This window comes from Siphateles boraxobius, unplaced genomic scaffold (genome assembly GCF_051911475.1).
Source record: "Siphateles boraxobius isolate OS27281-9 unplaced genomic scaffold, OSU_SipBor_1 49, whole genome shotgun sequence".
In the NCBI taxonomy this organism is placed as follows: Eukaryota; Metazoa; Chordata; class Actinopteri; order Cypriniformes; family Leuciscidae; genus Siphateles; species Siphateles boraxobius.
In genome coordinates this window covers 6,093,154-6,147,500 of record NW_027509130.1, presented here as the reverse complement: position 1 = coordinate 6,147,500, position 54,347 = coordinate 6,093,154, and the positions used below count along the sequence as shown (strand labels likewise).

General features: G+C 37.1%; 3 protein-coding genes across 7 annotated transcripts; 1 reads left to right on the top strand and 2 right to left on the bottom strand.

Annotated features, from left to right (window-relative positions):
- Positions 1–5,861: 5,861 nt before the first annotated feature.
- Positions 5,862–22,690, top strand: hlfa (HLF transcription factor, PAR bZIP family member a). 2 transcript variants are annotated; one of them, XM_077202275.1, is made up of 4 exons: positions 5,862–6,331; positions 8,016–8,360; positions 16,833–17,047; positions 17,898–22,690. In XM_077202275.1, exons 1-4 carry the CDS (start codon positions 6,217–6,219, stop codon positions 18,114–18,116), a joined length of 894 nt encoding a protein of 297 aa, XP_077058390.1. In that variant the 5' UTR covers positions 5,862–6,216; the 3' UTR covers positions 18,117–22,690. The 2 variants fall into 2 exon arrangements, with proteins under 2 accessions (XP_077058390.1, XP_077058391.1); XM_077202276.1 differs by having other exon boundaries at positions 5,867–6,331; positions 17,901–22,690.
- Positions 22,691–27,705: 5,015 nt separating this feature from the next.
- On the bottom strand, positions 27,706–53,043 carry mmd (monocyte to macrophage differentiation-associated). Of its 4 annotated transcripts, none has more exons than XM_077202289.1 (7): positions 39,998–40,306; positions 38,016–38,097; positions 34,160–34,320; positions 33,877–33,951; positions 31,765–31,866; positions 31,194–31,263; positions 27,706–28,781 (listed from the first exon to the last, which is right to left on the bottom strand). In XM_077202289.1, exons 1-7 carry the CDS (start codon positions 40,021–40,023, stop codon positions 28,578–28,580), a joined length of 720 nt encoding a protein of 239 aa, XP_077058404.1. In that variant the 5' UTR covers positions 40,024–40,306; the 3' UTR covers positions 27,706–28,577. The 4 variants fall into 4 exon arrangements, with proteins under 4 accessions (XP_077058404.1, XP_077058403.1, XP_077058402.1 ...); XM_077202288.1 differs by lacking the exon at positions 39,998–40,306 and adding an exon at positions 52,904–53,043 and having other exon boundaries at positions 28,463–28,781; XM_077202287.1 differs by lacking the exons at positions 38,016–38,097; positions 39,998–40,306 and adding an exon at positions 52,904–53,021 and having other exon boundaries at positions 28,463–28,781.
- Positions 53,044–53,082: 39 nt separating this feature from the next.
- LOC143711005 (small integral membrane protein 36-like) lies at positions 53,083–53,426 on the bottom strand. The gene has a single exon (XM_077202305.1). The coding sequence runs from the start codon at positions 53,374–53,376 to the stop codon at positions 53,083–53,085; it is 294 nt and encodes a 97-aa protein (XP_077058420.1). The 5' UTR covers positions 53,377–53,426.
- Between the last annotated feature and the right edge of the window lie 921 nt (positions 53,427–54,347).

Genomic DNA, 54,347 nt, shown 5'->3' with positions numbered 1-54,347 from the left:
ACAGATAGCTTTAATTTTTGCATGCTTTCCAGCACTTAAAGGTAGGGTAGGCAATGTTTGTCATAAATTATTGTTGTTATTCTGTTTGAAACTCTTCATAATAGGAATACCATAAGTAAAAAATAAAAATTATCTTGGAAGTCTCAGGAAAAAATAAAAGTTTGTCCAATCATTGCATTCGGCTGAAACTTCCTATTCTTTTAAATCATGTCAAACGAGGTTCAGAACAGTTGAATCTGTTTAAAATTAACGATGCCGGTTTATTTTATTGAAACTTTAGTATAAGCACTGATAACTGAATAAACAGAAACACATTAGACACTTTTTTAAAGGTTTCTGGCAAGTCAGCAAAATACTAGTACATTGATATGAATTGGCATTTATTATTTATTGTCATTGACACTACCGTTCAAAAGTCAGATTTTGTCATGCTTTTGAAAGAAGTCACTTATAGACTGCATTTATTTGATCAAAAATACAGTAAAGTCAGTAATATTTTAAAATATTATTACAATTTCAAAATAACTGTTTTCTATGTAAATATAATTATTGTCACTTTTGATTAAATTAACGTGTCCTTGATGAATAAAAGTATGATTTTCTTTCTAAAATGGACCCCAAACATTTGAATGGTAGTGTTATTTTATGAGATATCAATTTATAAACTATTTAAGACACAAACACATACATATATATTTGCTGTAGTTATGGTTTATAACATTCAGTATATACATCCAGTATTTCTGTGGTATGTGCTGCAGCTTGAACGAATGCACATAACTCCCACTAGAAAAGTGGCTATTTTTACTTCTTTTCCCTCTGTGATTCACGCTTCAGAAAGAATGCAATAAATGTTGCAGGAAGCAGGGGTTGAGAGGAGAGCGGAACCGACCAAAGTTGAGACTGCAGGCCTTTGCTTCCAGCATTAGCGGTCATGAACCTGTGAGCGAGTGAGTGAGCGAGTGAGCAAGTGAGTGAGCGAGCGAATGAGTGAGTGCGTCAGTGCGTGAGTGAGTGAGTGAGTGAGAGAGTGAGCAAGTGAGTGAGCGAGCGAATGAGTGAGTGAGCGAGTGAGTGGGCGAGTGAGTGAGTGAGTGAGTGAGTGAGCGAGTGAGTGAATGAATTAATGAGTGAGTGAGTGAGCGAGTGAGTGAGCGAGTGAGTGAGTGAGTGAATGAATGAGAGAGCGAGTGAGTGAGTGAGTGAGTGAGTGAGTGAGTGAGCGAGTGAGTGAGTGAGTGAGCGAGTGAGGTGAGTGAGTGAGTTAGTGCGTGAGTGAGTGAGCCAGCGAGTGAATGAGAAAGTGAGTGAGTGAGCAAGCGAGCGAGTGAGTGAGCGAGCGAATGAGTGGGCGAGCGAATGAGTGGGCAAGTGAGTGAGTGAGCGAGTGAGTGAATGAATGAATGAGTGAGTGAGTGAGTGAGTGAGTGAGTTAGTGAGTGAGTGAGCGAGTGAGGTGAGTGAGTGAGTTAGTGCGTGAGTGAGCCAGCCAGTGAATGAGTAAGTGAGTGAGTGAGCGAGTGAGCAAGTGAGTGAGCGAGCGAATGAGTGGGCGAGCGAATGAGTGAGCGAGCGAGTGAGTGGGCGAGTGAGTGAGTGAGTGAGTGAGCGAGTGAGTGAGTGAGTGAATAAATGAGAGAGTGAGTGAGTGAGCGAGTGAGTGAGCGAGTGAGTGAGTGAATGAATGAGCGAGCGAGCGAGCGAGCGAGCGAGCGAGCGTGTGAGTGAGTGAGTGAGCGAGTGAGTGAGTGAGTGAGTGAGTGAGCGAGTGAGTGAGTGAGTGAGTGAGCGAGTGAGGTGAGTGAGTGAGTTAGTGCGTGAGTGAGTGAGCCAGCGAGTGAATGAGTAAGTGAGTGAGGAAGCGAGCGAATGAGTGAGTGCATGAGTGAGTGAGCGAGCGAGTGAGTGAGTGAGTTAGTTTGTGAGTTAGTGTGTGAGTGCGTGAGTGAGCGAATGAGTGATTCTGTGAGTGATTGCGTGAGTTAGTGTGTGTGTGAGCGAGTGAGTTAGTGTGAGTGAGTGAGTTAGTTTGTGTTAGAATGAGTGAGTGAGTGAGTGAGCGAGTGAGCAAGTGAGCGAGTGAGCAAGTGAGTGAGCGAGCGAATGAGTGAGTGCGTGAGCGAGTGAGTGAGCAAGCCAATGAGTGAGTACGTCAGTGCGTGAGTGAGTGAGCGAGCGAGTGAGCAAGTGAGTGAGCGAGCGAATGAGTGAGCGAGCGAGTGAGTGAGTGCGTAAGTGAGTGAGTGAGTGAGTGAGTGAGTGAGCGAGCGAGTGAGTGAGTGCGTGAGTGAGTGAGTGAGTGAGTGAGCGAGTGAGTAGGTGAGCGAGTGAGCAAGTGAGGAAGCGAGCGAATGAGTGAGCGAGCGAGTGAGTGAGTGCGTCAGTGCGTGAGTGAGTGAGTGAGTGCGTCAGTGCGTGAGTGAGTGAGTGAGCGAGCGAGTGAGTGAGTGAGTGAGTGAGTTAGTGTGTGAGTGATTGCATGAGTTAGTGTGTGAGTTGATTGAGTGAGTGATTGTGTGAGTGTATGTGAGTGAGTGATTGCATGAGTTGGTGTGTGAGTTGATTGAGTGATTGTGTGAGTGTATGTGAGTGAGTGATTGTGTGAGTGTATGTGTGTGAGTTAGTGTGTGAGTGTATGTGAGTGAGTGATTGCATGAGTTAGTGTGTGAGTTGATTGTGTGAGTGATTGCATGAGTTAGTGTGTGAGTGTATGTGAGTGAGTGATTGCATATTAGTGAGTGAGTGAGAGAGTGAGTGAGTGAGCGAGCGAGCGAGCGAGTGAGTTAGTGTGTGAGTGATTGAGCGAATGAGTCGCTGAGTGAGAGAGTGAGTGAGTGTGTGTGTGTGTGCGTATCTGTGCATGTGTGTGTGTGTGAGTGAGTGAGTGTGTAAGTACGTAAGTGATTGAGGTCTGCATCTTAACAAGCACCCCTTTTTTCATTACATACTTCAGTCAGTGTATCTCACTATATTTAGACATTGATACAGATTCAACTATGGCATTTAATTCTAGGCAAATGTATTTAATTGGATTCTTATAAGACATATTTCTAATTGTAAATCTGTTGTTTTGTAGGCTTTTTCTCAGACAGGAAAAGGCAGGTGACACATCACTGACACTGCAGTCTCAGCGCTTTCTTTCTCTGTGTGCGATTTCTCTGCATCATATTTTATTTCTCAGGGCTGAGAAGAGATGAGATCACCGCTGTTACTCCTCAATCTAAGCAAGTTGCTGTTTAGAATAGAATAGAATAGAATAGAATAGAATAGAATAGAATAGAATAGAATAGAATAGAATAGAATAGAATAGAATAGAACTGTTTAGAATAGAACAGAACAGAACAGACAAGGGAGATAGATAGATAGATAGATAGATAGATAGATAGATAGATAGATAGATAGATAGATAGATAGATAGATAGATAGATAGATAGATAGATAGATAGATAGATAGATGGATGGATGGATGGATGGATGGATGAATGGATGGGTAGGCTGATAGATAGATAGATAGATAGATAGATAGATAGATAGATAGATAGATAGATAGATAGATAGATAGATAGATAGATAGATAGATAGATGGATGGATGGATGGATGGATGGATGGATGGATGGATGGATGGATGGATGGATGGATAGATAGATAGATAGATAGATAGATAGATAGATAGATAGATAGATAGATAGATAGATAGATAGATAGATAGATAGATGGATGGATGGATGGATGGATGGATGGATAGATGGATGGTAGGCTGATAGATAGATAGATAGATAGATAGATAGATAGATAGATAGATAGATAGATAGATAGATGGATGGATGGATGGATGGATGGATGGATGGATGGATGGATGGATGGATGGATGGATGGTAGGCTGATAGATAGATAGATAGATAGATAGATAGATAGATAGATAGATAGATAGATAGATAGATGGATGGATGGATGGATGGATGGATGGATGGATGGATGGATGGATGGATGGATGGATGGATGGATAGATAGATAGATAGATAGATAGATAGATAGATAGATAGATAGATAGATAGATAGATAGATAGATGGATGGATGGATGGATGGATGGATGGATGGATGGATGGATGGATGGGTAGGCTGATAGATAGATAGATAGATAGATAGATAGATAGATAGATAGATAGATAGATAGATAGATAGATAGATAGATAGATAGATACTCTTGTCGTCTCTGCAGTGTCACTTCTGTTGCTTGTGAATGAGACTGCGTAACATACAGTGTGCAGACAGTGAGCGTTTACATCTGCTGTAAGATGACGATGTGAGCATGTGTCTCTATTATCACTGCTCTTACTGTGTGTGTGTGTGTGTGTGTGTGTGTGTGTGTGTGTGTGTGTGTGTGTCCTACTTTTATGCACGTCGTCACAACAGTCCTGTGCTGTGGCAACCGCCGTTACTAAGCATGACATACACTCTCACACACATTCTGTCGCACGCTTCGTCTCACGCACTTTACACTCACTGCGCGCTGATGTAGCAGCCGCTGGAGCACACTTTTTAGAAATGCATTTACATTTTAAATGCTTTTGTTTTTATTTTAAACCACCCACATTGGACTATAGCCTGTTTGTATATTTTATCTAAGGAATCAATAGTCGAGCGAAACTATTTTATATGATTTTGATCATTTTTGATCTGATATTCAGTTCATGAATGTAAATGTGCAGACATGAAGACCGAGCTAGAGTTATTTTCACAGACTCACTCTACCGGGATCACGAACACATGACATTCAATGTGCCGTGGCCCGTACTGATCTCACCGGAATTACCGACTGGCTGCTGCTATTGGACAAAACTAGGTCAGTTCCAGCCGAGGGCTGAGCGATGCTAAGGTGTTCCTTAACTCACCGCAGTTTTCACCAGACTCACTATGATTGGACGTTGTGTTCCGCACACGCAACAGTTAACCAATCAGACGCAAGCGCGCTCTTTTTCTGCTGACTGCTGGTCACTAGCACTGGCTGTTACTGTGTAGTCACGGAGTATTGGCCATTCCAAGAAATTTATTTTGTGTTTAGAGGAGTGTTGAATGCGGGAGGGTTTATTAAAACAATTATTTCAGTCCAGCTACAGTCAAATCCAAATCTATTTTAGTCATATCAAAGTTTTATTACATATATTTTGTAAATGTAACTGTTGTTCAACAAAGCTCACCCAGTGAAGTGCTTAAGTGGGCAGCATTGTAATAATGTTGGGTTAAAAATAACCCAACGAGTAAGCCAACCATGCTGGTATAGCACCTTCCCAACTGTGGGTTATTTTAACCCAATTCATTGAGTGATTGCGTGAGTTGGGTTAAAAGTAACCAAACAGTTAATTTAACTGTTGATTTTTATTAATGACATTATTTTGATTAAAAAAATACACTTTGTTTTGAAATACAGATTGTTTGTATAAAACAATAAATATGTCTCAACAAATATATTTTTAAATTACAAACTAAATATTGGGGGGTCTAGAATTGAATAAATATACATAATTGTATACATAATTCAAAATACACAAGTGAAAATACCACATATGTATTTAACCCAACAGCTGGGTTATTGATAGAAATTACCCAATGATTTTAAAAATGACCCAACATTTTATTTTGGAATATAACCCAACATAGTGACCCAACATGTGTAACCCAAACGTTTTTTACTTTGCAGTGGCTTAACTAAAACTAAAACAATTAAAATATTAGCCGAAAATTAGAACACCCTTCTATGTTTTTTCATATTTCCTCTCACACTTTAATTATCTTTTTTCAATCGATATAAAAAAACAACAACATAAGATAAATAAACTGCAGTGGTTATAAAGTAACATTGTTTAACCCCAAAAAGATTGTAATCGTTAACGTGCAACAATGTATCTAGACATGATGGAGACGGGGGAGGGCCACGCCTCCAGCGCTCTCATTGGCCAAGGCTTTATTCAGCAGCTTGCCCTGTTCATTGACGTCAGGGACGTCAGTATTCGCACATGGAATAGCGAATCAATTGCGCTTTTGCGCTCCAGCCTGAAGAACTCACGGACGCGCGAGACCAGCCGCCGCTCATCGGTGCCGCGCACGGGCTGAGAACCCTATTCCCGTACCCTATTGCAAAGTTTTTATTTTTATAAATAATTTTTTTATTTTTATTATTTCATTTCTTCAGGAAGATTGTTATTTCCTTTACGCCATGGATAAGATGTCTCGACCTCTTTCTATGAACCCAACTTTTCTACCTCCGACTCACGGCGTCCTGAAATCCCTTCTGGAGAACCCCATGAAACTACCCTTTCATCACGATGAAGGTATAAAGATGGATAGATGTTGCTTTTTGCGGGTTTAAAGCGTGTTCTGCACCAGCCAATGTTTGTCAGGCGGGGTGCGCGCTTTGCTTTCCTTCCCTTCCCTTATAATCTACGCTTAAAAGCGCGTCTGTCACTGTGTTTTCACACCATTACCAGTACCCGCACATTCATGTAGGCTGTCATGGATAATCGCTTTGAATTCTGATGTGATTTTGGGTTGGACGTTTGTTTGTTGATATTTATATTGCATTGCAGTCTTTTTACGCGCAAACATAAATTCATTGCGCATTGGATTTAACCGAAATGCATGATGGTATATGTTTAAAATAAGCTTATATGACAGCATTTGTTCACTTAGAAGAGGAATAAATGGTCTACTGAGCCAATACCGACTTTATAAGGATAGATGAAGTTCGCAGGCAATGGACATGTTTTTTTCCCCTCATACTTCCCTTTAGAGGGCGCCACTGCCCGCCACCTCTGATTGTGTTTGTGCTTCATCGGTCAAATTTAAAGTACAAGTAAAAGGCTGTTTTTATCTTTGGTTGCACCTAAGGATGACGTGCATTCGCATGATATAGCACTTGCATGCCTTTTTCAGTTTGCAAACAAAAATATGTTGATTTTGGTGCATTTTCTTTTTTTTTTTTATTAGTTCACCCCTCATGTCATTGCAAAACTGTACTTTGTTTGTTCTCTGGAATGCTTAATGAGAAATGCTGGAAAGCAGCCAGTCTTTTCCAGTGCAAGTGACTGTTACAACTGAGCATGAAATGACTAAAAAGAAATAAAGTGTCAACAGTAAGATGAAAAGTTGTATGATCTTGAATAGTGCAATATGTGGTGTGGACCACTTTTAAGATGCTTTGGAACTGCATTTTGTTAAGATATTATAAAATATATATATATATATATATATATATATATATATATATATATATATACACATTGCTCTGTGCACATAACATGATTTAAAAGGAGTTGATTTTTGATACTTTTTATGATGCTTTCTTATGTGTCTTGAGGTGCATTCACTTAGGCCTGTCGCGATTATTGATTAATCACATCATTGTGGTATGTAGTTATTCGATCTAATCACAATTATTTGAGATAACTACAATATATTATAATTAATATAATTATTAATAATTGTGTAGCTTAAATTTCAATCCCATTCTGCTAAAGAATATAACAACAACAACAACAACAAACAAACAAACAAACACTATTGCAAAGTATACAACAATAGATATAGGTCTTCCTACGTACAAAATTAAGGTTTGTGGGTTTAATCATAATATAATATAATATAATATAATATAATACAGTCTATTTAAAATAAATTAAATGGGCCTATTTTATTATACTTTGTATTATTATATTATATACAATTTAGAGTACACTGTAATTGACATGAACAAAACTGAATTAGATCATTAATCGCAATCATTAGTCGTTATATTATATTATATTATATATATGATGATTAATCGCCAGCAGAATATTCACGACCGTGACAGGCCTAGTATTCCTCATCCACTTTTGTTGAATGAAACATGCATTTCATACATGTTTGGAACAACCAATTTCTGCTTAAAAGATGACAGTATTGTATTTGTGTGTGCGTGTATTTGTGTGTGTGTGTTTGAACGGCGACAATAATGCCTCCATCTTGTTCCTCCAGGGTTCGGGAAAGAGAAAGAGAAGGAAAAGAAGCTGGAAGAGGATGGAAACGGTCTAAACACCCCTCAGTCCGCCTTCCTGGGGCCGACGCTGTGGGACAAGACCCTGCCGTACGATGGAGACAACTTCCAGCTGGAGTATATGGATTTAGAGGAGTTTCTGCTGGAGAACAATATTCCCGCCAACTCTCAGAGCGAGCAGAACCAGCCATCCCAGCAGCCCCTGCCACCACAGCCTCCTTCCACCCCGCCAACTCCTTCAGTGGTGGATCTCAGCAACCGGGCCACCACCTCCCTTCACTCCGGGATCGGGGACCAGAACTGCCTCCAGAGTCCCAGCAGAGCAGGTACTGTCCCGATCACACACACCTCTAACTCACTAGCCGCGTTTCCATCACCCTTCAAATTGCGCGAATTGAAAATACGCCCAATGGAAACTCGTCAATTTTGCAAAAACTCCCATTTATCGCAAAAAAGGTTTTAGGCTCGCATGAGGTGGTTTTTCAGGCAATTCGAAAAAGAAATATTTCGCAAAACTGCAATGGAAAAAGTTTTTGTGCATTTACAGGTCATCTGATGACGCGGGATGTTTGGACAGAATACGAGACAGAGTTCTTTATTAGAAAAGACAAAAGAATTACAGGAATATTGGATTCTGAACCTCAAAGAAATGCCACAATGAAGAGCTTGAAGCAGATATGAGGGAGATATGGTAATCCTTACCATTAATGCTTGGATAACACACACAAACACACGTCTCCCTCCATTAATAATAATGGCCAGTGCGGTGGCTGGGATATACGCAAACCTACCAACATCCGTCGCCATGATTTTTGGAATTACTTATCGCGAGAGGAATGACGTTTTAGGAATAAAATGACGTTTTAATCGCATAACATCGGTTAATGGAAACGCCATCAGTTCAAAATAGTTTTTTGTTGACATTTAGAAAAAAAGCAAAAGTTTTGCTCAAATCTGTAATGAAAATGCGCCTACTGACTCCCGAATGTGCTTTCTCCTCAACAAAGAAACACTTGAACAGTGAACAGTTCCAAAAATAACCGTGTTTCTTTGTGTAAAGAACATTTTAAAAAATCCCTTTCCGCACTGTAAAAAAATTACCGTGATTTTAACGACGGTAAAAGACCTGAAAAATGCTACAGTGAAAAACTGTTAATTGGTTAACAGAAAGTTACTGTATACAGTGAATAACTGTGATAGATCTTGGATAACTGTACATTTAATGTAATTTTACAGTAAAATACCGTTTTAAAGTTTTTAAAAAAGTGAAAAAGAACAAGTCATTGTGTAATTTATAATAAAAACCTTAGACTACTCATCCTGATGCATTTGCATTATACAGTGACAGGCGTCTAAAAAGCAATAAAAATATGAAAGAAAAAAAAACCCTTTACAATAAGGTTTCATTAGTTAACAAGAACTATGTAACAATGAAAAATGCTTATATAGCATTCATTAATCTTAGTTAATCAGCTCTCACCATTACATTATTCAAATCAAACTTTGTATCTGTTAATATTATTTAATGGACCTGAGCAGACTAACAATGAATAATTGTATTTTTATTAAATAACATTAACGAAGATTAATACAAATTCTGTAGCTAATGTGTTACTCTTTGTTAGTTTATCTTAGGCCCTGTTTACACCTGGTATTAAGATGTGTTTTGGTCGATCGGATCACAAGTGGACGAGGGAGACTCATTCCCGTTTACACCTGGTGTTTTAATCCGTCTCTTGTGTCCACTTTCAAACACTTCTGTCCTGATTTCTTCGAGAGGAGGGTCTATGAGCGGGGAAATGTTTGGGCTTTCTCAGATCTTTCGATTAAATGGACAAAATTAACTTTTTTAATTTACATATGAACACGACCGAGGACGACGGGAAAACATACGGAGAACATCAGCGTTAGTTTCTGCTCTGACAGACACAAGACCAGCCGAACGCTGTGAGTGTGTGTTAGAAATCAGGAATGGTGAGAGAACATTGTGATTGGTGCATTTTTCATCTTCAAGCCAAACTTGGGTCTCCAGCCGACAGTTTAAATCCCGTCTGTCTAGAGCTCTTCCCGTATTGTTCTTGGTCTTTTGTGGCTGTTGGAACACATTCGATCACATGAGTGTTTACACTATGAAAGCAATCTGGTCGAATGTGATTTCCACTCCCTCTGGAAGTGCTGGAAAGTGGACAAGTTCAAAACGCTTTAGACCCCGTTTACACCTGTATTTAGAGTCGTCCACTTGTGATCCGATCGACCAAAACACATCTTAATACCAGGTGTAAACAGGGTAATGTATAACTAATGGGACCTTACTGTATAGTGTTAATATATACAAATAAAAACGTTAATGTGATGCGCATTTTGTTATTTAAACTATGAGGGAAGGACTCCTCTGCCCGAACATGACTGACAGCTCCTGAGGGCCTTCAGAGTCAGCCGTCACATATGATCAATCATTCCTTCATGAGACAGGGACTTTCACACGCTTTCACAGCGCCAAAACCTGACGTGTGAAATCAGACGGTGTACAGAAAATTATACTACAGAGAATGCAGTGGCTAATGCATGTGGAAAGCCTATAGAGAGACAGGAGCTGCGACATTCATCATATTGACACACTGAAGTACTTTAGGGATGTTAGTAATGATGAGGTATTGAAACACATATGGGTGAGAAACGGATCGTTGAAAGACAAACAAACACACCCAGTTCACTCCTACATATATAAATGTAGATTATGTGTGTGAATCTTACAAAACAGGGTCTGTTTTACCCCTGAATGGGTACAAATAATCATATTTTGCGTAAAGAAATGATGATGATTCAGCACATTTTCACCTTTCTCATGAATGCATTACAGTGAAAAATTGAAATCAAAAGCACAAAAAATGCTATCAAGGCATATAAATTCATAACAAAATAAGATAATAAAAACAATTTTAGCATTGAATCTTTGCATTGACTGTGCATAATAATTAAATGTGCTTAATTATCTTAAAAATAAGCATAATGTGCAAAATCATAACAGTCTGAAAATAAAATATAATAATATAATGTAATGTAATAGAATATAATGCAATATAATATAATACAATACATAATATGATCTATATAATGTGAATATAACTTAACTAATTTCTTTTCTCTTTATTTTGTTTTTGTGGCAAAATATAAACGGGGTATATTTTGACATGTTTCAGGAGATTCGTCCATTTGTTATATGTAGGAATATATTTTTAAAACACTTTATCGACATTTATGCTGTTTTGTACAGTTGTGTTTGTAATGCAAAACTGAGCAGTCAGGATTTATAGTACCTGGAGACTTTACAGCCACTTGAAGGGCATAAAAGTGAAGTGTCTGTCCAGCAACCCTGTGACAGGTTTATTTAGACATATCTCTGTTATTATCCGTTTATAGGTTTTGTTTCGCATTCCAGATCAGTAACATAAGTGATGTCGTGAAACCCTCAGCCACAATCTGCATGAGATCTGTGTTGATGTGATGAACTTCACTGATTGGTGTGTGTGTCTTCAGTGCATGTTTACATATCTGCATGTACGTTTCCATGTGTCTCAGTCTAAACGAGCGGATCAGACTCTGCTCCGCACATTTCAGCTCGCGTGAAGTCAGAACACTGAGTGTGTGTGTGTGTGTGTGTGTGTGTGTGTGTGTGCGATTTGCCATGTGATGAACACATGCTGCCGCGTGTGACGAGCAGCAAAGAGAGAGGAGAGAGAGTGTTTGTCAAGGCCACCTGCCACTCAACAGGCCCCGCCCCTCAGCCCCGCCCTCTCCCGAGGCCACGCCCCCTATCCTTCTGTCTCTGAAGCTGAAGCACAGTCTGTTGTTCTCACAATCACATTGCCTCGTCGTGCCTGATTCACGTGTGGCTTTCAGTGAAGACACCCGCGCTGCACATATCACACACAAACATGCATACAGAGGGATAGAGATATTACAGAGTTTTCTCAACAAAGTGTGTGTGTTTTGAGCCTCGTTCACACTGACTGGCCGCAGAGTCGCCGTGCTGCTGTTTGCAAGGTCGAGCAAAATGCAGAATTTAATTTGGTTACATTTTATTTTAAGGTGACAGTTGCCGTTGTACTTAATCTATTATAAGTAATAATAATTAGCTATATGTACTTGTTAAGTTAAGGTTTTGGTTTAGGGTTAGTTACTTGTAATTATGCATAATTTACTGTTATTTTCTAAAGTACGTGCATATAGTAACTTGTAACTATGTCACCTTAATATAAAGTGCTTCCTTTCATTTTAGAATTGGCTCCTTTCAATTCTTGAGTTGAATTGACCACAACACATAGGAATTTTACTGAATTGCAATTCACAGAAATTCAACACAGAAAGCTAAGTAATAAATTCTCTGATATGTAGAGTACCTTTTTTTTGATTTTGCCAATATTAATATTAAATATTTTAAATATATAGTATATAATATTGATATTAATTTATGGAAAATTGTGTTGTTTTTCCTCCATGGTCCATAAAAACAAAGTTAAATATAAGTACACGTAGGGCTTATAAATTAATATTCGTTGCAAGTGGCATTTATAAATAATGATTTTTGATGATAAAATAGAATTATATTTTTGTAAATATTCCAAATATGTGTGTGAGTGAATGAACTTGTAAAAGAAGAATTTATAGTGAAAAAATTAAATACATTAATTCAAGCCCTGACAGCAACATAGCCTCGGCCCAGATGTGGCCCACATCTGGTATTTCACATGTAGTTAAATGCATTTTTATTAATTTAATTCCATTGTAATTTTACTTTAAATCTGAATTACACTGTAAGCGCCTGTCGGTTCAAACGCCTGTGATCAGTGGACTTCGCTCTCGATGTGCGTGCGTGAGTAACGCTTATCTTCTGCTGGCAGAGCGAAACTAGGAAGGGCAAAGGGTTATTCTTTACCTTGAATGACAGAATCAGTTTAAGATAGTGATGGTAGTTGTGATAACACACACACACACGCACGCACACGCACGCACACACACACACACACACACACAGAGGTCAAAGATCAGAAACAATCTGTCATAAACCAGTGTTAAGATGATCAGTCTCATCGCGCGTGTTCTGGGTGGTTTTATTGGGTTATTGTTCAGTGTGCTGGTTCTAGGCTCACTGGTTCTATGATTAACCGTTAGGATCCTGTTGGCAAATGAGATGTTCTAATGAATCATTTCTTTTCAATGATTCATTCGAAGCGGTCAAGCTTTGCCTGTTAGTTTACACTACTGTTTACTTTTTGAAAGAAGTCTCTTCTGCTCACCAAGGCTGCATTTATTTGATCAAAAGTGCATAAAAACAGTAATATTGTGAATATTTTTACAATTTAAAATAACTGCTTTCTATGTGAATATATGTTCAAATGTAATTTATTCCTGTGATCAAAGCTGAATTTTCAGCATCATTACTCCAGTCTTCAGTGTCACATGATCCTTTTTTTCACAAATATCACACTGATCCCAGTTTCTGAATGGTAGTGCAGTTCAGCCCCTGCTGGTAGATGTTGTAACTGCACTATATTTATGGCCATGCAAATGTATAGACATTTTTTTTTTTTGCAAGAAAACTTAAATTGCATGTAAACAAATTTAAGCAAACGTAAATATTTCCCTGTGTACTGTGAGTTTGAATGTGCTCGGTGAACTTTTGAACCAGTTCATTAATACTACTGTTTATTATTGTTATTATTATTATTAACAACAATATATTAATGTTTATTATGTATGACTAATGAATTATTATTTTTTTACTCTATGAAATTCTGTAGATAAATCTAAATGTAATAATCTAGAAATGTGTTATTTTTTATGAAATAAACAATGTTAAGTGGCATTTCAGACAAGGATTTTTAACAATAATGTTTTTGTAAAAAATTCATATACAGTATTTGTGTGAATAAACATGAACAAAAATGTATTATGAATTTACCTCTACTTCTTTAAATTCAAAGTGAAATTGCAATTATGCATCAGTTTTATAGCCGTTTTCTATTAAATATAGAATGTTTTTGTAAGTGGCATTTCAAACAATGATTTTTAATATATTTAATACATGTCTATTAATACATTTTAATATTCCATACATGTGTGTAAAAGTACATGAACATTTTTAAAAACTACTCTTACATCAGTTATATGCCTTTATAGGAATTTAGCTCCAGAAAAAACGTACAGTTTTATTGGGTTTCTTGTAAATGTAGAAACTCAGGTTAATTAGATTAGTCAAATTTGTTTGCTTGAGATCTTTCTTTATGATAAACTGCACTTGCTTGGCAGATGCTGTGACATTTAGGCATTTTTGGTTTAACTCGTCGTGAGGCTTGTTTTGTCTGTAACTATCAATTTAATTGTGTGTTAAAATCAAGCCAGTCAGGGCGTCTTTTCCCGTCCCGAGCGCAGACGCCTCTCTTCCCTGAGTGTGTGTGTGTTTAAGGAAGTGAAGGCCAGGGTTCATGGGACGGTCACATACACCAGCGGTGCAGCACACACACACACACACACACACACACACACACACACACACACACACACACACACACACACACACACACACACACACACACACACACACACACACACACACACACACACACAGACACACACACACACACATACACACACACTCGCTCATATACTGTCATTATATCACAGCTTCATTATAGTGCGCTGCTGTCCTCAAACCCCGCCCACCTCTCAGACGCTGGCCTGTGATTGGTCAGCACAGATCCTCCCCCTCACCTCTACCGTCCAGGCCAAGTTCAGGCTCTCAGACTGAGAGAGAGAGAGAGAGAGAGAGAGAGAGAGAGAGAGAGAGAGAGAGAGAGAGAGAGGGTGAAACTGATTGAGGTGTTTCTGCCAGTGTTTTGTGGAGGTACACACACACATATACACACACACACACTCACTCACACACACAAACTTTATTTCGCAGGCTTCTCTACTAACCAATCAAGTTATAAGTAACTATTTAGGTTTTGATGTTTGCAGGCTAAATATTTTTATTACTTTGAAAATACTATGAGAAGTAATGATTAATTTTAGCCTAATATAATCTCTCAATCTCTCTTATATATATATATATATATATATATATATATATATATATATATATATATATATATATATATTAGAGATGTAGCCTATATATCAGAGATCTACTGCCTGAGGAACAATCACCAAACGATCACTCATAATTATATTACAAAAGTTATATTATAATTAAATGACTTATAGTATATAACATTATTGTGATATTTTAATTTATTATTCTTATTATTAATAATAATGAAAACATTCTATTTTATATTAATATGTATTATGCATTAATAATAAATTATTAATTATTATATTCTATCTTGAATATTATTCAACCTTCAGAACCTAAACAATCACTCATAATTATATTAAATTAACTATATAATAGCATAAATATCATTATAATTATATAGACTATTATTGGTTTATATGACTCTTTATTATGTATGAATAATAAATTATTCATTAATTTTTATATGAAATTCTGTAGATAAATCTAAACAATAATCTCAAAATATTTTTGAATTTCTGCAATAATCTAATAAGGATTTTATCTCATGAATACGCATAAATGCATGAAATTGTCTTTTTAAGATGGGCAATATAAAAATAATAATTAAACATTAATGATTTATACTCACATTTATTTTGGATGACTAATAAATTACTAATACTTTGTTAAATGAAATTCTGTAGATGAATCTAAGTATCAAATCTAGAAATCATTTTTAATTTCTGTAATCAAGTGTATTAATCATTTTATTGCATGAAAATACATAAATGCATGAAATGATCATTTAAAGGCAGTGAAGATAAGGCGAGATTATCGTTACGCCTTACTGTGAAAAGACTGAACAAATCCCGAGTCATTTTGGCATTTTAAACTGTCTAGTTGTTTGTAATCAGGCTGCGCGCGCACACACACACACACACACACACACACACACACACACACACACACACACACACACACACACACACACACACACACACACACACACACACACACAGGTTTGCCAGCAATCTAGGTCATGACGAATCCTCATCTAGCAAACAGCTTGACCTTTGACCCCTGCCGTGTTTCTGTACAGTAACATGTCCTCATATTGATGGGGAAGCAGGTTGTGTGTTGTGTGAAGTAGTGTAATGGTATATTGCGGTTGTGTGAGTTAGGCGGTGTCGTTGTGTGTTGTATTGTGTGGTGATTGCGTGTGGCCGTTTGCCAGCTCCTATTTAATGACCCTTAAATCAGTCAAGAGTTTAATTTGATCATCTAATCCTTCACTAATGACACACACACACACACACACACTTCTTTTCGTAAATCAATCACACTTGTTTATATTATATTATATAATAAATACATTCAGAAAAAGTTCTATACTATGATAAATACTGCTTTATAATATATTATATAATTTAAAAAAAATTCTATTGATTATTAAATTATTAATATTTATGTTTGTGTGTGTAAATGTGTGAATATGTGTGGTTATAAGGTGGGTTCATATGGCCCCTAGTGGTCAGAAAACGGTAGTGCATATTTACACCAAATCAACATATGAAATTTGATCCTATTTACCTTCTTAAATAAATGTGTATTTGGTCTGAAAAGCACAATATAATGTAATAATGTTGGACAATATAATAATTAAAGTTATGTTTGAAATGGTCATTTACAAAAGATTTTTTTGTTATTTCGCTCTTTTCTCTCTCTCTCTGGCCTTCAGTTCTCCCCTCGTCCCGTGACACGCCCAGTCCGATAGATCCCGACTCCATCCAGGTTCCGACCGGATACGAGCCGGACCCCGCTGACCTGGCCCTCTCCAGCGTCCCGGGACAGGAGATCTTCGACCCTCGCAAGCGCAAGTTCAGCGCAGAGGAGCTGAAGCCACAGCCCATGATCAAGAAGGCGCGCAAGGTCTTCATTCCTGATGATATGAAGGTAAAAACACTAACAATATGGACGATTATTATTATATATCACCAAATATTTGTGTAACAAAATATAGTAATAATTATTTGTATTGCTGTTGTTGCACAAATATTAAAATATGCATATTAATAATTAATTAATATTACTGTAATTTTTGTAATTATGTTATTATTATTTGATAAACCCACTTAATTTTGTACTATTCTGCTTTTGTTATTATTTTTATATTCTTAACCCATGTCCCATTCTTTTATTTTCCTATTTTTAATTTGTTAAATTAATGTACTTACGTACAGTATATTTAAATTATTTATTTTCTATATTTCTTTAATAAAACTAGTTGCTTTACTTTTAGTAAATTCTGTTGCAATATAATACATTTTCACAGTCTTTCTAATAAGTCAAAAAATAATCATAATAAACTTCTTTAGGTGGAAAAACCTTCACTGGCAATCTTAAACTTTTTTTAAATGTATTATTATTTTTTACAACAAAAGATTAATAAAACCTAGCCATCAGAAATGAAAACATGACCGTAGGCCAATCAGAAAGCCAGTTATGAGTCATATGACTCTCTCTGGTCAAATGTTATTATTATACATAAATATCTCGAAGACTGACACAAAAAAAGAAAAAAAAAAGTCCCAGCAGTTTATGTTTGAAAACTATTTAGATGTATTCATATATTTATTATAACAAACGGAATTATGATAATAATTGTTTTTGTTTTTTTAGTGAACAATTGTTTTTTTATTGAGCAGTGAGTTCAATATAACAACATATTAAAGTGTAACCCCCCCTCCACCCACCAGGTAGAATAATTATGTTTTTCTGATTTGTTTGTCTCTCCGTCCTCGAGCAGGATGACAAATATTGGGCACGGCGTAGAAAGAACAACTTTGCGGCCAAGCGGTCCCGGGACGCTCGCCGGCTGAAGGAGAACCAAATCGCGATCCGCGCGGGATTCCTGGAGAAGGAGAACCAGGCGCTCCGACAGGAGGTGGCCGACCTGAGGAAGGAACTCGGCCGCTGTAAGAACATTCTGGCCAAATACGAGGTGCGACACGGCCCTCTGTGAGCCCCGCCCACCCCCACACAAGCCCCGCCCACATCCACAAAGCCCCGCCCCTCAAGGAACTTCTGCCTGCCCCTTTAAGAGGCGCCAAATTCTCCTCTAATTTTTCACGTTTCTCTTTTCTCTCGGTATTTGAGTTTATCATTTGTGTTCCGGTGTCTGTCTGTCTTCTATCAAATCCTCCTTTCCTCTCAATCTCACTTCTATCTTTCCTTTCATTTGTTTTTCGTCCATTTATTCCTTCACCAACGACGGATCATTTAATTTGGAAATGATTCTACATGGTTTCTCTGGAACGTTTCAAACACGGACTGATAAATGTTTTCCTCGCTTCTCGCCCTCCTGTCTGTCAATCATCCGCTCGGTCCATCCCCCTCTTCCTGGAGGCTCCGCCCACTTCCTGTTGCTCAAGCTTATTTTTGTGTATATTATTGTATTTTAGTTGAATAGCTGTAACGCACCGACACCTTTCGTTCTGTAAAAGTGTGTGTAATAACACTAGCTAGTGTCAGAACATGATGTTTGTTCTTTGTGTTTTGTCTGTTTTTTTTTCATCAATACTTTTTAAACCAACACCAGCGTAGTTTTTTTTTTGTTTTTGCATCTTTCCTGCATTGTGCATGGAGCAATAAGCCTGAATCTCTTCAGAGGGCAAAACACATGAAATGTAAGCTGTAAAAGTTTCTGCAAAGCCTGTTTCATAGCGCCATCATGTACTTCTCATAACTTTGCTGTAGTGCAGAAACTTTCCCTCCCAAATTTTCCCTCCAAAAATGCTGAATCCATTATTTGTCTCTCTCTTTCTCTCTCGCTCTCTAACTCCCTGCACTAATGCGTGTTTCACAATCTGATCTGGTGCAATGTTTCTACCTAGACTATAATCTGCCTGATATATTTATGGACTTTTTTTTTGGGAGATTATTTTTTTCCAAAAACATTTTCAGCTGTTAATTACTATTGTTATAGCTGTTCTTATTGTTATGACTGTATAGTACTTTTCCCTTATTGTTTTATTGGATATTTCAGCATGACTATTGTTTCAGAGTTGCGGCTTCAAGCTAACTGTAAATGGGTCTTTTTTTTTCTCCTCTTATTTTTTATCATAATTTTTTTTTACCCAGAGCATGTTTGTTTTCAAATCAGTACAAACAAATATTTGTAGTGACTTTTCTTTCTTTCTTTTGTAGCTTTTGAGCGTCTATCGGCTGTATGACTGTAATGAATGTGTTTGAAGAGGCGTTCGATAAGCAGGACGGTGTTGTCTCAAATACTGTGGTTAAAACCCAATCAGTTTGTTTACTGCAGACCAAAAGATACAGCACACAGATTTATTGATAAAACAGAGTTTTAAAGTTTATATATATATATATGAAAACAATTCTATAAGTTGCTTTTTTGTACAGTAATTTTCCTATATAATACTGTTTGAATATTTTCAAGGCACAACCAATCCAGAGTAGTACAAGAGAAATATATAATAGCGTATATATATATATATATATATATATATATATTATTCAGAGCTAATTAAAATAGTGTTTTGACATATTATGAAGTATATAACAGGGAGGAAAAGCGAAACCCGCGATTATGTCCTCAATTCTGGGCATTAAAAACCTTCTGCACCCTCGTTTTTTCAGATAGCCTTTAGTATTCTGTCTCAGGGAACGCTAGCAGCCGGACCTCACACCAGAACTCGCAGCAACATAAAGATTATATAAAATTGTACATTGTACAGAAAGTACATTAGTAGTTTTTTTTCCTATAGGAAGAAGCTAAAATTCCGCAGTATAACTGTAATGGAGTTTCATTACACACAGCATCTGCAGCATTGCTATTGGTTCTTTGAATGGAAGTCTAAAGGCTATTCGCTTTCTAGTCTATACAATTGAGTCTTTTGCAAAGCAGAGTGTTGATAATGAATGTTTAGTGCGGCAGCTTTTGCTTGGGTTGAATGTTATAAAAGTCTTGTCAATGGAGTCATTGGGTACGTTCGGACTATATACTACTATTTCTGCAGTGTATATGTGCACAGTATGTGAAAGTAGAAGTTAATTCTGGAGCATACCAGGTTTTTGTAAGCCACGTGTCCTGTGGAAGTTTTTCTGGTCTGAGATCAGTTTTCTCTGTCTGTTCTAATAGATGACGCAGGTTTTAAACCCGAGACGACTGATCTCAGCTCAGGTTTGATTGTTGTTCCTGCTGGTGACTTCATTGTCGACAGTAAAAGTCCCCGTCTGCCCCAGTTTAGGCCAAAATTCAGATGTGCATATAATTGAGGATCGATTGAGGGCAGAAATTGCACTTTCTTTGTTTCTTTTAATTTCCCTTTATTTGTTTGTGTCTGTTTGTTTCTTTTGTGTGTGTGTGTGGTATAAATGCAGATGTGAGACACTTGTATAAAGCCCTGTGTAGACTGTGTCCAAATGTACAAAACTTAAATAAATCCAGGATTAAGCCAAACTGCTTCTCAATGAATAATGCCCCGTGTAAACGCCTCCCTGAGGGCAAGTGGAAGACCCAGCCGAGTTTTCAGTATTTCACCAATGTGTTACTCTCCTTAGATGGGAAAACTATTAGGTTAAATGGTTTTAGTCCTAGACCACCTTGAAAATCCAAACCATCCTGCCTTGATGTGCTATCAGACTTACCATAAATATGTCTGTCTTAGTCAGAAATTAGATATATGAACTGTCAAATCGTGTGAAATTTTGAGAAAATGTCGATACCGGAGTTTAGCGCTAGGCGGACCATTTTAAAATGGCGGAGGTGAGAACTAACGTTATATGACTGTTGACATTAGCGAAATTTCGCGGGCACAAAATGTCCGTTGTCTTATTGTTAATAGCCTAGCGTTTACATGTATCAGCTCACAGAGAAGTCACTTGCTAACAAAACACAACCGTTTCTGTTGTCAAGCGCGGCGAATTCGCGTCACCAACGTGAACGTGAGTGAAATCTGCGCGTGGAACCTTTTCACCCTTACGTGAAACTCCAGAACAAGCGGATTCCGATGGCTGGATTACGCCGAGAAATGGTAAAGTGACCGCAACTTTACCCACAACATTTGCATTGCTTTCTCTTGCCGTTAGTCAGGTTAACACTTAAAATTTATAACCCAATCCAATTATGGATTGGTACAGCATAGCACTTTCCCAACTGTGGGTTATTTTAACACAATGAATTGGGTTAACAGTAACCCAACATTTGAGTTTACTATTTGTTTTTATTCATGACATTATTTTAAAAGATAAAATATACTATTGGTTTTCAAATACAGATTGACTATCTGTTTTACACAAATACATTTTTAAATTACAAACTGATTGGGGAGCCTCTAGCATTAAAAGTAGGCTAAATATACATAATTGTGTACATATTAAATTCAAAATACACTGCGGAACCATATTTAACCTAACTGCTGGGTAATTACTCATTTTAACCCAATGATGTTAAAACTGACCCAACATTTTTGGGGGAAATAACCCAGCATAGTGACCTAATATGTATAAAATATGTTTATATGGGTTAAAAAAACAGAACTTTTTTTGCTCTGTGAAAGACATGTATCATTTGATATTATTTGTCTTTTACAAACCTCAGAATCATCTGCAAGCGGACTGTGTCATATGGTTGTCATCGACGCTATTTTATTGAAAATCCATTGGATATTGATTAAATACCTTTTTGCTTTAATATGACTAGGCTACCCCAAAAATAGGCATAATCCTGGTCTCCATGATTCATATTCTTTCCGACAACAAAGCACTTCAGAGCAGGGCACTTCAGATGTGGGAAGTGGACTGTTATAAATTAAAAGGTTACAAATGGGGTGTTTCGTAGCAATGCCATTGAAGAACCATGTTGGGTTCCCATGAAAACCTTTCAGTGAAAACTTCTTAAAATAGCTTAACCATGTTTTTTTCTTAGTGTGAAGAACAATTTAATGATCTAAAGAACCCTTTTTCCACTAAAGAACCTTTTGTGCAGTGGAAAGGTTTCATGGATGTTTAAGGTTCTTCACGAAACCATCAATGCCAATAGTAAACCTTTTTTAATAGTGTAGGACATTTCCGATAGCATGTGAAGACATGTCTAGACTGTTTCTCAATAGATTACATGAACAGATAATCTTGTATTCATACTTTTCTGGCGTCCATAATCTCATAAGGACAGGGAAGGACACAGCAGTGAGATTGTGGGAAACAGGCTGGCGTCTCCCTTTGGTAAAATTCACTACCTCAGTCCTGAAAGGAACCTAGAACCTGTTTAGTCCAGTGCCTTGAATTACCACAGACGATTCCACACACATTTTAAAGCTTAAATTACTTGGACCGGATCGGACCTGCACAGAAAGGGCTCCCCACGCTGAAAATCCCAGCCCTTACTTTACACATTCTCAAGGGAACCGCCGTATTGAAGGCAACACCTGAGAGAGATGTCAAAGATGGAGATGTTTGATCGTGTGTGTTATTGCAATTGAAGCAGAAACCCGAACATTTGCTCTCTGCTGCCACCTTTTGACCCCTTTTCTCTCTCTGTACTTTTAGTGTCCAATAAAGTCAGCTTTCTCTCACGATATGTGCTTTTCTGTCTTTTTCGTAACTCTTAGTTTGTCTGAATGGGAGGCCTTGAAGCTATTATTTGTTCCATGCTTTAATAAAATTCAAAAGGCCTTTATCTACTTGAAAACATGAATGATAACTTAGCATTAATTACTATATAACCTGTTTAATGTCTGTAATGTGATGTTTCCAAGTGAAAGTATTCATCAAGAAAAAAAAATGCAGAATTAGACAATTCCAGGTTAGTGTTGGGAAGCAAGTTATTACATGTTGATTTAAAAATCACATTTCTATTAAATAATAATTAACAATCTTCTGAGAAAGTATTTTTTTTAAATACTGTTTATATATAGCCTATATATATATATATATATATATATATATATATATATATATATATACAAACACGCTTTAATTTAGAATCCCAACTTTTAAACAAGGATGTTTAAAACAAAACATTTCATTACGACCAATTTTACAAGTCACCCTGTAGTCAATAACAATGTAGTCAATATCCCTTAAAACTCATCTTTGATCAACAACATGACATAGTTAAAATGATATTTAAAACATGATTTAAAAAACTAGTTTTTTCCTTGAAAAAAGAATCTTCATGTCTTAAAATAGCTTGAATGTAACTCCACACTCTTGTCTAATTTAGTATATATACGCGATTCTATGAATATACAAATGAGCCCCGCCTCCACTCACTCACAGCAGCTCAAGAGATCCAATCATTGACGATCACACGTTGATCTGATTGGCTACAAGGTAGTTTGTGACGTCAGAAACACCAGCGATTTCAAAGCGTGTTTTTGAGATTGTCTTTGGTTCACTGCAGTTTTAAGGAGAAAATACTCAGCAATGGTGTCGACTTATGAATTTACACATGGTTTGTCTTAAAGCACATTAAAAACACCACATAGACATATAAACAAAATTAAAAGCTAGATTTTCACCTCAGGGGGACTTTAATGCAGGAATAAGGACTTTATGCCTTTAGATTTCTATAATGCCTTTGATCTATAAACAGTACTTTGATCAATACTAGGCTAATTAAATTTGGTATCTTTCCTAAAACTTCACAATAAAGTCAACAATGCATTAGATAACATGAAGTAACAATATTTCTCTCAGCATTTATTATTCTAAATGTGTGATTAAAATCTATTTGTTCATTATTTAATGAACTGCAAACTAACATAAACAATGTTAACAGTAACATTGTGATTTTAAAAAGAATTGGTAAATGTTGAATGAATGAATATTAATAAATTATGAAGTATTGTTTATTGTTAGTTGTTAACAAATGAGATATAATTTAAAAGTCTTAATTTTGTTTACTTATGTTACTCCATTTAACTTTTGGCCTTTTAGCAGTTAAAGGACAAGTTCGGTATTTTACACTTAAAGCCCTGTTTTAAGATCGGTCCTGAATGGAACCGATGGAACGGTTAAGATTGAAATTTGGACAAATGCTGCTGTCCCGAGAATTTTCGGTTTCTGTATTAGCACACAATGGTTTTGAAGGGGGTGGATTGGAATCCACTGCTGCTTCAATGTATATGTAATGATTGATTATAATTAAGGTATTAATCAATATTTTTCCTTCTAAATATCAAATGAGTTGAATGACTTCTCTGGAGATTTTACTTTATTTATATAAGTTACCAGTGTGATTACTGAAATGTTCTTTTCATGTATTCTTTAATGTCTGTATTTGATATCTGAATGCAGTGCTTGCTTATTTAACCCAGCTTCCAGAAATGAAATTGGGACTTGTTTTGTGTTTGAGAAAGGTCTTCAATGTGTTAAAACATATAGGGGTCATTGAAGCCAATAGTTTAAGGGGCCATTTCTTTGTTAAAGCCTTTCTTTCCAGTTAGACTAAAGTTTAGCTATCCTTGAGAGAAAGAACGCATTATCTTGAGGTTTTGAGAGGACTCTCCTGTTTATAGTGAGAGCCTGGCCAAATCCAACCTTGGAAAAGCTGTGTGTCGGTGTGTGTGTTAGTCTTCTTGGTTACAGGTTAAGGAACCACTGGCATTATTGGAGATTGACTGAGTTGTTGTTCTGTATGCTGGCGCCCAGCAACCCAAATCTGCGACCTGGAAGGTCATGACATGCCTAACTTCAGCTGCATAATCGATGGAGATATGCTTCAGTCTATCTGTATATGTGTGGAAAATTACTGTGTTTATCTATTTCATAGCCAATGAGAATCATTCATCCTGTAAGCAATGACGTAGCTTAGACCTTGGAAATCGTATAACTGCTGTGATCTTTGTAACTGTAAGCGGGGCGGCCTACGAACTCCTGTGCGAGTATTGAAGCTGACTTCTGCTGATGAAACTGCAAACTATCTTCACTAAATATTTTCTTTAATTTTTTATAATTCTGACTCTGGGTCTTCATTCTTCATATCTGGTTCTGGGTCTTTAACTGTATACCCCTTACAGTTTCATAGGTGCACTGGAACAATCATTCATAAAATGCATTAAACTTTAGTTTACAAAGACGTGAAACTCACCGAGTGGTCTGGGTTGTTCAATGTTATGCTCACACTAAAATCGCTGCAAAAGATGCTTTCCAACAGGTTTTATTGTAGTTTTTGTCCAACTCCATTGAATTGTGTTGGGTGTTCTGTGAGGTACGGTATTACTCCGCCGACGGAAATGGGGTTGTTTGTATTCTTTCTGTAGCTATGCAGTCGTGGTATCGTAGAGTATGGGGTCTCTGCAGAACAAAAGTGAGTGTTTCTCAATTTGTGGGTGTTTGCAAACTGGTGGGTGTTTATAAATCATGAAAAGAAAATGATTCCTTTCACCTGCATGGGCAAATCAGGTAACGCGGTCGAAAACGCCCCTCTGTTAATGGCCTCGCCCACTGATCTGGTAACTCTTATAGGCCTATGTCACGAAAAAATTGAAGACCGGAAGTTCGTCTTTTAGTAGGGATACGGCTCTTCCGGTTAGCTTTTTACAATGGCGGAGTCCGATAGATACCGCTGGAATAAATCTCTCCGCAACCTGCCTGAAATCACATATGAAAAATAGAAACGCTTGCGCCAACTTCAAGCATAACAATTACAATTGCGGACTACATTGTGTTTCTGCAAATGTTTCTCCTGGCTTTGCGATCCTATATTATGGTCAGAAAAGATGTTTAGAGCACATCTAAACCCGCCCCCAGCCCCCAACGTAAGAATGACGTGGTAAAAGAACGGTTCTAGTCCGGCAAAGAGTTGGTGCCGCTTTGGAACCAGTTTTCCTGGCCGAGAACCGGTTCTTTGGCTGTCGAAACACAAAGAACTGGTTCGCGAGTAGGCACCGGCTCCAAACCGACTCTCAAAATGCTTTGGTGGAAAAGGGGTAATTGTGTACCTTTTCTATAAGATAAGACATAAAAACATATAGGGGTTATAGGTGAGTGACTTGTTTATTTGTAATTATTTGAGAAATGAACAAGCATTTTCAGAGTGAATTTTTTTTTAAAAGTAAACCCTGCATGAAATATATCTTTGAGAGCAAAACAATAAATACAAAAGAAAAGTACAGAAGTGACCATTTAAAAGTCTTCATCTTGCCACGTGTGAAACTTGAATGAAACAAAACACATACACAAGAGTTAATGTTACTGCTTTCATTTATTAACACTTTAGAAACTTCTTCAATATTGGACACATTTAGTCTTTATAACACCAGCACCAAAACACCAGAGTGATGTATGATGAAGACATCAGAAGCTTTAGAAGAGGTTTCATAGTTCGATTTGAGAAAAGGCCAGTGCAGAATCATGTGCCAAAACAGGATGTAGAAAGATTTTACAAAAGTATGTCCCAGAGTACAAGAGCCAGTCAAAACGACTCTCTTCATGCAGTCCGAACGAACACATCTCACAAACACCCGAAATTATCACCATGACATGATGCGTTCTCGTCATGTCAGAACTACAACAAGGAGGACAATAATTCACCTCTATATGCTACTGCCATAAAAGAGAGAAATAAAGAAAGAAAAATGTGAAGAGATGTTCATAAACTTCCAGATTTAAAAAACAAAAGACATGAATGGTTTGTACTAGTCTGAAACTAGTAACTATAGATATTCCAACATGACGTGAACGCACGTGTTTATCGACCCCAGTCAGCAACAGTGTCGGCCCAGACCCGTGTGAAATCCTTGTGTACCGGATGTGGGCCGGATCTGGGCCGACACTATGTTGCAGTCTGGTGAAAATATTACAAAACAAAAGCTTTAGCCGTCGAACAAAACACTTAAATATGTGAGATAGCTGCGATCCAGAGCTCCGGGTTTAGCACTTAAAAAACATCTGAGTTTCCACCCAGCGGATCGCAGCGATTCCTGAATCCCAACAGATCAGTGCTTCAACTGAACAGTGCCTGTTAAAGAGCGCAGCTGAACAAATTCACAGTGTCAGAAACCAATGACGGTCCTTGGAATGATGATGATGCCTACTGAAAAACACAATTTCCCATGATCCTCTGAAACTCAATATAGTCTCTGAATATAGGTAGTGATGTGCATGATGGGACAAAGATCACTGTCGATATCTCGATCTCTCGGGTGGTTAATAAGTGAACCTTTTGGCAAACTTGCCAAAAACAGTCATATTTCACTACAAAGACTAGAAAGAAAAGAAAATTGTAAAAGTTTCATGAGAATTAAGAACATTATCCCCCAAATTCAGTTGAATATAATGCAATAGATTAACAAATTGTCTTAATACATTAGGATACATTATCTGATGAGATTATATATATATATATATATATATATATATATATGAATGAGAGAGAGGGAGAGAGAGAGAGAGAGATTAAAACTATAACAGTAATGTAAATAAAAATAATTAAAAGTAAAGACAATTGTTGTGACAATTAAGCAGGTTTTCCCCCAAATTAAATTGACTATAATGCAATACAATTATATATTATTTAATTAATTTTATTCTATCAAATATTATATAAAATAAATCAAATAAAAAAAGACAACGAAAAGGACAAATGACGTTGACCAGGAATTATATATATATTAAAAAAGAAAAAGAAAAAAATACAGTAGTAATGAGATGTAAAATGTCACAATGCAACAAAAAAACTTATTGGTCCTAAAAACAGTATAGGCTTCAGTTTCTTTAAGCATTTTGTTCTTATGATTTTGGGGTGAAATATGACCAGTTTTTTTGTCAGATGCATCATAACAGACAGTGGATATGATTCTATCGTCAAAGTCACAACAAGCAGGGATCAATTCGACCCGTCCTCGGTATCCGTTTCTCCATTTCAAACTGTGCTGAATTTGAGAAACATCTTTCAGGCGGTGAAATAACACCTGGTTGTGTCCGCCATCTTCCCATCAGCTTCTCAACGACAATATCTCATGTGCGATGATGGGAATATCAAACAGAAGTGGTTCTTCCAGTTAGAAAAGTACCGCATAGAAAAAAAAAAGCTCGGCGCTGCACTTTCAAATCCTGCTGAAAGAGCAGAAACACGGCGAGAGCGTAGAAAACCACCAGCGCTTTGTAGAAAACAAACTAGCTGTACGTCTGAAGTAAGTTGAGATGTAAAAATAGATCTGATACAGAAAGTCACAAGAATAAAGCAAACTAATTCACTACAGATGATATGAATCAACCACCGAGTGTGTGTGTGTCACAAATGATCATCACAATTCATCTGCTTTCAGTGGAATATATTTACATAATACTGACGAACATGTCGTTTCAGCTGTTCGGATGAGCACGCCATACTGCGACACACACACTTCGCTGATCGCAATCGGTTAGAAAACGGTAAACATTGCATGGTCGTACTGGTAAACGATGGTGTTTGAAGCATCGGGACGAGACGATCATGGTGTTTTGGTGGTAAAGCTCACACGTCCCGGATGTCCTCCAGCGTGGGGCTTCGGTACAGGTACTTCCAGATGGCGTAGTAGTGGATGGCGGCTGCCAGCGCCACGAACACGTGCCAGATGGCGTGTGCGAAGGGAATCACGCCGTCGGATTTGAAGAAGAAGACGCCCAGGCAGTAGACGAAGCCCCCGAACGCCAGCTCATACAGCCCGTCTGTGTTACTCTAATCAAAACAACAGCAAAACAGTGATGGACATGAAAATCAAGCTTGGGTTTTTACACATTTAAGTGTCCAGAAATCCTAGTCGTAGCCCACTATACTTCCCCACAGATGGTTGAAAGGTATTTAACTGTAATTAAACGGTTCTGTGGTTTAGCACTTCAATGGGTTTTTCGGTTAAAGGGATAGTTCACCCAAAAATGAAAATTCTGTCAGTAATTACTCACCCTCATGTTGTTCCAACCCCGTAAGACCTTCGTTCATCTTCAGAACACTAATTAAGATATTTTTGATTAAATCTGAGAGCTGGATCACTCCTCCATAGGCTTCTTCAGGGATTGAACTTGCCAAGTCATCCTCATTTATATATTTTTTTGCCAGCCCCGAAAAGTTATGAAAGACATCGTTAAAATAGTCCAAGTGACTACAGTGGCATAATCTTAAGATTATCAAATGACGAGAATACTTTTTGTGCACTAAAACAAACAAAAATAACGACTTTATTTCAACTATTCATTTCCTTCTCTGTGGGCCTCGAGTCAGTTCACTAGTGTAATAGAGTAAGCTACTGTTTTTGTACATCACACGCATCACACACATCACACACATGACCAGCGTCGGCCAATAGTGAGCCTACGGTGTGACGTACAACACAGAAGCTCTACGCTGTTTCACTAGTTTAACTGACTCGAGGCCCACAGAGAAGGAAATGAATAGTTTAAATAAAGTCGTTATTTTTGTTTGTTTTTGCGCACAAAAAGTATTCTCGTCGTTTGATAAACTTAAGATTGAGCCATTGTAGTCACTTGGACTATTTTAACGATGTCTTTCATAACTTTTCGGGGCTGAAACAATATGAGGGTGAGTAAATACTGACAGAATTTTCATTTTTGGGTGAACTATCCCTTTAAATGCCTGAGCTCTTAATAAAAAAGTTGATGTTGTTAATTTCCAAATTCTCAGGCACCAAATAAATCTCCCTGCATTAAGCCCCTCGACCACAAGGCGGCGTCAGAGCCTGTGACGCGGACACGTGCGATTAGCAGTCACATCTTTATATTTAAATGAACACAGTTCTGCTGTTGTCTATGACTCAAATTACACATGGGCCTAAAGCAAAGGTTATGTTATAGTTCACTAGGGTTTGAATTACTCACATCACACACATACACTAGCGGGAAAAACACACTTGCTAACTAATCTAGTTGTCTAATAATAACCTGGCATTGTATATTCCGAAAATTGTTGGATCTTTTGTTCCTCTTTTATAAGTTGCTCTGGATAAATGTGAACATTTAATGTTTACTATACAGAAAAGCTGTACACAGGTCTTTATAGTACTGCATAATGTACACTGTACACAGGTGCTGTATTTATACTTTATGCGAAAGAGACACAACCGGTCAAACCATGGCTGGATTGTTATATCAGTTATTAAGAAAATTAAGTGTATATTATGACTTTTTTGTTGAGATCATGAAATGCTTAATTGTCATGTAAAACAATAAGTAAAAATAACAAATAATTCTAAACAGTAAAGTATATATTAATATCACAGAAGTATTATGTGTAGCTCTGTTCATTTATGCTGATTAAATTATATATATATATATATATTTTTTTTTTTTTAAATAATTTTACAGCAAGTAATAGAGTAAAACATCATGGTGAATAAACGTTCTCTTAAAATCCATAATACACAATTACTTTGTAAACGCTGCTGATCAATGTATGTATATAATTATATATACATGCATATATATATATATATATATATATATATATTCACACATGTATACACGCACACAACTTGCTATCAAAATAAATGTGAATATTCAATCACCTAGCCTTACTTGTAATACATAATTAATATTAAAACATTTAGGCCTACAATCTGTTGTTCTTCCGCTGCAGTGGTTCCTCCAACACGCTCTTAAAATCGTCAGGTTAATTAAAGGTCTGATAATTAGTGCTTGACCTTTACAAGTGCGTGTAGACCTCAGATCGGCTGCGTCTGAAATCACACACTTCTCTACTATATAGTAGGCGAAAAACAGCATGTGACAAAAGTAGTATGTCTGAATTCTCAGTTCTCATAAGAGTCTGCAAAAATTCACTGGATGACTGACTACTTCTGAAGTTCTCCTACGATGGACACTTTACTATCGTATGATGCAAAGGGGGAGGATTTATGAATGACTGTGAAATGACAGTAAAATGACGCTGGAAGGTCACATGATAATGACAACATGGCAAAAGTAGTACGTCCAGATTACATTCATACTATACAGAATGTGCTTTTTTTTTTTAAGCGGTCGTGAAGTAATTACTTATTTAAATAAGTACCTACCTAAGAGATTTCAGACGCAGCCGTTATCTTAATGAGCTCAACAGGAAATGATCTCACACACTCACCATTGATGTCACCACCAGTGCAGGAAAGAAGCCCATGGTCAAGTAAAACGCCAACTCCACTAACTTATACCTGCACAAATCACACACACTTTATCATCAGACACACATTCAAGAACATGAACAAGAACAAATAATAAAAACACATAAGAACATTAAACATTTCTCTACTGTTAATTGCTTTAATTGTCTAGTTTGTGCATGTTGAAATATCAATCTTGTCCCGCTTAATACACCTTATTTATTTGCAATAAACCTGCACCTAAAAAATATTTAGGACTATATTTAACTATGTATTTAAATTGCATACATAATTTAAACTCATTTGGATTACACAGTTAAATATTTTTTTGAGTGTGGAAATATAAATAAATACGGTGTAAAATTTCCTTGAAGGATCTATTAAACCAAAATGGCACTTTTAAGACTATTAAAATATTTGATTTAAAATGCTGAGTTCTGCATTCAACAATATAATTTAACCCTTTGCGCATGTCAATTATTACCCTAGCCCATAATTAAGAAGATACGATGTCAGATACAGTCTAAGACATGAAGTTGAAGTCAAACGTACTTTTCGTGGTAGTTAAACACATAGATGGTTCCGGCGGCCGCCATCAACCAAACAAACCAGCGCATGTGAGCAGCGAGCGGCCCGAGCTCACGCAGATTCAGCCTGCAGGAACACACACACACACACATACATTAGTGCAGCGCTCATCACACAGGAATGTGTGTTTAATTAATATATAAGCATTCGGTTATACGGTGTCATGTTTCAGTGTAATTATACATGCAAGCACTGAATAATATTAATTAGGGTAAAGGTTTGTTTTAGTTGCATGTAATCATGCATAATTTACTGTTAATACTACAGTAAGTGCATGTAACACATGTAACAAGGACATTGTAAAACAAAGTGTAAACAAGCATTCATATATTGATGCTCGGTTACTGATGTGTGTGTATTTTGAACATGGCTCAATGAATTATATTTTAGAGTTAGACCTTGTGTTCATTTTACAATTTTAAATCACTGATAATGCTGTGAAACTACACGTGAGGATGCTAGCATGATTTATGCAGAGGAAAGTGACCAAACGCTGTCATGACAGACTGCTGGATCAAAAATGTTCACTGACATTACAGAACATCGTCGAAATGAGACAAAAATGATGCATGTAAATGCATTTTTATACAATGACTTCACTTCTGCAAGTATGTTAGATGGGAGATACTGTTAAGAAATGAGGAAATACATTGATTGTGGATCAAAAGTCACAGCAAAGACATTAATAATGTTTCAAAAGATTTCTATTTTAAATAAACTTTCTATTCATCAAAGAATCCTGAAAAAAAAAAAACTTTTCCCCCACAAACATATGAGCGGTTTTCAACATTGATAATAATAATCATCAGAAATGTTTCTTGATCATCAGATCATCATATCAGAATGATTTCTGAAGGATCATGTGACACTGAAGACTGGAGTAATGATGCTGAAAATTCAGCTTTGATCACAGGAATAAATTACAATTTAACATATATTCACATAGAAAAAACTTATATTAATCATCACTGTATTTTTCATCAAATAAATGCAGCCTTGATGAGAATAAGAGACTTCTTTCAGACACATAGAACTAAAATAAAATATAATATAAACCTGGGCCCGCATTCATAAAGAATCTTAATGGAAAGAGTAGCTCCTAGTGACAAAATTATAAGAAAATTCTTAGAAATGTGGGCGTTTACTCTTAAAATTAAAGAAAAAATCCAAGTAAAGAAAAAAATAATTCAGAAAGCATCTTAACCCTTAAAAGAGGTATTAAGGTCAAAATTGTCAGGAGCACGGACAAGGACTTTTAAGAGGCTTAAGAGTTTCTTTAGCGGAGGAGAAAATGGCAGAAAGACGAGTAGGGAGAAGAAATTCGTTGCAGACAATGGATGACCGTGAGTTAATAAGACGCTATAGATTGACACCCGGCCCAAATTTTCCTTTAAGGATGGCCTTGTGTTCATCCACTAAATGGGCTAACAGTAAACACTGTTCCTCTGTCCAGTTGGGCTTTCTCATCCTTCTTGGGTTTGATTCCATGTTTGTTACATTAAAACCAACATTCAAACCACCACTTAAATAGACATGCCAGGAATCAGTGTAATTGGAAAGAGTGGAACAATTTTTATCATTCTAATCCAATCAAATACCTTATAGCAAATTAACAGCATGGTAAATAAAAAAAGGATTTATATACACATATATAATGTGTGTGTGTGTGTGTGTGTGTGTGTGTGTGAGAACGGTCAAATAGGAAAAATTATGCATGTAATTTCAAAGTGAAGGCTTGGAATAGACCCTATACTTAAAATCACTCTTGTTTCCCTTCTTGGACAACCAACCAATCACAGTCTTCAAAAGATTGTGTCATACATAGCAATGGGGTCAACCCCGCCTCCTCACTAAGATAAAAGTTTTTGTCTTTTCCTTACTCAGAGTTGCTCTCAGATCAGTCCCGAATTGCTCTTAAGCTAAGACTCCTACACAAAAGTGTTTAAGCTAAATTAAGAGTTTTCTGAGAGGATTCTTAGAATCTTTATGAATAAGGGCCCAGGTCTTTTGTTTTTTTAAATGTAGCTCAATGATTTAAAATATGATATCAGTAAAAATGTCTAAACAAAAGCGTACCATGGTGTGTAAGAGGCAGCGATGAAGAAGTAAATGACGACTCGATCACACATGTGGAAGCAGTGCTCCATGCTCCTGAAAGAGAAGACACAATTTAAAGTACAGTCAAAGTTTGTGTCCCATACCAAAGACTTCAGTAAAAGCAAACTTTAAAAGTTAAATAGTTTGCAACGTCATGGGATCTGAGTTGCACAACTACAGGTTGATATGTTACTCTTTTACTCCATTTACACATTTATGACTCCCAAAGCAGTGATTCTGTGATGTGAACCGGCAAGCAAACCTCATGTGGCTCTTTTTCCAGGAGATGATGTGAAAGACGGTGGAGACGAGGAAGAGTGCGATCAGACCCATGCCGTAGACCCAGGCCGTGATCCGCTCCCAGCGGTCGTCTGACAGCCGGTGTAACAGCGCCATTCCCACGAACGCCGGCACGATCAGGAACTGCAGAGGGGCGAAGACAAACCGTAGCATTTAACTCTTTCCCTGACAGCGTTCTTTAATAAAAAAAGAAAAGTTGCCAACGCCACCATTTCTGATCATTTTGACAACTTAGAAAATCTCAACATGCAATATATCAAAAGAAAGAACAGACCCTCTGCTTTTAAACAAACACATTTTATTCAAGCTTTATGCATTATTTTATCAACACTTGAATGTTGGTAGGTTTAATAAAAAACAACATTTTGAACAAAAGGCTGAGAAAAATCATCAGAACGATGATGAAAACATAGATGGAGTAGATCGAGTCCATCAACACCCCCAAAGCTTCACTGTAGCTCGTCATAAGTTGACATTTCATTCAGTAAGATTATGCAGTTTTGATTTATATGCTGTTTAATATATATATATATATATATATATATATATATATATGCCTCATTAGCGGCTGCTATTCGTAAGCAAGGGGGTAATCCATCAGCCGGAAACTGAAGCCTCGCGGGAGCCGCCATTGTAGAACTTCACCTGCTGTTAGCATCCTTTGACTCCCATTCATTTTGGCGTCACTTTGACAGCGAATAACTTTACATCTGAGGCGTCCAAAGACTTCATTTGTCTTTTATTTATTTCTAAATAAACACGACAATGTATAAAAGGCTCCATTACTTTGTATCTTACGTTATGGCCCCGTTGAAGCCGTTTTTGTTAAAAACAGGCTAACGATTGCGTCATAACCACGCGACTTTATGACGCACAATAGAGACATTACTGTATAGACAGGAGGAGAAGCTCGCGGGCAATCTTTTACTGTCAATCGGGGGGACATAGAAGCATAAAGTCAAGGGAGAAGCCCATAGATAGAGAGTCCATAAAAGCAACGGGACAAAATATTTCAACGTTTTTGTGGAATTAGGTGATTCAGATTTGTCTTGCCGCAGCTACTAGAAGATTTACAACTGTCAGACTGTCGTCACGCTCAGTTTGAGCCTGCGCAGTCGCTCAGCCATCAGACAGGAAGTGCAATAATCGGGCTTCAGTTTTCTCCGTTGAAATCAATGGGGTCGCTGCATCCATTTCTTTTACTGTCTATGTTCGTAAGCCGTCCGCCATATTGGAAAGGTCAAAGTAAACATTCGAGAGTAAGTTGACTGAGCGTCTGCAACCAGAATTAAATGCATGTATGAATATCTACGTGACTTCAGCAACTAACACAATACAAAAAGACAAAGGTGTCAGCTGACACAACGGTAAAATCATTAGTAAAAGGTAAAAACATTCAAAATGCCATAGTAAAAACCTGTAATATTGAGTTTATACATATAAAAACACAAGCCAACACATCCTGTGAAAGATTATCCCATTTTCTTCTGGAATTTAAATCTCGGCGGTTTCACAACCAGAAGCTGCGCGATATTGTGGCATCATTGATTTTTACACGTGCAAAAGCAATGCTTCTATCACTTGTTTTTGCTTCTTCTTTGCCTGTGTTTTGATCCAGAGACCAGTACTCTTTCAGAAAATGCAAAATAGTCTACGGTAGCACAGTGAAAACACAGAAAACTGGAAAATTCTGTCAATGGCGGGGAACCGCTGTGTCATAAATGATGGGAAATTGGCAATGGTGTGGAAAGAGTTAACATGGCAACATTTGGGAGTGTCCCGCACAGTTGGGTTTCTTTTGATCGGGACCGGAGAAAAAGCCATTGGATGGTTGGACAAATTGTTTGTTTTTAGCGGTTTAGTCGTGTTATTTTACTATGTTCGAACACGTAATGAGTAAAGCATCACAGAAAAATAATGAGTAGTGAAGCCCAACATCAAGACATTTTTTTTTTCCCCTTAACACAATGCTTGCAACCGACCGGTCAATCAATTTGCCGTCTCTGAAGTTGGTGAGACGTGAGGACTCATGAGTGAGGGGGTTTTAGTGTGATAAAAGACAAGATTTTGAACCTGTAGCTTTATATCAAAGCGATCACAATGCTAAAGTGGCCTATAAGTTGCACGAAAAAAAGAGTGGGAACTGGGAAACTCTCAAAATGTGAATTACACCCATCGAGGAAGAGAACACGAAATCAGAAATCAGAGCACAATCGAATGATACTGAATACGGGACTATACTACGGATATATTTTAAACCGTCCAGACTAATATACTCGTCCTTGATCAGTTTTTACTGTGCAAACTTCTGCATTATGTTCCACGAACTTCAGGAAAGGATTATCGTACAGTAGGTCTACGCATCAATGAATGACACGTGTTTGGATATCATGATGTGTGCATTAACGTATGTGAGATATCTGCTAATTACATCACTTTTTGTACTTAAATTGGCTTATTCTTACTGTTGACATTGAGAGTGATGCGTGTGTTTTTCTGAGGGTTAAAATCATCGATGTTTCTTTGGAAAGGACGGGTTTTGGTGAGCTTTTGAGCTGATACTGTGGCAGAAATAGTCGAGTGTTTTTACATTATTCATCTCAGAGTTCGTACAATCTTTTGAGAGTTAAACTCAAGCACTTATTTCAAAGACTTTGAAGTGCACTTTAAAGTTCTTTGGAAAAGCACTTTAAAGAGCTTATAAAGTTACACTTTTTGCAGCACTTTAAAGTTCTTAATATTATCCAATTTAAATGTTACTTTTAATGTGATGACCGAAAACAAACCAACTAGGTTTGTACATGTTACTGCTATTAATGAAAGTTCACTTCACCCTCAACTCGAGCTCAGCACTTTACTGTCAAATGTGCATTTCCAAGAATTAAATGTAATATTATTAGTTACTGCATTTTTAATGCAAAACAATGGTAGTTTTATGATTAAATTACCTTTATGATTAAAAATCCCCCCCACCCCACCAAATCAGGTGCTGGTGCCACCATCCGAACTTAGGGTGTAGTTTTACACTTGTAGTTTATTTCGCTTGGTTCGGACCAACAAAAAAAAAAGAATTTGTCGTGGTCCAGCGTTCACATTAACATTTTTAACACCGAACTATATCACCGAAAGATATAGGGATATGTTCACAACCTGATTGGTATTAGGTATTATTAAATATTACGTACATTTCATGGCATAACTTACTGAACATCTAAAACAATACAGTGTTCTGGGATAAACACACTTGCTGTATGTTTGTAGATACATCATATGGTATTTTGACCAGCTGAGAACTCATGAAAAGCTTATAAAATGTGTGAATGAGTCAAAACAGTGTCAGGAATCCCTCCGTCACACACCAACCAAGATCTGCTGCGTGGAGACGCGGTTCTGATCCTGAACTGTGATGGGCAACATCACGACTATGAGATAAAATAGGTATGCTTGAGGTTTCTGTCCTGTTTAGGGTCACATCTTTTGACATCATGTCCTGTTTTTGGTTCGTTTACGTGTCTTTGGTACGTGGTGCGTTCATATTTCACCAGAGTTTGTTTGGAAATGGACTAAGACCCATCTTTTCAGCGTCTCGGTCTGATTGTTTGGTGGCACCAGTGTTCAGATGTCAGCGTTTACACTTATTCATGAACCGGACTAACAGAGCAATCAAACCAGAGTTCGTTTTAATCCAACCAAACCTGCCGAGTGTGAACACAGGCACTCCTGCTCTTAAGTGTCAGTCTGGAGCCCTGAATGACATCAAAATGAACGCATGGGTGGATTTATTTACTTGTGTTAGTTAAAGAATGAATGTCGGTTACCGCATGGGTGTAGCAGTTGGCCGCGTGCTCGTAACATGTGGGCTGGTAACGGCAGTTTGCAGCCGCCCGGGTGTTCATAAACCTGAAACACAACAAACCGTTGCCTTTATTTTTCACAATGAACACTGCTTACTTCTGATGTAAGTTTGGACCGGTGTTATTATCGGGAACTATAACTCTTATAAAAACATTTATGTTCATTTAAATAAAATGAATGTTAACCAAATAAAATATATTAAAAAACATGTTTTTTAATGTAGCTAAGTGATTTGAATATGATGGCAATAAAGATGTATAAACACAGACTGCTTCCATCTGATATACGTTTGGACCAGTGTTATTATCTTAAACTAAATGAAGTCAAAGTACCAAAATTACTAAAACTGAAAATAAAAAATAATACAATTAAAATAGACATTTTAAAAAAAAACCAATACAAACTGACTAAATACACAACAAAATTACTAAAAAATGTTTACTTGAAAATGGAAAATAAAAAAAGATTAATTTGGGGGAGAAAAAAAATCAATAAATACTATATTAATGATACTAAAATATCACTGGATAGGACACACCAGTATGACATTTTTTTCCTTATGGACACAAATGGAAGAATGGAATTTTTTTTATAGTGAGTGACCAAGGATGTTAAACAATTTGTCCAAAAAAAAACATTTCTTTAAAATACAAAGTTTAAGATAATGCGGACATAAATGCATTCAATTTTGTTATTTCTACATAATTAAAATCAAATTAAACTTAAATAATTAAATGCTTGTAAAGAGGGAAGAAAAACTCTTTTTTACTTCTGTATCGGTCTAATAAAATATAGAAATAATGAACATACACCAGCCTGTGACTATTTCTGCCAGATCTTTCTCTATCAATGATGTGTAAAGCAAACTCATAACCTGCAGAGTGACTTTGTGATGTTTTTGTCAGGCCTGTTTTTTGAAATGCTAAACTCCTCAACGGATGCAGCAATGATGTCAAACATGGTGGCGTCTGATGCAGTGGTGCGTGCTCATTAAACACACACACACACACACACATCCGTATCCATACTGCATTCCCCTCCATCCCTACACCCATGCAGATGAATCCTGACACAGCTGGTGTTTGGAGAGGAGATATCAGACCATGAACTGAGATAAACCCACCAGCACAAGTGAGTCTAAGAGTCATATAGAGTCAATAAATAGACATGCACTGATATCTGTGCAAAATCTGATCTCTGAACACTAACAGAGGGAGCGAAGTCAATAATCATCTTTCCTGGCAGGATCAGTCTGTCACAGGACAGGCTTTTAGATCAATGCAAGTTCTGATCCACAAACATGATGCATCTACAAGAGAATAACAAATCTATTGTATAAAGAGATCAGAACATGCAATGAAACAAAAGCATGATCAGATTGCAGTGTTTTTCTGTTCATCTCTGTGAATCTGTAATGTATAAAGCACCATAAATATAAAAGTGACTTGACTTGGTCTGATCTTTGCATCAAGAATAAAGGTCTGATCTCTAATTAGAGACTACATAGTCAATAAAAACAGCTGGTTTGTAATGCATGCATGATCTGATCTCGACACAGAAAGTCAATGCACTGAAATAAACCATGATCAGACCACAATATGAGCTGGAAATATGCATGATCTGATCTCTGCATTAAATAAATAAAGTCTGATCTCTGAATAGGGAATGCATGGTAACGTTATAGAGTTAATAAAAGCACATGCTCTGCTATCTATGCATGATCTGAATAAATTAATAAAAGCATCATGTCAGGATGAGCATGTATGCCAGTACACTGATCTCAATACAGCACAAATGCATGAAGATGCACGACATATTCAGATTTCTGAACAAACAGACACAATTAATGAGCAATAAACAGACAGACAACCATAACAGACAGATCAGACAATGCGTTGTAATAGTAATATGACTCGTTAGCTGTCTGGCTAGCCTCCTTACTCACCTCTGGAGACTATTCACCCTCTTCATCTCGCGAATACGCAAATCAAAAACAGAGCTGAGATCAGTCAATGAATCGGGTTATGAAAATGAATCAGATGTCCGAGGCCTGCGGCAAAATCCCCATTCACAAAAAAATCAATCCCAGACCGAAACAAAACTCGTCCGTGCCACCATAACTGCTCAAACACACCCTAAATCAACCATGAGACCGTTTGTCACATCATTCCATCCTGTGTCTGATCCCTCTCTTTCTCTGCCTTTATCCCTCTTTCTGTGACTATCAAAAGCCGGAGTTGTACATTTTAACCTTTTTTTTTTCTTTTTTCCGGCAGACATGATTGACGGGGACTTCAGCCAATGGGAACACGGTTGGAGTGGGGCGGTTGATGAGTTCGACCAATCATCGGCGGAAATGATATCGCTTTGTTTGCGCAACAAAGGAGGGCGGGGCGTATGGTGGCGAGCGAGAGTTGCCATAGCCTACCTGTTTGAATCATGACCTGTGTTCAAAAGTGACATTGAATAGAAACATGACGATTCTCTTTTGTCATTCAATTGTAATTTAAAACGATAATTATGAAGTGTAACTGTAATTTAAACATAATGTGGTGAGCAGCAAAAACAGCAAGCAAATGTTTTCCTTATTTCTGTGACAAATGTCATCTACCATTTTTTTCCTTCTTTTTCTCTGCATTGCCAGATGTTATTTTTCCTTGTTATGTATATTATCACTTTTTATACTGAATTACAATTATGCAATAATAAGTGCTATACCATGTTTTTTGGACATGCATGCCCCTTCATTCCCCCGTAATCAATAATTGTATCCCTTATAACTCATTTTTGATCATCAAAATTACATATTTTTAAAAAAAAAATCCTTAATAGCTCCAACATAGCTTCAATGTAACTCCACACCCTTGCCTTATTTAGTATATGTGCTCTATGAATATGCAAATGAGCCCCGCCTCCACTCGCTCACAGCAGCTCAGAGATCCACGCATTGATTACACACGTTGATCTGATTGGTTACAAGTTTGTGATGTCAGAAACACCAGCGATTTCAAATTGCGTTTTCGAGACTGTTTTTGGTTCACTGCAGTTTTAAGGAGAAAATACTCAGCAATGGTGTCGACATGGTTTGTCTTAAAGCATATTAAAAACATCACAGACATAAACAACATTAAAAGCTGGATTTTTCATCACAGGGGGACTTTAAAATACTGAGTAGTATAAATAAGTAGCCTAATGGTATTCATGTAATCATTAAGTTTTATCAAATTACCATTTTAGTGTAGGCCCATGTTCAGTTCAGTTCCAAGGTGGTGTTACAATGGCATGTGAAACCACAGTACTGCAACTTCCTTTTAAAAGCGTAAGCCTCTGATCTCTAGCATTTGATATTTCATTAAAAACACATGATCAAAATGCCAATCCGTGTTTTTCTCTTTTAGTTTGATTGCATTGTGTGTTTGTAACCCAAAAATGGTTCTTCTGACATATTTCTGTGAAAACCCCCTTTGGTAACCTTTATTTTTAAGATGCGCAATTGTATACTTATGCTCCTGTTTTGTAAGTGAATTTCCCCTTGGGGGTGAACCCATTTTTTTTGTTCATGAACACACACTCATAAAATGCATCCCTACCCGCATTTTGCAACTAATGCTGAAGGCGAACTTGCACAATATCAATGTGAAACAGTGTGTTTGGGTGAAGAGCAGCCGTGGCTCAGGGATTCTGTGACCAGAAGCAACATTACATAAACCAGAAGCAACGGCATTAGATGTCTGAACATTTATGTAAGGCTGTTAACTGAATTAAGAAGTCATGCTATTCGTGTTTTCCAGGAAAAAACATCTAAACATACTTCATGCTCACCGAGGCTGCATTTATTTAATCCAAAATACTTGATCATGTGACACTGAAAGCTTGAGTAATGATGCTGAATATTCAGCTTTGATCACAGGATTAAATTACAGTTTCAAATATATTCAGATTTAAAACAATTGTAGCAAAAATTTTAATTGTAGCACATATTTCTGTTTTGAGTGTATTTTTGATACTCGGTACAGACAGGATTTATCTATCTGACTGCAGGTCTCATCGTCTCAGACTCTAAATGTTTGCCAGTCATCAGATTATGCACAGAGCTCTTAATGGGATGATAGTGAGACTAAAAGCTGCATGTATTTCAGCATGTTACAAAAAAAGTGGAACAGTCATGGTATTAGACGACAATTTGATATTAATTTGATGTACATTTTGAACAGCAACCAAAAGACCTGTGAACTGCACCAACTTAACCACTAGTAAATGTGAGAGCATGCGTTTGGACGATGTGCTTTAAAGGGGTATTTTAGCCGAAAATGAAAATTCTGTCAGTAATTACCCTCATGTTGTTCCAACACCGTAAAACTTTTGTTCATCTTCGGAACACAAATTAAGATATTTTTGATGAAATCTGAGAGCTGGATCACTCCTCCATGGGCTTCTAGGTAACTGATATCCGCCCGGCCCAGAAAAGTTAGTAAAGACATCGTTAAAATAGTCCAAGTGACTACAGTGGCTCAATCTTAAAGGGCACCTATTATGCAAAATTCACTTTTACATGGTGTTTGAACATAAATGTGTGTTGGCAGTGTGTGAGCAAAACCACCCTAGAATGATAAAAATCCACCCAGTGTTTTTTTTACAATCTCAATAAATCATAAGCACTGTCTCAGAACGAGCTGTTCTAAGATTCGGCTCAGTGTGACGTAGAATTGAGCAAGCCCCACTGACGTGGTTTGATTGACACTGTGGTTTTGGCATAGACCCCGCCCTCGGTGATCTGTACACCATCCTCCATTTCAACGACAGCCGGTGTTCTGACGATTTGTGCTGCCTTGTCGAAAATGTCTCCTAAGAAACATAACTGTTCTGTTGTGGGATGTAATAATGTTCATAGTAGTTTCCACTTCCTTCCGACATCAGAGCCACTGAAAACGCAGTGGATGGATTTTATTTACGAAGGAAATGCGCCACTTAAACTTCCAAAATACATTTATGTTTGAGCGAATCATTTTCTGACTGACTGTTCTGTGAACGAGCGTCAATTCAAAGCAGGTCTTGCTTCAAAGTTAATCCTCAAGTGTGGATCGTTGCCTACTATTCGCGATCCAACGTCACCAACAGTAGAAATAAGTGTAGGCTAATTTATGATTTTTGAGCAAATAGTCATTTCAAACGATGTCAGCCATCAACATAAATGCGCATGCGCGTAATTTGCACGGGGGTTACGGGGGTCATGACCCCCTCAAAAATCAGATCCAGCTAATATAACCCCCCCAATATCATCACATAATTCAGATTAAATTAAATATGAAATATTCCGAATGAATACTTTTGTTCGTTTTCTTTATTAAATTAATTTGCCACCAAGAAAGATAGTATTATATTTTAAATAATCTGTACCCCCCCGTCCACCGCACCGACTACTTGGTATTACCCAACCCGCTTTCTCTACCAAGTTTGTTCACTATTTTGCGCAGTCTCTGGGATGAATGGTTGGAGAAAGCTGACGGTGCATGCTAACGGTGAAGATGAAAAGGACACCGAAAAGCTGCCAGACAACGATTTTTCATTGTTGGTCGACACCAGCCAAAAAGAGGAAAAATCCTGACCAAACGGAGGTACCCCATTGCAAAGTTAGCTGTTAAGTTCATAAGTTAGCTCAGCGTTTCTCAAAGTGTGGGGCGCGAGCGCGGCCCACTTGTGATGAATAGAGACATGACAAGTGGGGCGCGACAAACAGGTTTTGTGCCCATCTTTTTAATTCCTTTATTTATTGACCATACACTCAAAACAAAACAAAGACACATTTAAATGTAAGCTTTACTTAACCATTTCACACGTAAGTTTAAAAGTTTTTCAATGCGACCGTTATTGATCGTAGTATCACTCACTTTATGGTTCCCATGGAGACGCGTCATTATTGCTTGTCACACCGTATGGTCACACCGCAGCCACAATAGCTGAATGATGATCTGCTTTTATTTCCTTTTTTATTCAAACTTTCACAGATTCGTTAGCTATAGCAGGATATATCTGATATTCCGATTGTCAAATATGTGCAAGTGGATGTGTTTTGTTGTTCAAACACCAACGATCGCGGTAGTTGAGCTATATGTGCAACGTATTTTAGGTATCGAAAATACTTAAAAAAAAATACGTACATTATTAGGAATTTACCACCTCCGGCTCAATTTGATATTATTATTATTATTATTATTATTATTATTATTATTATTATTATTTGTTCTTTTTGCATGGAGTTTGCAAAGTGACAAAATGAATCAAAGCACAACTAACGTTAGTCCACACTTGTATTTTCTCAGTTTCTGAATTTGATGTTATCAGAGGCTAAATGCAAACACAACTTTTTTTATCTACTTTTGAGTCTTATTTCATGCAAAGTGATAATATAATTGCACTTTCATTTTTTCTATTTGAAAGTTTTTAATGCTGTTATTTGATGTTAAGTTTTTAAAATCTGATGTTACAAACAAAATGTCTTCAAAAGTATGTAGAAGGTGGTTACATTTATTTCCATTCCAGTAACTTCACACATTACATTTCCGTTTGCACTTGTAGGCTATGCTGCTTTAATTTCTTTGTTCCTACTATTTAGTTTATTTTCTTGAACTGCTATTTCTTATCCTGGACTGCCACCTACTGGATAGAAAAGGCAACAGCCTAGTAATTATATGAATAAAAATCTACATGTTTGAATGGCCAAAAAAAAAGGATTAATCATAGGTGGTATTCCACACATTAAAATAAAGGTGCAAGCTGCACTCCAGTGTGCCACCCTGTATTGTGTAATGTATTGAGAGTTGAATTGTGCATAATACATTTGCTGCATGTAGGTGTCAATACAGTGATGCAATTGATTAATCTTTAAGTTCTTGTTTTTTTTTTCATTAGATATTGAACACAAAAAAATCAATTAAGTGGAAGCTGCCACTGCTGGCTAGTGTTTAAACACTTAATTTAACTACGGTGTCATTATGGCATAAATAGTCAAGTGAACAGCTGCATTTACGTTAAGTAGCCTAAATCAGTAAAAGTATCGCAATGTATTTCTAATACAGGAACGGCAAATTAGCATGTTACCTTTTACACAAGAAAATTCTTCAATAAATTAATAAATATGCTGCGAGTTTAACCCCCCCCAATGGTAGACCCAAAGTTACGCCCTTGTAAATGCGTCTAAAGTTGTTGTCGTCGTCGTAGGATGTCTGTGTTTTATAATTCAAACCTTGTTTGTATAGTGTGTAACCACACGTTTATAAATATTTTTTTAAAGATATTGTATTTAAAACTGTGCATGTTTTCTGTAAAGACAAGACATCAAAATTGCTATGTTTATACAAAGGCCAGCACACCGACACGAAGCTGTAGAACGAGGGATATTAGCGTGCAGACAGAAACATCACATAAATGTAATTTTGTTTGTACGTAGCAAAAGTTATCACAGTATTTGTGTTTGTAGTTTCAAAACATTGCGCAAACGTTATCACAGTTTGTGTGTGTCTGTGTGTGTGTTGCACATCCATAATTGCAAAGGGGGCGCGATTACAACTCTATAAGTACATACATGTATCAAATAACCATTCCGAGACGTCCTGGTTCTCATTTGTGTTTCTTCTGCCGGAGTCTCTTCATCATCTGGGTCTGATTCCGGTTCAAACTTGTACGGCTGAACAAAACAGCGTGTTCTCTCACTCTCAGCCATTCTGCTTCTACCGACTGATGTTTGCAAGTTACGCCCTCATCCAAAGGCAGGGCGGGGATATGCAGCTCATTTACATTTAAGGTGGTACACACCAAAACAGCTCTTTTTAAAACAGGCCCCAAAAATGACATTTTCAAATGGTTATAATAAATTAACTGTGGGGTATTTTGTGCTGAAACTTCACAAATACATTCTGGGGACACCCGAGACCAATATTACATCTTGTAAAAAGGGGCATAATAGGTGCCCTTTAAGCTTATCAAGCGACGAGAATACTTTTTGTGTTGAACTTTATTCAACTATATATTTTCTTCTCTGTGGGCCTCTGACGTTACTTTAATAGTGTAACAGCGCAGCGCTTCTGGGTTGTACATCAGAACATAGGCTCACTATTGGCCGACGCTGGTCATGTGTGTGATGCATGTAATGCTGGCCAAAAGTGAGCCATTCTGACTACATTTTTTTCACAGAAGAAAATGAATAAAGTTGTTATTTTTGTTTTGTTTTTGTGCACAAAAAGTATTCTCTTCACTTGATAAACTTAAGGTTGACCACTGTAGTCACTTGGACTATTTTAACAATGTCTTTACTACCTTTTCTGGGCTGGCAGAATGAAATTGCCTAGAAGCCTATGAAGGAGTGACCTCAGATTTCATCAAAGATATCTTAATTTGTGTTCCGAAGATGAACGAAGGTCTTACGGGGTTGGAACAACATGAGGGTGAGTAAATACTGACAGAATTTACATTTTTCAACTATCCCTTTAATCTCTAAAGATAAATCCCTACTTCTTCAGATGAACTTCTTTTGTAACACATACACAGAAACAGTGGCTGAGGCCTTTATAACCACATGCGTTCCTGGAAATTTCAAGAATTTGAACCCTTTGCACTGGCTCTTAATGCTATAGAAACAGTCCAGTTCAGCTGGTAGAGGAAGTAGAGACGGCTAAATTAACCGGGGGATTTACACTAAGACACTAACAGGAAAGCTGATCCTTCCCTTCCTCCTTATAATCTTTCATGACGTATATCTCTACAATCAAATCTTCTGATCCTATCTGTTTACATTAATATACGCCGTACACTGGATGTGGTGCTCAACAGACAACTCTATTTGGATCTGCAAATGGAATGTTTTAAAAAAAAACATTCTAGACCACACTTAAAATAAATGCATCAGCAATAGAACATCAATTTCAAATGTTTACTGTGGAACTCGGAACTCTACATCGGAATACTGATTAGAACACACCCGAAAACACGTTTCTGAATTTATGTCATTTACTTTTATCTTACATTTTATAGTGGATATTAGATATCCATAAGAGGAGATCTTTATCAATCTTTATCAATTTTTCTGCCAGAAACCGCATATTCCTGCCAATCGAAATATAGTCAGCTAGATTGATCACACCTCACCTTTTCAGTTTATCAGACCAACATTCAAGTTAATTTGATTAGTGCTTGGCACCGTATGCATTTGTTTCTCCTTTCACAATCACTCTAGACAAGTGACCTGTAATGCCTAATGGATCTTTTAGTGGCTTGGCTCGGCCTGACGTTGGTCCAGAAGGATTTGATTTGATGAAGGATTGTTGTCAGGATTATGTTGTGTTTTTTGTGTTTGGTTCTGCCATTATAAGTTGTCCTCATTTCCATTCTGCGCACCTGTTTTTGAATTAATTAACTCATTCATTTAGGGTATATTTACATGACAACGATATGCTTAAAATGGAGAAGTTTTTCCTTTTCCGCGTACAGACGACACCATTGTCTAAAAGATCCCCATTTACAGGATCTGCGAAAACGACTAAAAACGCTGTATTCTGCTGCCAGACCATTATATGGCGATGAAACACTATAAACTGAACACGTAATACTTTGCACTTTGAAAACCGTTTTTCAAAAGTTTGCATTTTCAGGAACCCAAAACGCCGTTGTGTAAACGGACGGCCGAAACGCATACAAAGGTTTAGACAGCCGCTTAGTCTGTCTGGTTATAGCCCGTGTTTTCAAGTTCTTTGTCCGATCTCCTCTGTGTTTAGTAGTTGTGTTTTCTACATTTATCTCCTGAGTTTCCTTGTGGATCTACAAAAAAAGAGGATTTGTTTGATTCTTTATCGCTGTCCGCTCATTACAGCCACCGTTACTTGACAATTGTATGACCACCATATTTACTGAGGCCTGTAGGCTTCCATAGTATTTACAATACAAAAACACATAAAGCTGTGGTGAACTGTGAACACCTCATATTTTACATATACTATATATATGTGTGTGTGTGTGTGTGTGTGTGTGTGTGTGTGTGTGTGTGTGTGTGTGTGTGTGTGTGTGTGTGTGTGTGTGTGTGTGTGTGTGTGTGCATACATATGTTGTCAGATCTTCTTAAAGAAATATCTAGTTTAGATAAATAGTTTCAGGTCACTAAATGGAAAACATTTTTCACCTTGTCTCCTAAAGGTCCGGAGGGACTCTATGATATTACACCAGATAGTTCTTGTGGAGAGCGTGTTGTCTTTAGGAAAATACCTCTCATTACTCTTTCATAGACTGTAAGAGTAGGAACCACAGTGACTTAACAAAATGGGCCACCTGAGAGGAGAAAGCTGAAATAACATCCCAGTACAAACCCGCTGCCAGAATGTACACATCGCTGATCTCCCAGAATCCTCTCTGTCTATCTCAGATGCCTTTATCCTTGTCAAGATGCCAGTTATGTTTTTCTTTTGCATTAAAGTCCCCCTGTTGGTTAAAATCCAGCTTGTTGTTTATATGTCTATGTTGTGTTTTTAATATGCTTTAAGGCAAACCATGTGTAAATTCATAAGTCGACACCATTGCTGAGTATTTTCTCCTTAAAACTGCAGTGAATCAAAGACAGTTTCAAAAACACAGTTTGAAATCGCTGGTGTTTCTGATGTCACAAACTACCCTTTAACCAATCAGATCAACGTTTGATCGTCAACGAGTGGATCTCTGCGCTGGAGTGAGTGAGTGGAGGCGGGGCTCATTTGCATATTCATAGAACCGCGCATACCTAGTCAGGCAAGGGTGTAGAGTTACATTCAAGCTATTGGCATTATTGATGAACAATGAGTTTTAAGGTATAACAGTTTTGACTACATGCAGGGGGACTTTATACAACAACACCAAACAAAAAGCTAATGCTAAGGCTAAAAATGTAAGAGTTTGTTCTATTTCCCAATTAGAATCTCAATTAAAGCCCCCATAAAGAGTTTTAATGATGGAACTGAAACCAAAAGTATATGTGTCTACTTTTGAATAGGTAGAAGTGCTTAATACGCATATAACTGTGACAAAGCTCTATCTTCTGTTATCTGTACGTTAAATATTTACTCTGTGCTACGAGTCACTCAACCTTTGAAACGATGGTCCGACAACGATAAACTTTTTCCACAGATATTACTGTGTCAAATTATCATATCTAATCACCACTTCAGTGAGCTGTCAATCCTTTTTATGATGCTTTATTTGCATAAATTATGAATTATTCGTTGGAAGAAAGTAATGAGTGTACAATACAAATGTGCAAACTGAACAAATTCAGTGCAGGAACTTCAAATGGCTTTCTGGCCACTGCAGTTCACAACTTTCTGTTTGTCTACAGTCTTATAGTTTGCACAAAAATATACTGTTCTCGCTCTGAGAAACTGAAGTGTAAAAATAGCCTAAGTAAGAAGTAACATGACGTAGAGCTCAGCGGCTAATGGGCTCAAAACAGCTCTGTGCAGACGATTCAAACTCTCACAAACACAAACAAAACATTGCTGTGTTTTATGTAAAGTCACAGTTTATCCTCTAAACAACTTCAGCATATGGGTAATAGTATTCACAAGCCAATGAGATTAATGCGTGTAACCCGTCAACTCAGAATAGATGCTGTATGTTGTCGTAGACAATTGTTTTTAAACCAATCACCGGCACTACGAAAACTTCCCGGAAGCTCCTGATCTCCATTTGACTGATTCATGGATCAAACAGTGTCCAGAAAAAGACTCCAAGGAAAATCTGTGTTGCTCAGGAGTTACTCTTCTACAGCTCCGGAGATTAATGACGTTGCCAGTTATGTCACATTTAAGTATTAGCTCTGCACGTCTCAGATGTTTCTACAAAAACAGTGAATATACCGTGTAAAAAAAAATCCTGTGGTTGCCTGTATAATCTTGTAAATACAGTAATGGTCAAATGGCCTGGTGGTTAAAGAGTCAGACTGGTAACCCAAAAGTTAAAGGTTCGATTATCTTGACTGGTGGGGAGTGAATGAATAGCGCTCTCTTCAATACTCAAGATTATTGGCATCAATGGTTCCATGTAGAACTTTTAACATCCATAGAATCTTTCAGTTCCACAAAAGGTTCTTTATAGTGGAAAAAGGTTCTTTAGATTGTTAAAATGTTCTTCACACTAAGGAAAACAAATCTTCTTTTAAGAACTGTTCACTGAAAGGTTCTTTGGGGAACCAAAAATGGTTCTTATGGTGTAAAGCCCAGCTGGATCCGCGGTTTTCCGATCAGCGGGTGAAGGTCTCTTCACATTACCGTCTTTCCATGTGACAAAGTAATTTGATTAAATTAAATAAATTTCTTATGTATTAACTCGTTATTTCATCTGACTCCATAAATGAAGAAGGCTTTATGATATCTGGGCATCATTAAAAGTGAACGAATATTTAATTATTCTTTTTTAACTCTTTACTGAAAATATAAATTCTCTGGTAATAGCAATAATCAATGCAAATGTTTATAATTTATTATGTCAGGTAAATGTATCACGCCAATTGCATAATCAGTTCAAAGATAATAGATACAAACATCAAATGCTCTGAAATACAGAGAGAAGATGCAGTACCTTGACATTATAAAAACAACATGATGCAAAGTGTTTTGGTGGACTTTACATCACGGGCTAATCTGGTTACAGAAAACGCCCGAGCTCTAGTTGCATTTCATTATATAGACAAACCTCATTTCATATGTAAACATGAGTTCACAGTGGGAATTCACATTAATCACTGTCCCAGACTTACTGGGGGCAGAAGTTGATTTACGTGGAACCATTTGCTAACAGTGGGAATTTGTATTGAGTTTACACCTTCTGAGAACATGAGGCCATATGCCTGGAAGACACACCCTCCTATGTTTGTGAATTATTTCTAAACTCTTAAATACCTTATTACCTTCTGGTTTACTTCTTTGAGAATGAGACATTTGTACCAGTCGCACTGAGACATTTCAAATGATATCAAACATGTGTGATACTGTATGATCATTATTCACATTAAACTATATAGATTCTTGGGTGAATTTCAGGTGATCTCAGCATGAGGGAGAAGGAGTTGGGGGAGAATGCGGGGTCAAGGGAAAAGATGTAGATTAGGATTGCTTAGGTGAGACTTGCGTCTCGAATGGTGCACAAGAGAGAAATTCAACTGTTAATTTGCTTTGTTCTCTCAGAGAGTTGCGCTATCTTCCAGTTCTTCCAGTCTTGCAATGGCATCAAAAAAACCCTTTTGGAACCATTATTTTTAGATTGTTAGACCTTTTTACCAGAGAACCATAACAAATCACCAATTGTTCTAAATTTTAATTCTGTCCAGGAGAAACAATTGAGCCATTAAAGTGGCATTTGTCTTGAACACAAATACAAAACAAAAAAAAAACCATCATAGTAATACACATGCAGTAAATAATGCTAAACATTAATTTAAGGTGTAACATCCTAACTGATAACAAAAAAAGCTAATAAGAAACTTAATTAATAATATATGTAAAGTGTCACACATGGAATGTTGGTAATGACAGAGGCTTTTCTCAGTAAATAAAAAGATGATTTCTTAATTTTTACTTCCAAAAATAGTGTATTTAATAGTATTTTACTGTAAAATTACATGACATATAAGATCTTTGTTTCCCCTGTAAATAATAAGAGAACTTACTGTTTACCAATTAACCAATTTTTACTGTAGTATGTTTACAGTAAAAATTCCGTTAAAAATCTTGTTAATTGGATAATATTAAGTAAAAAAAAACTGCAATAGATCTACCAGGACAGTTTAAACAATGTTACAGTAGTACACTATTAAATGTTCAGACTTTGAAAGATTTACAGTAAAAAAAACCTAATCTGATATTCCTACAATTGCCTGTATGAGACTTTACGTCTGATTTTGTTTAAACAATCATGTTTCTTGATAGTTTTGTTATGAAGTACGTTTGGGTTTTGTGTCACATACTGTGTTGTTTAATTAATGTTTACTGCATTATTCCAGTGTCATGTGTGTTACCATGATGGTGTTTGGTATTTGTGTGCATGACACTGTGCAATCTGTATTTTAATTTTGCAGCTTGTAGAAAAGCTATTTATTAATTGATCGTGAGTTTTTTTAACTGCCTCCATAATTATAATGCCTATATATATATACATATATTTTTTTTTAAACAAAACAAAACAGAGTAATAACTATTTTTAACATTATATCAGTTAATAAAATAAAGCCTACAGGTTTTTTTTATAGTAAATTTAAGTTCACCCCAATAAAACCTAAAATGTTGCTACCATATTTTAAAATAAAGTTCTGGCAAACACAGCTGCCGTTTTTATATATATATATTTTGTAAAGTTCACAGATTTTTTTTTAATTTTTACTGTGTATAAATTTAATATTCAAATCATTAAATCGTGGAAGAAATGCTTGAGTTTACACTGAGACGTAATTGCAAACTGTTTTGAAAATCTGAGCAGTTTGAGACATGACTAAGATCTGTTCTGAATAATAAAGGTTCTTTATTGGAATCAATGGTTCCATGAAGAACCTTTAACATCCATAGAATCTTTCCATTCCCCAAAAGGTTCTCTATAGTGGAAAAAGGTTATTTTAATTATTAAAATGTTCTTCATACTAAGAAAAAAAGTTATTTTCAGAAACGAACACTGAAAGGTTCTTTGGGGAACCAAAAAAAGTTTCTTTTATGCAAAACCCCTTTTGTATACATTATTTTTAGACCTTTTTTCCATAGAACCACAACAAATCACCATTTACTCTCCATTTAAATTCTAAGAAACAACTTAGCCATTATAGTGCCATTTGTGAGGATTTTTTTTTACTCACCGTTTCTTCAGATAATCCAATCCGGGCATGATTCAATCTCGGCACAGAAGTTCTGAATTGTTTAAAAACAGACGCTTTACACAAAACATCAAACGAGAGATACGGTCCTTGCATAGTGATGTACAGTAGATAAAAAAGAGACAATGTGCTGTTATAAATTGAGCTGTTATCAGTCCGTCTCAGACCAAAGTACTCTTTTTCTCGGTGGCCGGCGGTTCGTAGGTGGTCACCATCTTGTTCTGTTCCCACCGGGCGTTGGCGGGCGAGCTCTGCATGACCACCAGCCGGATGGGAGCGGCGTTGGCATTGGGCACGGGGTCGGGCGCGTACTCCTTGGTGGGGTCTTTGCCCTGGCAGTCGTAGAGAATGCAGGAGATGAGGAAGACGAGGAGGAGGATGACATAGCTGGCGATCAGTATGATGAGGTTGAGGGTGACCGGGTCGATCTCCACATCGTCTGCGATGAAGCTCATGGTGACGGTGGTGGACGACTGAGAACCTGAAGGACTGAGTCGGACCCTGAGCGCTGTCTCAGGACATAGAGACCTGAGAGGGATTAGTTCACACAAATCCCTCTCTCATTCTGCCTGTCTCTCTCTCGCTCTCTCTCTCTCACACACACACACACACATGTTGTGTTTTCATGTTTTATGGGGACTTTCCATAGACAATGATTTTATACTGTAAAAACTGTATATTCTATCCTCTAACCCTAACCCTACACACACACACACACACACACACACACACACACACACACACACACACACACACACACACACACACACACACACACACACACACACACACACACACAGTTTCAGTCTAATGTGCTTTATTGGCATGACTAATAATTGTACATCTGTATCGCCGTAGCATTTTCAGCTTAGCCTCTGTCTGTCAATCACTCAGTTTTAATGCATTTTGTTGGCATCACAAACACATTTGTACTGCCAAAGCATTTGCTGATGAGTTTCCAAGGACAAAATAAAAAATTGTGTATAAGTCAGTAAGATGTTTAGGTGTTTTTGACAGACGTCTCTTCTGCTAACCAAGTCTGCATTTATTTTATTTACAAAAATGCAGTGAAAACATTAATATTGTGGAATATTATTACTATTTGACTATAACTATTGAGTTTTCATCATCATTACTCCAGTCTTCAGCGTCACATGATCCTTCAGAAATCATTCTAATATGATGATCTGATGCTCAAAAACATTTCTGATTATTATCAGAGTTGAAAACAGTTGTGCTGATTCAGATTTTTGTGGGAATCTTTTGCAACATTATACATGTCTTTACTTTACTTTTCACCCATTTAATGCATCCTTGCTGAATAAAAGTGTTCATTTTCTGCAAAAAACTTACTGACCCCAAAGTTTTGAATGGTTGTAAATCACACTTAAAATGTCTGAATATCATTGCATTGATATATTAAAGC

Excerpts from the sequence above, each read along its gene's own strand:
- hlfa (XM_077202275.1), top strand. The coding sequence starts at position 6,217 with ATGGATAAGATGTCTCGACCTCTTTCTATGAACCCAACTTTTCTACCT. Across the intron at positions 6,332-8,015 it reads ACCCTTTCATCACGATGAAG|GGTTCGGGAAAGAGAAAGAG; the intron begins GTATAAAGATGG and ends TTGTTCCTCCAG. Across the intron at positions 8,361-16,832 it reads CCAGAGTCCCAGCAGAGCAG|TTCTCCCCTCGTCCCGTGAC; the intron begins GTACTGTCCCGA and ends TCTGGCCTTCAG.
- mmd (XM_077202287.1), bottom strand. The coding sequence starts at position 53,017 with ATGCAAGGACCGTATCTCTCGTTTGATGTTTTGTGTAAAGCGTCTGTT. Across the intron at positions 33,952-34,159 it reads TGGAAAAAGAGCCACATGAG|GAGCATGGAGCACTGCTTCC; the intron begins GTTTGCTTGCCG and ends CTTCTCTTTCAG. Across the intron at positions 28,782-31,193 it reads CACTGGTGGTGACATCAATG|AGTAACACAGACGGGCTGTA; the intron begins GTGAGTGTGTGA and ends TGTTTTGATTAG.
- LOC143711005 (XM_077202305.1), bottom strand. The coding sequence starts at position 53,376 with ATGAGCTTCATCGCAGACGATGTGGAGATCGACCCGGTCACCCTCAAC.